Source organism: Lactuca virosa, chromosome 3, assembly GCF_052849685.1.
Source record: "Lactuca virosa cultivar CGN04683 chromosome 3, Lactuca_virosa_CGN04683_v6, whole genome shotgun sequence".
NCBI classification, from domain to species: domain Eukaryota; kingdom Viridiplantae; phylum Streptophyta; class Magnoliopsida; order Asterales; family Asteraceae; genus Lactuca; species Lactuca virosa.
In genome coordinates this window covers 164,948,440-165,020,528 of record NC_136428.1, presented here as the reverse complement: position 1 = coordinate 165,020,528, position 72,089 = coordinate 164,948,440, and the positions used below count along the sequence as shown (strand labels likewise).

The 72,089-nt window shown below is 38.4% G+C and overlaps 3 protein-coding genes and 1 long non-coding RNA gene across 4 annotated transcripts; 1 reads left to right on the top strand and 3 right to left on the bottom strand.

The window, feature by feature from the left end:
* Positions 1–17,323: 17,323 nt before the first annotated feature.
* LOC145162718 (uncharacterized) lies at positions 17,324–18,011 on the top strand. The gene is made up of 2 exons (XR_013739272.1): positions 17,324–17,701; positions 17,821–18,011. It is a non-coding gene; the product is annotated as an uncharacterized LOC145162718 (long non-coding RNA).
* A 7,762-nt stretch (positions 18,012–25,773) lies between these two features.
* Positions 25,774–26,292, bottom strand: LOC145164240 (uncharacterized). The gene has a single exon (XM_079082962.1). The coding sequence runs from the start codon at positions 26,290–26,292 to the stop codon at positions 25,774–25,776; it is 519 nt and encodes a 172-aa protein (XP_078939088.1).
* A 17,125-nt stretch (positions 26,293–43,417) lies between these two features.
* Positions 43,418–43,909, bottom strand: LOC145164239 (secreted RxLR effector protein 161-like). The gene is made up of 3 exons (XM_079082961.1): positions 43,885–43,909; positions 43,687–43,830; positions 43,418–43,611 (listed from the first exon to the last, which is right to left on the bottom strand). The coding sequence occupies exons 1-3, from the start codon at positions 43,907–43,909 to the stop codon at positions 43,418–43,420; spliced, it is 363 nt and encodes a 120-aa protein (XP_078939087.1).
* A 20,326-nt stretch (positions 43,910–64,235) lies between these two features.
* Positions 64,236–64,725, bottom strand: LOC145164237 (uncharacterized). The gene is made up of 2 exons (XM_079082960.1): positions 64,336–64,725; positions 64,236–64,247 (listed from the first exon to the last, which is right to left on the bottom strand). Exons 1-2 carry the CDS (start codon positions 64,723–64,725, stop codon positions 64,236–64,238), a joined length of 402 nt encoding a protein of 133 aa, XP_078939086.1.
* Positions 64,726–72,089: the final 7,364 nt, after the last annotated feature.

Here is a 72,089-nt window from a genome sequence, read left to right as displayed (position 1 = left end):
TCTACTACTTGTTGAATTATACACAAAGGCACGTTTTATAACATCGAGTTACCAATGCGTTTTCGTACAATCGATGTATAACCAACTCATAGTCAACAACTCATATCTCTAGGTTTGAAGACTTATATGATATTACCGTCTCACGATCAATCAAGATAAATTCCATGAAGTGATACAAGTGAGCGTGGGTTGAATCCAATACTCAAAACCTATGAGCACTCATGAGTGTTGTAGCAACTCTTCCTAAATCCAAAATCTTAGACATCTACAAGCCAACTCATGACAGTCTTGATTCATATCTACTTCCAACATACGACCGACTGTGGAGAATTTGAATAATATGATATACCATAACATAATTATTCTGGAAGTCAAAACATGCAAAATGAAATGATAGTAAACGATTGACAGAAGATAGCAACACTTTACTTATAAATAAACAACAACTTTTATTTATCATCAAATGTCAATTACACTTTACAAATTTCAAAGCTATCTAACTACTAAAATTAATATCATCCTTCAGCCCTATGCGCCTCGCATGCTGGAGATGCTTAACCCTACCCAGTCCCTTCGTGAGGGGATCTGCTGGGTTCTCATCCGATGATACCCTCTTTGCGACGAGGAGTCCTTCTTCTATTCGATGTCTGATGAAATGGTATTTTCTGTCGATGTGTCTGGATCTCCCGTGATCCCTTGGTTCCTTGGCTAAGGCAACTGCACTTTCACTATCACAAAAAATCTCCATAGGCTCCTTTATAGCTGGTACAACCCCAAGGTCTCCGATGAAGTTCTTTAGCCATATAGCCTCCTTTGCTACCTCGCTTGCTGCTATATACTCTGATTCGCAAGTTGAATCAGCCACTGTTTCTTGCTTGGAACTTTTCCAAGAAATTGCTCCTCCATTTAAGGTAAAGACCCAGCCGGACTGAGAGCGAAAATTATCCCTAACAGTCTGAAAGTTAGCATCACAATACCCTACTACTCTCAAGTGATCACTCCCACCAAGGGTAAGGACCCAGTCCTTAGTCTTCCGCAGGTACTTGAGAATGTTCTTTACTGCAGTCCAGTGATCCTTGCCAGGGTTCCCCGGATATCTGCTGACCATGCTCAACGCAAAGGCCACATCAGGACGAGTACAAGTCATAGCATATATGATCGAGTCTACAGTGGAATCATATGGTACTCGACTCATCTCAGCTATCTCAGCCTCTATACTCGGGCTCTGAGTCTTACTCAATCTGGCGTTACTCTGGATCGGTAACTCTCCTTTCTTGGAATTCTACATGCTGAACCTATTCAGCACCTTATCCAAGTAGGTACTCTGACTAAGTCCAATTAGTCTCTTACTCCTGTCTCTCAAAATCCTTGTCCCTAGGATATAGGCAGCTTCACCAAGGCCGTTCATAGCGAAACACTTCCCAAGCCAGGATTTCACTTCCTGCAGAGTTCGGATGTCATTTCCTATGAGTAGTATGTCATCCACATACAATACCAAAAAGCTAACTATACTCCCACTAGCCTTGACATATACACAGGACTCATCTTCGCTCCTCGAAAAGCCGAACTCTTTCACTTTCTCATCGAAAAAAAGATTCCATCTGCGAGGTGCTTGTTTCAATCCATAGATGAATTTCTCAAGCTTACACACTTTATTAGGGTACTCTGCGCTGACAAAACCCTCTGGCTGACTCATGTAAACATCCTCAGCCAACTTTCCATTAAGGAAAGCGGTTTTGACATCCATTTCCCATATTTCATAGTCATGAAATGCAGCAATGGCTAGCATAACCCTAATAGACTTAATCTTTGCTACTGGTGAAAAGGTCTCATCATAATAAACTCCCGGCGTTTGAGAAAAGCCCTTTGCAACCAGTCGTGCCTTATAAGTGTGTACATTACCATCCATGTCAGTCTTCTTCTTGAAGATCTATTTGTACCCGACTGTCTTACGACCTGGTACCTTGTCAACCAAGTTCCAAACTTGATTGTCAAACATGGACTGTATCTCGCTGTCCATAGCCTCTTTCTATTTAGCAGCCTCAGGGCCTGGCATGGCTTCCGTGTAGCTGTTAGGCTCATCCAGACTTACCAGTGTGCTATCACTGATAAGTGTATCACCTTCCGCAGTAATATGGAAACCATAGTAATGCTCAGGTGCATTCCTAACTCTCGTGGAACGCCCCAGAGGTACAGACTCATCTGTCGGATCAACAGGAGTTTCCTCCTCGGTTTGATTGCTAGGGTTTGAGGTTCCTTCACCACTTGACTCTTGAATTTCTTCAAGGTTAATTTGCCTCCCACTGTTTCCTTGGCTTATGAACTCTCTCTCGCGAAAGACTCTTCTCCTTGCTACAAAGACCACATTATCATTGGGTCTGTAAAAGAGGCAACCAAAGGATCTCTGTGGGTAGCCGATGAAAATACACATCTCACTTCGAGGTTTGAGCTTATCGTGAGTCTCGCGCCTCACGAAAGTCTCGCAACCCCAGATCTTGATGTGGTCCGGATTGGGAACTTTTCCAGTCCACATCTCGTGAGGTGTTTTGGCAACCTTTTTGGTAGGGACTAGATTAAGGATATGGGCGGCAGTCTCTAAGTCATACCCCCAGAATGAGATTGGTGGCAAAGATCGACTCATCATGGAATAAACCATATCCAACAAGGTTCGATTGCGCCTCTCAGCCACACCATTCAACTGTGGTGTCCTGGGAGGTGTCATATGTGAGACAATCCCACATTCCTTAAGATAGTCAAGGAACTATGTACTAAGATACTCAACACCTCGATCGGATCGAAGCATCTTAATGTTCCTGCCCAACTGATTCTCCACTTCCTGTTGAAATTCCTTGAACTTTTCAAAGGTTTCTGACTTATGCTTGATTAAGTAGACATATACATATCTACTATAATCATCAATAAAAGTCACATAGAAGCGGTTAGCATCTCTTGTGGCGGTTCTAAAGGGTCCACACACATCAGTATTTATGAGGTCCAACAAACCCTCACCCCTAGCACAAGTACCCATGAAGGGTGACTTTGTCATTTTCCCAAGCAAACAAGATTCACAACTATCATCTGACTTTAGGTCAAATGACTCCAAGACTCCATCCTTTTGGAGTTGGCCTATGCGTTTCTTGCTTACATGTCCAAGACGAAAATGCCATAATGATGCTTTATCCAAGCTAGTGGAAGAATCGATACACAATACATTATTTCCTAGGTTATCAACAACCGACACAGTTTCATACACACCATCACAAGGTAATGCTTTAAAATAAAGAACATTATTAAAGAAAGCATTAATACCACCACATTCATTATCAAACGAAAAGGTAAAACCTTGCTTGTACAAACCATGAAAGGAAATAATATTTCTCGCCATTTCAGACGAGTAACAACATTTATTCAAATCTAATGTTAAACCACTACGTAGAAACAAAGAATAAACTCCATTATTGGTGACAGGTGTAACTTTCCTATTCCCCATGATCATGTTTATCTTCCCATGCTCCACATTCTCACTTCTTCTTAGTCCCTGCAAATCAGTACTGTGAATACCACAACCAGTATCAAGGACCCAAGAATTAGAATGGGGTGAGTTATTAGAAAATATAATGTAAATACCTGCATGGTTGGGTTTTACTTTTCCATCCTTAACATCTTGCAGGTACTTTGGGCAGTTTCGCTTCCAGTGCCACTTTTCATGGCAATAGAAGCATTCAGCCTCTTTAGGGTTGGCAGAAGGAGTGACAAAACCTTTATTGGTTCCACTTGAAGAGGATCCATCAAGGGACTTTCCCTTGGTACTTCGAAGGGCTCTTCCTCTTCTTTCCTTTGCCTTACCCGATTGCCAAGACAGGGGCCGCGGTAGGAGTAGGAGTAATAACAACCGACTTACCTTTAAGACCACTTTCTGCGGTCTTCAAAAGTCCTTGAAGCTTGCTGAGTGTAACTTCCTCCTTGTTCATGTGGTATGTCATTCGGAAATGATCATAACATGAAGGTAAGGAGTGCAAAATGATATCAATTGCCAATTCCTATGGGAAGTTCACATTCAGTTTCAGCAAACGGTCCACATACCTTTGGATTTTCTGCATGTGGCCTGTGATGGGTTCACCATCCTTCATCCGGGTTGTTGTCATGGAGGAGATGATTTCATACCGCTCTTGACGAGCACTCTGATGGTAGCAGTCCATCAAGTCCTGGTGCATCTCAAAAGGGTAATAGTCCTCATAGGACTTTTGGAGCTCAGCTGTCATTGTGGCCAACATGATACATGCCACTTTGGTGGCATCTCTCTCATGTGCCTGGTATTCAGCGATCTCATCAGGAGTAGCAGACGACTCATCAAGTTCCTTAAGCTCCTTGTTGAGGACATATTCCTTGTCCTCGTAACGACTGACCATCCTGATGTTCCGAATCCAATCCATAAAGTTGGAAACATCAAAGATGACTCTCCCACAAAGGTTCATGAGAGATAAGGAGTCGGTAGGATTTAATCCACAAGGAGCATTGTTGGAAGACATCTGAAAAAGAAGAAAGACAAGTTTAGATTAGATATAAAGATAGTCCTTAATAAGACACCCAAATGTAATATTAAGTCTAGGACCCAACACAATATTTTATAACTTAGAAGAGGGATGCCATAATCCAAGCTATAAAATATTTGAAGGTAGGTGAATGACGATTCATCAATTTCCACCATGAAAAACTAAATAAATTACTAGGTTTTAATTGGTTTTGAAACTCCTATATTCTTTGAGATTCATTGAACTTTTCAATGGCATGTCTGAATCTCGAGTGTGCCCTTCAAGTTTTGTGACTGGGATGCCGAGGATCACAAAACAAGGTGTGAAGTAACCACGCAAATTACTTGGTACTCTTAATGTTTATCACTCAAACGATGTGCCGGTTAACCACACACGCTCCACCGATCTATGATAAACCTTAAACCACCCTTTGCCTACCTTGTTAAGTCCAGGTTAGTGTGTCGGTTAACCATACACGCTCCACTAACGACTTAAACAAAGTGCAAAGTGAAATTTCATGGGTTAGCACCTTATTCACATTTTCCTAAAGTAACTAAGATTGAGAATTTATAAAACATTTAGTTACTTTACATTCAGCATACTTTTAATGATGATTAAATTTATTGTCCTACCCGTTCGGCTAACGACCCTCCACCAGTCAAGGGAGAGGTGGGTGAGAGTGGACACCCATTAAGCTACCATTTTATAGGCAACAACCTTATACCCCCCTTATAGACCGACTTCGTGAATGAGGCCTACTAACGGTAAAACGACTTGTTCTTATACACACACACACACACACACACACACACATATATATATATATATATATATATATATATATATATATATATATATATATATATATCATTAACTTATAATATTATAAAGTATAAGGGTTGAATTTTAACTTTTAAAATTCTATGGGTTGGAACTAAAGTTTTTATAGTGACTTTACATGTTCCAAAACTTGAGGGCAAGTTTTGTAACTTTCAAAACTTTTCATCGTTCATAACTTATGAGTTAATGGTTTTTTAAAATGAGAGAATTTTCATTTTATGTAACCTATGTGTTTCTTTAATGGAATTTAAAAGAGTGACGTTTGGTAATCCATAACTTCAGGACAAATTATGGATTCCATTAAAACACATAATGATCAAGAATTAAACTACCAAGCAAGTTGCAAATAATTCCTATGATCTTTTAAACTCATAAGTGTATGAATATTCATATCAACAATTTCAAGAATCATAGAAAACACATATAAGACTTGAAGTTTTGATAATAACTATTGAAAATTGATTATCATAACCATTACATCATCTAAAACAAGATTTATAAGACCAAAACAGTTTAGGGTAATGTTTCTAGTCCATTTCCAACAGCAAAACTCGAAAAACTGCACTCTGGGCATTCTACTCGTCGAGTGCATGAACCTACTCGATGAGTAGGATGATTTTACACATGGACTCGTCGAGTCCCCCCATGGACTCGGCGAGTTCATTCAGCAGAATGTATAATTTTCGACTTTTTTCCACAATTTGCATCAAGTATCAAGAAAACAAGCCTAGGCTCTGATATCACTGATGGGTTTTGAGCATTCTAACACTCCTAAGGTGTACATGAAACCCTAGAAACCTTGGATCTATGTTTTACTAAGATACATGCAAATTTGATTTCCAAGGTTCTTAACCTATCTAGCATGGCATGGGGAACTTGAATCATAAAAGCAAGTAAGAAAACATACCTTTCTGGTTTCTTAGATTCCTTGAGAACCTTGTGAGCCTAGCACCTCAAGTGTGATGCCTCAAATGTCTCACACAACACCACAACACTTGGAATAACCTTGAGAGATGACACTTATCACTCAAAATCGGCTAGCCCTCTTGTTCTTCACTTATTGGCCGATTTTGCTTACCATAGGGCTTCTTATATAGTGTGCCACATGTAGGGTTACTCCATGTAAACCCTAATGTGCATGGATTTTCATATCCCATGATCCATGGGTTTATAACCTCCATGGACTATCTATGGAGCACCTTATGGGTGTTAGCCGAATTCATATAAATCATCGATCATTAGCCCACTATACAAGAATGGATGATTTACACAATCAACCCCATATATTTAATTAGTCTCTTTTTGATCACTTAATTAATTCCAAATTAAGTCTTGATCAATACTAATTAAATAATATTATTAATATATTAGAACTTATAATATATTAATAAACCTTAAGTTTCCTTTCTCTCATTTGGCTATCCAAGTATTGCAATGCCATGCAACCCAAATGGACCATGCCAGCCGGGTCAAGTACATACGAGAAATAGTTATGGACTTAGACACCTTATCCAACAATATATTGATTTCAATTGTATTAATTCCTGAATGTTATAGTGTTCTATTAAACGATAAAAGCTTACTAATATAAGTAAACCATCGCTAATTTCATTTATATAAATACTTGTAATGAATTTGTATAGTTGAACATAATGAGTCTGTTTTAAGTCTGTAACCAAGATTTATGAAGTAAGATGTTTATCAAAATTTGTAATAACTCATAAGGAAGTAAAATGTTTATCATTTTCATTGATATATTCTTTTATACATGAAGTTGGGAGAATTTAACCTGGATATAGGTCTATATTATATCAACAAAAAAGGAAATTAGACATCATTACTACCTACGAGTAGTGTATTCCCTTAATCGTAGGGTGAAGTTTTTACATATAGTAAAAACTAGTATATACATTCGATATCTTAATTTACATTAAAATAGAAAATAGAAGTAGTGTAAACACTAATTGCGGCGAGTACGGCTCCTAGTACAGGGCTCTGCCACATGGGGTTCTGATTCTCTTAAACGCCTCTCCAATGTAGTTTGACGCTCTTGGAGTGCTCTCATTTCGATTTGAGTAGCAATCATTTCTACATGGAGCATGTCTGTGTGGTGTATGGTTTCATCGTGATCTCCGTCTAGACGATGAATATTTACGGCGTTTTGTTGGGAGGCAGCTGTGACTTCTAGAATTCGGTTGATCGATATACGAGATTGATCAACCTAACGAGAAATACATCACACTATAACAGGGAGGGCCCTGTCAGCCGATCCTCCATTACTGATGTCATAATAGTCTCAGTTCATACCAAATGGAGGGCGTTGTCCTTGTTGGTGGCTCCACCTGTGTAGTTCTTCACCCCATGCTGGGGTCGGACCATGAAAATGGTGTATGGCTACCCGGTGTTGTACTCCTTGCGGTGGATTATATACCTCTGGTTTCGAGTCTGTGCCATCTGAATTTTCTTCTTCACTATCCTCCTCGGGATCCTCTTCATGATCATCTTCTATCCAACCATTATTCCCTTGGTTAGGAAAGTAGGGATCTCTAGGCGGAGGATATCCTGCCATAAAGTCTATACGAGGAATTTAAAGGTAAGATGCATAGAAATAATGTAGTTTTACAAAATACTCCTATAGTATTTAAAATTTGTTTTATGTTCTAAAGTTCTTCTGTATGAGTAGAGTTTGGTAAGTTTTAGACTTGTCGCAACACTACCATCACTCCCAAACACATGTTGATCATATCTCAAATAAATATAGTTGATCAGGCCATATTTATTCCAGATATGATTACATAACTGTCCAGGTTTAACTGTAGTGTCCAACATCCAAATACTTTTATGTAGTTATTACTGTGATACTATTTCTGTATGTGTTAGTCTTTGTATACTTTTTATAAAATACTTATATTTTAAAAGTATACTTGTAGTCAGACCACTTCGGCCCCATTGTATTTATAGTTGTATAAACAATGCTCTGATACCAATCTGTCACACCCCCAAACCGGAACGACGTAAACATTCGGGGGTGGATGACTTCATTTGTAGTATCACAACAATGCACAATAGTAATCAAAGTACAAAATTCATTACATTGATAAAATATAACATTACATTCGTCTGCAAATCATTGTACATTTGACACCCAAAAAGTATAATTAAAAGACATAATTATATGAGACTCTGTCTTCTTCGAAACTTGTGCGTACCTGTTTATCGACTTCCTGAAAATACAAGTAGTTTTGAAAAGAGTGTCAGCAATTAAGTTGGTGAGTTCATAAGCATGTTTGTAAAAGAAATCTGTTATTTATTCCTTTGAAAAATGCAAGTATGTTTTCCCCAGAAAATCCTATATTTTCTGTTGTATATGTATTTGTGTTCTGAAATATTATGATATAGTTTCAAATTCCCCCAAAACTATGAAAAGTAAGTTTTTCTCTGTATTAGAATAGTATTCTGTAAGAAAACTCATGAAGTTATAAATATCTAGATTCACCATTTATAGTTTTACTTATATAAAACTATGTGAAGTTGTTTACTTATTCTTACAATAAACGCATTATTCAATACCAAATTGTGAGTTATCATAAGCATGCTTGATGACCTAAGCCTCGCCTGAAACACGACGTTCTTCAGACGTCGAAATATGATACAACAGTTGTGACCACAGGTCTGCCGACCTAGCTGTTGCAAGCAGCTCTGGTGCGGGATTGTCAGTCCCGTATAGATCTATACAGAAGTGTCACGCTCTCCCTCAAGGAGAATCTGGTTATAATTTTCAGGACTTCTGTTTTATACTTAAATAAGTACTTGAAGCGTGACTCACAAACGCTATATTGATAGTTACGTGTAGAATAATTAAAATATCTTTGTAAAAGATATTTTGTAAATATCTCATAAATTATATTTAATATAATTTATATAGTTTTTTTCGTAAGTTATTTCTGAATATGAAAAGAAATATGTAAGTTCAATCAACTGTATTGATAAGTATACATGATTCATAAACTATACCTATTATAGTTTATATGTTTGTTTTTATATGAAATCCTGAACTGGTAAAATAGTATGTTTAATTTTAGTAAAAATTACAATCGTAAACTATTTGAAATATTTTTGTTATTTATACAATGTTTCCTTGTATTTTACTTGTATTTTCCCCCTAAAACATATAAAAATAGTGAAAATATAGGGGTATAAACTCACTTGATGGGTGGTGATTTGGGCCGCGCTTCGTTTCTTAGAAAAGAGTTTTCTTGATGAAATTGAGAGTTTTTGATGAAAAGTCGGCTTTACGCGGGCAGAGTTTTAGTTTGAAATTGAGGACTTCAGGGCTTGCTTCAGGTGGTAAGGGGGTTCTCGGGACTTCGGAGGGTTTAGAAAGGCTTAAAGGAGTGTTTGAGTGGAGAGAGGATTTGAAAATTCTAAACAAAACTCGGAGGTCTCGCATCCTATTTATAGGAGGGGTCTGGCCCTTGGTACACTGGGCGTAATATTCACGTACGTTGGGCGTACTACTGAAAACCTCAGTACGTTGGGCGTACGTCTTGTACGCGGGGCGTACAGGTTTGAGTCTTATCCGATCTTCAGACGTGGTGAGGCTACGAGGCACGCGTCGAGGCTAGTCCCATTACGCTGGGCGTAATCTTTTCTTACGCGGGGCGTAATGGCTACCTGGCTTCGGACATGTTGATTGAATGAGATACGTGTCGCATACGAGGAAAGAGGCGACGTGGTCAATCCGAGGCCTAGCTTCCGAGTACGCTGGGTGTACTCATGTACGCGGGGCGTACTTCCTTTTTCCAAACTTCAAGAATTCATATCTTTTGTATACAAACTCTGTTTTTTACGTTCTTTATATCCACGCGTAGGTGAGACCATGATCTACAACTTTCATTTAGACTCCTTCGGCTAATTTTGAATTATTTTTAAAGTTATATTTTTAACAAGCCGGGACAGGAAAAGTCCGTTAAAAATTCATAACTTCTTCATCCGACGTCCGTTTTTGTCTGTCTTTTTACCGTTGAATTTCTTTTGATAGGATCTCCGATTCTTGTTTCGGTTATTTTGGCCAAAAGTTGCTCGATCTAAATTTCGAGTTTCGGCCTGCGTACTGTTGTGTCGAAACTTAGAAATATCATAACGTCTTCATACGAAGTCAGATTTAGTCATTCTTTTTATGGACACTCTCGGTTTAACGTATACTATAACTTACATTTATATAGTTAAGGATAAAAAGTAATTTATTGAAAATTCACTTTTTACGTTAAACAGTGTTTTGCCGGTTTTGTCGCGGATTTTCGATAGGTCCTAACTTCTTCGTTATAACTCGGATTTTGGCGTTCTTTATATTTTTGGAATCCTTGACACGATTTCTACCATTATATTCATCCCAAACAAGTTTATTTAATATTTCATTTTTGAGGGTCTATTATGTAAATGCACATAGTAGACAAAAATTTCTCTGGATTAATTTTAAAAGGAACTACAAATTGATCTATACTATTACATTGATTCGAAATAACGGGTTGTTACAAAATCTGTGTAAGATTAGAAAACTTAATGCAAGAAGGATGTTCAAAGGAATGTACTTTGAATGTGAGACTTCGTTTTCCATGGAATTTCTCTCCATTGGAATACTTAGTAATGTCTGTTGCCAAGTCTCTGTGACTTTTGTGCATAGTCATTACAAAAGGATCGTTGCATATAAGTTTAGAATATAACAGATTACAGTAAATGGCAAGAATTTGATATTCTTACAATTACAGTAAGGATTTGGGATTGTGAAATGAGCATCATTGAAATATTGTCAATTGATCTATTTCACAAATTAAGGACCATAGACAAACATAGTGTGCATGCTTGGAGCATGGCGTAGCTATTGTTTAAGACAAACATAGTGTGCATGCTTGGAGTATGGCATGACTATTGTTTTAATTCAAGTATTGAGTTGATTATTTAAAATATTATACAATGAATAATGAGTAATCAATATGGCTCAAAAGTTTTTGGGCCATATAGGATTAGTATTAATATTGTGTTTCACTTTGCATGTTTTGACTTCCCGAATAACTAGGTTATTCAAACCATCCACAGTCGATCATACTTTGGAAGTAGGTAATGAGGCAAGACTGTCGTGAATGGATCTGTAGTTTGTCTAGGACAAGGTGGTTGCAGTGTTCATGAGTGCTTCTGGAATAAGATTCGAGTATCGGATTCAACCCACTCTTATTAGAATCACTTCATGCATTTTCTCACGAGTGATCATGAGACGATAATATCTTATATTCTTCAAACGGAGAGGTATGAGTTGCAGTTTACATTTCGGTTGCACAATGATGATATGTAAATGCACCGGTAACTCGGTGTTATAAAACATATCATTGTGTGTGATTTGATGAGTAGATAGAGCAAGCATATGAGTCGAATTTTATCCATTCATTTTACCCTTGGAGGGATAAAAGCGATATATATGGTCCCCTCGATGATTTAGTGATGACAACCCTAAGCGCTCGGCCGAACCTGGACTGATTTGATTTGTTCAATTAGTCGGTCATCATAAATCAGAAATCGGGAAACAACAAATGGACAGAGAGAATGATTATAATCCATGTATAAATCCATATGATATCTAGAATGGAGGAATATATGATCCCTTATCGTATGGACGCATCATTTACTAGGTCATAGTTCGACAGCGTCTTTTAAGAGCTACGATTGGTACTCGGCATTTTGGAGTCGTACTTGCAATAATATTTATTATACTTATGAAAGTGGGAGACTGTTTGGTTAGGTGTCTAAGCCCATAACTATAATTGGTATGTACTTAACCCGAGAGTAGCATGGTCCATTTGGGTTGCATATCATCAGGACAATATGTTAGGATGGACTTTTCAGAAGAGGTTATTTATGGTTTATTAATATATTATAAGTTCTAATATATTAATATGAAATCATATGATTTAATTAGTATTGATCAAGAATTAGTTTGGAATTAATTTAGTGATCAAAAGAGACTAATTAAATCAATGGGGACTAATTGTGTAAATTAGTTATATTTATATGTTGGGCTTATGATCCATGTTGGACTAAGTTTATGTATGGACACATAAAGAGTTGGGCCACATGAGCCATGGATGATAAAACCATGGGTATAGGTTAGGGTTAACCCATGACCTTTGGAATTCCACATATAAATATGTTACTCCATAGCCAAAATCACTATCAATGTTCTTGGAGTTCATATGGATGGTTTTTGTGTCTGAATATTCTCTCTCAAAATGTCATCCTTTGTCTATGATGTGTTGTGATTCCATTTGAGGTATCCACACTATTGGTGCTAAGTTCTTAAAGGCCAAAAGCTTCAAGGTTTTCATGCGACAAGAAAAGGTATGTTATCTAACTTGTTTTATTACCCAAGTATCCAAGTTTTGTATTCTAGTTAGGGTAATACCTTGGAAAATGAGAGTTTGCATGTATAATAGAGAAAACATAGATCCAAGGTATTTAGGGTTGCATGTACACCTTAGGAGTGTTAGAATGCTCATAACCCATTAAAAACCACATCATGTATCAAGGACCCAATAACTAGCATGTGATGAGTTGTTACGTTGAATAGTGTAAAGACTTGCGAAAGTGGGTTTTATCTTCCCATCCTTAATGTCCTGCAAGTATTTAGGGCAGCTTCGTTTCCAATGCCCTTTTTCATGACAATGGAAGCACTCTGCTTCCTTTGGATTGAATGAGGGAGTAGCAGAACCACCTTTAGACCCACTTGAAGAGGATCCATCATGAGACTTTCCCTTGTAATTCTTTGAAGGAGCTTTCCTCTTCTTCCCTTTCGCATGTCCAATTGCAAGGACTGGGGCAGCAACAACAAGAGTGGGTACAACCGACTTGCCTTTTAAACTACTTTCAGCAGTTCTCAATAGACCTTGAAGCTTGCTTAGAGTGACTTCCTCCATGTTCATATGATAAGTCATCCTGAACTGATCATAACAAGGAGGCAAAGAGTGTAGGATAATGTAACTAGGCAACTCTTCGTCAAAATTGACATTCAACTTTAACAAGCGGTCCACATATCTTTGCATCTTTTGCAAGTGGGTTGTGATGTACTCTCCATCCTTCATTTTTGTTGTTATCATGGAGGCAATGATCTCGTACCTTTCTTGTCGAGAACTTTGATGGTACCTTTCCATCAAGTCTTGGTGTATCTCGTAAGGCCAGAAGTCCTCGTAGGACTTCTGAAGCTCAGAAGTCATAGTGTCTAGCATGATGCACGACACCTTTGTCGCGTCCTTCTCATGAGCCCTATACTCAGGCAGTTGCTCAGGAGTAGCAGTTTCTTCATTAATCTCCTTCAGCTCTTTGTCGAGGACATATTCCTTTTCCTTGTATCGAATGGCCATGTGTATGTTTCGAATCCAGTCGTTGAAATTCGACCCATCGAAAATGACCTTCCCACATAAGTTCATGAGGGAGAAATAGCCAGAAGAGTTTGAGTTTGAAGCTTTGTTTGAAGTAGACATCGGAAAAAGAAGAACAAGTTTATTAGATTGAAATTCCTTAATATAACACCCAAATGAAATATTAAGGCTAGGACCCAAACACAATAGTTCACAATTTAAAAAGGGATCATAATCTATTTGCAAATTATTTGAAGGGAGGTAAATGACGATTTACCAATTTCATCACCAAAAAACGAAATTTGAAAGAATTAAGTTTTATGAAATTCCTAGTTCTTTTAGATTCATTGAACCTTTCAATGGCATGTTTAATCTCGATTATGCCCTTCAAGTTTGTGACTGGGATACCGAGGATCAGAAACAAGATGTAAATAACCATACAAATGTGTATGGTACTCTCGATGTCATTTATCACCTAATCAACGTGCCGGTTAGCCACACACGCTCCATTGATCTATGATAATTCTCGAGCTACCCTTCGCCACCCTTGTTAGTCCAAATTAGTGTGCCGGTTAGCCACACACGCTCCATTAACGACTTGGCAAGGTGCAAAGTACAATTTCATGGAATAGCACCATCTTCACATTTTTCCTAAAGTAACTAAGATTGGGAATTTATGAAAAGCATTTAGTTACTTTTATAATTATCATTATACATATTAATGTGAATTAATGTCCTATCCTACCCGTTCGGCTAATGACCCTCCACTAGTCAAGGAAGCGGTGGGTAAGAGTGGACACCCATTCAATCGCCATTTTATAGGCAATTTCCTTATACCCCCCTCACGGACTAGCTTCGTGAATGAGGCCTACTAACGGTAAGACTGACTCGTCTTATATATATATATATATATATATATATATATATATATATATATATATATATATATATATATATATATATATATATATATATATATATATATATATATATATATATATATATAAGTATTAAGTTATTAATATTATAATAGTATAAGGGTTGAATTTTAAACTTTTAAAACTCTAGGGTTTAGAATTTAAATATTTCAAAATAAAAACTTTTTAATAAAATTTTAAATTCCAAAACTTGAGTGCAAATTTTGAAACTTTTCAAAAACTCTTTGATTAAATTTGAAAACAATTAAATTAATCATATAATTTATCTGTATCACATAATTTGACATAATCTAATTTCATATGGCAAGATAATTCAAATCAAATTCTACATATATTAATTTATCACATAATAAAGTAATTAGCTTAAAATTTGACAATTATCTTTCAACTGGATGAGGATAATCATTACCTTATCAGAAAAATCGAATTTTATCATCCAAAACAGTTTATGGTAATTATCCTAATCCAATTCTGACCAAAATCCCGAAAAATCTGCCAACAGACGAGCGAACTCGTCGAGTCAAGCAATGGACTCGTCGAGTTGCCCCAACTCGTCGAGTCCCACTATGAACTCGTCGAGTTCATCAGGTAGAATGCAGATTTCGATTTTCTTCAGCTTTGAGCAGTTAACCAATGCATCAATATAAAAGTTGACAACCTGGCTCTAATACCACTGATGGGTTTTGAGCACTACAACATTCCTATGGTGCACATACAACCCTAATGCTTTGGATCTAGGTTTTCTCAAGTTATACATGCAATTTTAATTGTCCAAAGCATAAAACCCTAACTAGCATACAATTTCGAGATTTACAACTTAAAACAAGTTAGATGAATACCTCTTTGTTGTAGCTTGTAGATCTTGGCCTTTTAAGAGCTTAGTACCTCAAATACGATACCTCTAATAAGTCACAAACACCAAGAGCAATGGAGGATTATGAGAGAGAGAGGCTAGGAGGCACCAAAATCGGCTAGGGTTTCTTCTTAGAAGCATTGGCCGATTTTGGGAGTGCTAGGGGTTCTATTTATAGTGTAGAATCCTTACGGTTTTAACTTGGAAACCCTAATTCACTTGCTTAGGCCTTAAGCAATCCAATAACCCATATGATAGGCCCTTGGACGAAATCTTCATGGACTATTACATAGATTTCGTCCATCCCTAATCAATATGGATCATTAGCCCACACTATAAGTATTATTGATTTACCTAATCAGTCCCCGTTAATTTAATTAGTATCTTTTGATCACTAAATTAATTTCTTATCAATACCAATTAAATAATATGACTTCTCAATTAATATATTAATATATTAATAAATCACAAATAACCTCTTTTCTCAAATATCCATACTATCAAATTGCTATGGTGAAGGCAACCCAAAATGACCATGCTACTATCAGGTCAAGTACATACCAATTATAGTTATGGGCTTAGACACCTAATCCAACATGTTACTCTCTAGACATGAAAGGTGGTAAGGGAGGCGGAGTAAAGGACTTAAGGTCCTTTAAATAGGCTGCACACCCGAGAAATTAGGGTTTCATCACACATCCTCAACTCGTCGAGTCCAGCCCTTCAACTCGACGTGTAGGCTTCCTGACCCACGCATCATGATCAACTCCTACACGACGAGTTTGGGCCAACCAACTCGTCAAGTAGGCCCTTCAACTTGCACTAAATCCTCAAGTTCCACATCCATGAATCGGGGTGTTACATTTTAGAGTTAAATCATACCAAGGGTACGACATTAACATTTATACATTTTACACCAAAGATCAAGATCAAAACGTATAATGTAGAGTAATGGAGTTACAATGATAGCATCAATAACCGAATTCGATAGACGGAATCATGATATATTGAGAAGAATGGCCAAAGAATCTTATTACAGTGTTATACAAGAAACTTGGGAATTGAACTATTATGTTTTCATTGTTCCCATGTTCAAATGTAAGTGGGTGAATAACTGTACATGTGTTCAAGTTGACAAATATGGTTTTACACTTGTCGCCGTAACTACTAATGGCTATGCATCTAAGCCATTTGTTCTCGCAAAACATGTCACACAATTTTTTTTTTCAAAGACCCATGCAAACCAAGATACCACATCGTCTTACAAGGTGCGTATTCTTGGTGTTGAAAATGTGGTTGACGAGGAAAAATACGACAACTTTGAAGATCTACGACGGTTTTCGGTCGAAACTGAATCGGGTACTTACGTCAACGTTAATCGCACAACATACTTACAATTTGACGCCGAAGGGAAATATGTTGATCAAAGTACTTGGATTTTTTATTTGTAGTTTTTCCATTTTTTTTATTCTTATGGTTACATTTTGTTTTGAATCAAATACTTTCCATGAACACAATAATTACAATGTTTCTTTAATTATCTATGAAAGCATTAAAATAGGAATATTTATTCTTGAATGACCTGCAACATTTGTTTATGAAGGAAAGTATTGAATATCACTAGATTAGTAGATTAGTAGGTGGCAGTTGTTTTGACATTTACTTGTGCTACCGGAAGAAGCAATGTACTTTTAAAAAGGAAATGCAATTTAAAAGCTTCAAAAAAATATAGACTGCACCAATTAAATCCTAAAACCACACCAATACATTTCAAAACTCCTCCAACTAATGGTGTATTTTTTTAAAAAAATTTAAATCAAAAACTGCACCAACAAATCAAAAACCACACCAATAAACGTTGAATGTTTTTAATTTCAAAATAAGAAACTACACCAACAAATCAAAAACCGCACCAACAAATCACAATGGCATCAAATAATGTGGGAACCACGCTTCTCATAGCACCATCTCCTCTTTGACGCCTTCACAAACCAACCATGTACCATCGTTGCCTTCTCTGGTTCCACACTGCCGACGCCTTCTCCGCTTCCGCACCACCAAAGCCTTCTCAAACTACCACCTCCCGTTCCACACATCCGACACCTTATCAGTCGATCATATCGGGTCAAAGAGGTACCTTTAAGTTTGTTTAAAGTTCAAAATTGATATGTTTTAGTATTTGGTGCGGTTGTTGGTTGTTTATTTGTAAGTGGTCTTTGTACTCGTGTTATATCAATTTCTTATTTATGTAGTATAATATTACCAAAGAGCTTCTACCCCAGCGGAATCCGGTGTTGTCCTCCCTCCTTGAGGTCGAGGGTTCAAGTCCCACTGTGGACATAGGTAGAATAATTTAGGAGTAGTTTAATATATATATTTGTATTTACCGTTCCAAAAAATAAAAAATGTAGTATAATATTGTATGTTGATTTCTATCCTTTTTTTTCTCTTGGAGTCTACTGATTTATATGCATGGGATGTTGTATTTTATTTTCTACAAAGTTGTTAGAGTTATCGACGAAAAACTATACAAATGGAAGGTCTGTCATAAAAGAGAAGAGGCAGACGCGATATTGCTTCTTTTTCAAAGAAGATTGTCATGGACAGATATCACATTGATTTCGATGAAAATATCCCAATTGATGACACGATTAGATATTTTATGTCATGGTATGGGATGATGGTTCAATATTTGTTACCCTTTCATATTGATAAGGGTAAACTTGTTGATCAATATTTTAAAGATCTGTGGTTGAGGTACGTATATTTCAACTTATTGGAAATATGGAATACTTGTTAATTAATTACTATGTTGAACTCGTTATTTTGTAAATTGTTGAGGACGTAGAACATCGAGACCGATGTCCCGAAAAATATATGAAGAAAAAAGCTATGAAAATTGGCATAAACTTTAGATATAGCCTTGTTATATATTTTGTCGATCATGGTTTGAATGTTTGTGATAAATTTGCATTTCTCCACTTGATTATTCGAATGACTATGTTGCATATAAAACTAGTGCACAATTTTTTGTATGTGTTAGCTATTTATTTATTATTGTTTTTATTATTATTATATGTATATGTTTGCAAGTAATTAATAGCAGTTTGTTGATTTGTGTGAAGCCAAAAAAATAAGAAAGCAAAAGCAAGAAATGCCAAAAATAAATTCAAGCTCCGTTTAGGATGAAATGGGTGGAAAAATAAGATATTATATGGCCTCTTGAATCAAAATATATGAATTTCTTAAAGGTATTTAAAATCATCTGTATTTATTGTGTTGCACCATACAAACCAAAGAAACCAAGTTGTACGAACTTCCACGAGAAGTGATTGATGAAAGATTTCAATTTTTTTGTAAATAATTGTGTTATTTAATTACTGAAGTTTCAGATTTTTTGGTAAATAAACGTTAACAAATATTTTTTATAGGACCAAGAGGAGAAAAAGATGATCACGGACGATATCCGAGATCATATATATATATATATATATATATATATATATATATATATAATATATATATATATAGTTGTGATATTGTGTTTACTTTATAGGTTCTACTTGGGTTTGGGTTTGGGTTATGGAAATACAAAAGGGTTCACAGTGTTGGGTTTTGGTTATGGGAATACAAAAGCCACAAAGGCACAACAAAAATGACATATAAAATCGATCCCATAAACAAATAACATATCCAAGTTTAGCTAATCTAATACAATTAAATAAACAACCATAAAGGGTAAAAGTGTACATATATTTGTAGCCTTTGATTTCTTTGGTCTAGCCAGTTGATCGGATCTATAACTCTGATGTAGTCGCACCCAAGGAAACAACACAAGAACCTTGACAACCTCCAGAAACCGCAACACATTTAAACCCTAAACGATTAGGTTCTGCCTAAACGACGTATCATGACAACCAAGTTTTTACATCATAACAAAAGTGATTTTGGGATTCATTTAGTGGGATGTGAGGCAACCGAATTCTAGGATTTTATCACTTGGATTTTCTATCCTAGAATCCTCTATTTATATGGAAGGGTTTAGAATCCTTTTGGGATAATTAATTGGTCACTAAGTTATTATCTATAAGATTTAATTTTCAAATCTATACACTTAAAACCCTTAAGTATACAAGTTTCTATTAATTAACTAATTACTTAATTAATTAGAAAACCAGATGCCTATTATTCTTTCATGTCAATTGCTTAAATTTGTCTTTATGTGTAACTCAAAAGGACTCTGTCATTAACAGTAATATTACCACCAGTTGTGATTGTGGGCACTATTTATGATAGTATCCCACTTGCACAACTCACCAACACTGTATGGTCTAATATTCACTAATAACAAACAGATAGTGTGATATCGAATGCAATTACTTTACTTATTTCATAGTAGCATTAAAACAACCCTTAGACAAGTGATCAAATATTCATTTGCTCTTCAAGATATCTGTATGAACCAGAGTCATGGATAACATGTTAATCTTAGTGTTCACGATTATGTTTCCCGATAGAGATTTTTGATGACCACATCAGACTATATTATTGATTTGATCAACTTAGTCTCAGCTTGGTCAAATATTTTATTCTCAGCACCAAATCATCAAGGGGCCCAGAGATATGAAGTTTCCTTGTTAATGTAGAATGACCAAATAACCTTTGACTACATAGACTCTGCATGTTCTCCATGTCATAACTGCATATTTCCCTTTATATGCACCATGTAAGAACCCAAAATTTAGAGAGATTTGAATTTAAATCAAATATTCACCAAAATGGGAATTTGGTCATTCAGTATGATTTTTTAAGTTTGTGAAGTTGTAACTTCATGAAATTAGACAAGATAAGTTTGAGTCACATTTATAAGATGAACTAAGTGAGTTCATGCCAAATGAGTAAAATAGGATTTTTATGTTTTTTGGGCCAAGTTTGTGACTTAATAGATTAAGACTAGTATTATGTCTATTAGAAGTGACTTAATGGATTTGTAGAACTCATCCCCACCGTCGTGTGATATAAAAGATCATATAAAATCAGTTTTGAACGAAGAAGATATGAGTGTTAGAAAATTAAAAGAAAATGTCCCAAAGTTGGAAGGGAATCAACCATGAAGGTTGTTGTTATATAACCACTGTGGCATGGTAAATACATTACCACGACACGATAATGGAAGATGGTGATTCAGAAGAAAACTTCATTCTAAGTAGAGGGCAGTGTACTTTCCCACGACGTGGTATTATGGGGTATTGTGGCGTGGTGAGGATTGTAGGATGCTATGAGGTTAAGGGACTGTAGATTTGTTAGAGGCAGACCACAACCTATTTAGGGCCAACACGACATGGTGAAGAGATAACTTCGGCTTAGTTTGGAACATAGAACACAAGTTATAACCTATTAAGAGCTTATTTCGATTATTTTCTTTTAGGAATCGATTTTGAGCTTGGAGAATGAGATTTTGATGCCAAAATCATGCCAAGAGAAGCTAGAGATTGAGACTAACAAGGATTATATTCCTCTCTCTATTAAGGTAAATGTTTCTCCTTTGATTAAGATTTGATCTTTAAATGGTGAAATTGCTATATTGATTAGAATGGTTGAATTGATCAACCTAAAGTTCGATTATGATGTTAGTGAGAGTGTATAGAAGCTTTAATAAAGCTTTAGAAGTGATTCCATGGCGAAATCCATCCACAGAGAGTTAGGGTATCAAACCCTAACTAGTGAGGTTAGTAAATTGATGCATTAGATATTAAAGTATAATGAATTAGGTAGTATAGGATGCTTAATTCATTGTGCAAAATATATTTAGAGGTAGAAGATGTAATGTGAGAATTATGATAAATTAAGTGATCATTTTGGTAAAGATAGTAGTTAAGGTCTTAATAGGCTACGACAAGTTCTAAGGGACTTGATATGTGTATGAATACGCCTTGAGCAATAAAGTTGGATCAGGATGCATCAATTGAATAATTGCATAAAAAAGGTAGTTAGTCTTCACTAACTAATAAGGTGAGTTATATCACTCTCTCTGTATCATCCCAAAAATTCCAGACAAAAATTTCATTTTTAATTCATTTCAGAACATTTAGTAATCATGTTAAAACAACCAAAAATGAATCATAGTGAAATAATATCATAGTACAAATCCCAAAATCAAATAATGCGGAAAACATGGGCGGATGCAGTACGATAAAGCCATGCCCTTCCTTTTCGAGCTGGACGTACCTGAATCATAAACTAAAAACCGTAAGAACAAAGGTTAGTGAGCTCCCCCAAAATACCCCATACCATATATATATATATATATATATATATATATATATATATATATATATATATATATATATATATATATATATATATATATATATATATATATATATATAACAATCAAGCAATAATTGGATCTAATTCAACCCCTTTCGTCTCTTTCAATCGGTAATGGGTCTATTTCAACCCCTTCGGTCTCTTTCAACCGGTACTGGGTATATTTCAGCCCCTTCGGTCTCTTTCAACCGATATTGAGTATATTTCAACCCCTTCCATCTCTTTCAACCGATATCATGTATATTTCACCCCTATAGATACCATATATTCATAACAGTAAGAGTCATGGAGACATCAAGAATATATAGGCATAGAAGGTAATTGTCACGAAGAGAATCTTCATCCTACGAACATAATCTAGTGGGACGGCATTGGTCACTTCGACCCACAAGTACAGTGTTGGAAACTCACCTTTCGATCGATAATCAACTACTGCCGCTCTCACGGTTAGCTACACCGATGCTACACCACAACTAGATTATCATACAAGGCAAATCTTTAGTCTACCCTTCAAAACCAATAGTTGACCAAAAGTCAACCCTGATCAAAAGTCAACTCCGAAGGTCAACGGACCACATTCCCATCAGTTCACCCTCACGTCGTGACCTGTTCTCTGGTCACGTCATGAAAATGGACTCGACCCGGCCCCACTCAGCGAGTCAACTCAGTCACAACTCATCCAACCAGATTCCTCAGATCGAGACAACCTCATTTTTCACGTAATAAGATTCCTATTTCTCACGTCGTGAGATCTGTTCTGACTACCTTTTAGCATTAAGCTCTTATTCCTTTAAAATATTCACTGGGACTTTCCATTGGAACTTCCTCGACCCTAAGGACAATAATACTAACTAGGTCAAAAGAAAGGTAATAAGATCAAGACTCATGGTTGGAGTCTAAAACCAACACCAAATCTCATATTTCAAATCCTCATATACAGAAGATGTCTCAACGATCCATAAAGTTGCCAACTTTATGGATCCCATGCATGCTATACCACCTAACCATGCAGGGAAAGCTCCCAAAATCTAAATCTAGCATGCAAAAGACAAAAAGGTAGGAACTTTATGAATTACAGAGGTCCAAAAGCTCAACAAGACCAAGAGGTAGAAGCTAGATTGCCAAAATGAGGCACCAAAAGACTCATTTTCCACTTCAATGGACAAAAAACCACCAAATAAGCTCTTCAAGGTCACCAACAATGGCCAAAGGTCCCAAGGAGGTTAAATCTAGGGTTTTCAGGAGGCTAGAGAGTGAGTGAGACTGAGGATGGGAAAACCTAGCTCTCTCATTCCATTAAATACTCGAAAATCAGGGTTTTAGGTTATCAGGACTTGCTCACGTCATGAGGCCTCATGCTCATGTCGTAAGGTTCAAGAATGCGGGTAAAATGTTCAATGGTCACTCACATCATGACCACTATGGCTCACGTCGTGAGACCTCCTCCCAAAATGCAAGAATTCAATAATTTAAGTACCTCAAGGATTCAGATGTTACAATTCTCCCTACTTGAATCAGAGTTCGTCCTCAAAATCTTCCGCTGCAAATAACTCTGGATAATGTTCCCTCATCTCATCGTCAGGCTCCTATGTCGATTATGAACCCTTTCGGTGCTGCCACTACACCTTCATCAAACCCTCGACCTTGTTCCTTCAAGGCTTCGTCTTCCGATTAAGGATCGCCACCGGTCTCTCAATATAATTTAGGCGATCATCCACCCGGATATCCTCCAATGGAACCACCGCAGAATCATCAACCAAACATTTTCGTATTTGAGGGACGTGAAACGTGCTATGGATTTGACTAAGCTCTTCGGGTAGATCCAAGCGATAAGTAACCCTGCCTACCTGGGCAAAAACCCTGAAAGGACCGATATAGCTGGGGCCCAATTTGCCCTCTTCCTAAATCGGATGAGGCCTTTCCAAGGTGACACCTTCAGGATAACCACGTCCGTAACCTGGAACTCTAGATCTGATCGACGCTTGTCGGCATAGCTTTTCTGACAAATTTGTGTTGTCTGAAGCCTACCATGTACCTGTTGAATCATCTCGGTCGTCTTGGGTACCACTTCGGTACTCCCCGTAACCCGCTGACTGACCTCACCCCAACATATCAGGGTTCTACACTTCTTCCCGTAGAGAATCTCAAATGGAGGTCGATCGATGTCGGCATGATAACTGTTGGTATATGAAAACTCCGTTAACGGAAGGTACGTATCCCAACTGTCGCCAAAATCCAGAACACACGTCCGAAGCATATCCTACAAAGTATGGATAGTCCGCTTACTCTGACCATCAGTCTATGGTTGAAACGTTGTGCTGAAGTGTAGACGAGTACCCAACTCCTCGTCGAACCTCTTCCAGAACCTGGAAGTGAACCAAACATCCCAATCGGAGACAATAGAAACTGGCACCCCATGACATGCCACAACCTCCCGAATGTAGATGTCTGCCAACTTCGCTGCAGAAATACTATCCTGAATCGGGATAAAATGTGCGCTCTTAATCAGTCGATCCACAATGACCCATATCGAATCCACCCTGTGCGCCGTCCAAGGAAATTTGGTGATAAAATACATCGTAATCTCTTCCCATTTCTAAACGGGATATAACGGCTCCATTTTACCATGGGGTCGCTGATGCTCGGACTTGACTTTCCTGCAAGTCAAGCACCTCTCCACATATCATGCCACATCACGCTTCATACATGGCCATCAATAATCAGGCCGGGGATCTCTATACATTTATATCGGTCCAAGATGAACAGAGATCTATATACATTTATACAGGTTATTGTCTTGTCTAGCAGCTTCTGCAACTGTGTAGACAACTCCTGCATCTCTGGAGGTGCTAACTGATAAGGTGCTTTGGCTATCGGAGCCGCACCTGGAACCAAATCAATCCGAAACTCCACCTGCCTCTCCGGAGGCAGTGCTAGCAACTCTTTCAGGGACACATCTAGGTACTCCCGAACAATCGGTACATCATCTATGGTCATCTCACCATTCTCCTGGGTATCCATCACATAGGTCACAAACTAAGAACATCCCTGCTGAAGATAACGCCTGGCTTTGGCTGCCGAACATAGAGTCAGCCCACACTTAGCACTCTCACTGTGGATCACCAACTCTCCCGCACTTGGGGTCCGAACACGTACCAAGTGAAGCCCGCAATCAATCATCGTCCCATTGGGGCTAAACCAATCCATCCCCACAATGAACCTCCTCTCGCGTAGGGGAATCAGAACCAAATCAATCGGATACTAGTCACTGAATGACTCCAAAGTGCATCCCCAGTGAACCCTCGACACTTGCACCGAACGGTCATCCGAAATCTAAACCTTTAGTGAATAATCCAACTCTCCACGGACATCGTCGAACCTCCTGCCAAGCGTAAGGGATACAAAAGATCGGGTAGCCCCCGAATCAAACAAGACCAACACATGAATATCGTTCACAAGGAACAACCATTATCATCAATACAAATATATAAGCAGGACAAGTAAAATAAATAAGAAGATAATGATAAAATACATATTAGTAACCATATTCGGTGCTGCAGGAGCTTCCTCGACTGTCAGCTGAAATGCTATGCTGTTAACAATTGGCTCTTCCGCCTTGCCTGGCGGCCATCAGTGATCCTCATAGTCACTAAAGCAGGTGCTACAACTGTTCCACCTGATGCCAAACTAGGGAAGTTGTCCTTCTTCTGGCCCCTCTAATTGCAATGGAAGCAAATCAAATCTGGTATCTCGGTGGTGGTGGTGGTAGCAGTACCATCCCTGCTAAAATTCCCTGTCTTGCCGCACTTACAGTAGCCCGAACCACCCGCCCTGAAAACCCCATCATGTATCTTGCCGCACTTACCACAGCGGCCCTAACCCTGCTGGCCCTTCGATCTAGAATCAATACCCTTTGCTTTCTTCGTTGAAACCCCGGTCATCTGCCCATGCTCTTCCTTCCTCTTCCATATATTCTCCAAATCAATCTCCCATTCCCAAGCCCTGGATATCATATCGTCCAGTGTCGGGCAAGTAGAAAAATTGACAAACTCCCTAATATCTGACCTCAACATGTTATGGTACCGAGTCTTCCAGATATCCTCGTCTGTGGCATACTTGGGTACCAATTGGGATCTCTCTCTAAACTTGGCGGTGATCTCCGCCACGGTCTCAGTCGTCTGTCGTATATCCAGAAACTCCCTTGTTAGCTGTTTCACCTCAACAACTGGTGCAAACTCCACTCGGAATCGTTTCACAAAATCCGACCTGGTCATGGCCTCAATGTCTAGGGATCTCAGTTTATTGCCAACCTCCTCCCACCAATCCCGAGCTCGCTCCCTCAGACATTTTGCAGTGAACCTCACCTTCGACCCCTTAGGGAAAAAGCTCGGCATTTGGAACACTAAATATCTTCTAGCCAACGGCTGGCGGAAATAAGGACCTTCAACCCAAAAAATTCTGGTTCCCCTCATCCCCTAAAATCGTTGAAGGAGAGAGTGCGGGCCCCAGACTGGATAGCAGCCAGATCGGCCTTAAATATCTGAAGACGATCCTGTTGGATATAATGTCTAAGTCCATAACTTTATTTGGTATGTACTTGACCCGACCCGGCATGGTCCATTTGGGTTGCATGGCATTGCAATACTTGGATAGACTAAATGAGAGAATACGGCACTTAGGATTATTAATATATTATAAGTTCTAATATATTAATAATAGTATTATTTAATTAGTATTGATCAAGTATTAATCTAGTATTAATCTAGTGATCAAAGTGAGACTAATTAAATATATAGGGTTGATTATGACAATCATCAATTCTTTTATGGTGGATTAATGATCCATGGTTTATGGGTTTGGTTATAACCATATGGAGCTCCATGGATAGTCCATGGGAGTTACAAACCCATGGGTCATGAGAAATCAAGAGTCATGACAACTAAGGGCATTCATGTGTAAACCCTAATTGTGATAACACTATAAAAGGAACCCTATGGCTAGCAAAATCGTGACCTAGTGTTACTAGAGAGGGCATAACCGATTTTGAGTGCTAGAAGTATTCTCTCAAGTTATTCCAAGTCTTGTGGTGTTGTGTGAAGCATTTGAGGCACAACATTTGGGGTGCTAGGCTCACAAAGTCTTGAAGGAATCCAAGCAACAACAAGGTATGTATTTCTACTAGTTTTATGTTTTATGTAATCCCCATGCCATGCTAGTTAGGAAATAACCTTGAAAAAGAAATTTGCATGTATATAGAGAAAACATAGATTCAAGGTTATTAGGGTTGCATGTACACTTAGGAAGTGTTAGAATGCTCAAAACCCATCAGTGGTATCAGAGACTAGGATTGTTTTCTGTATACTTGATGCAAAACTGCTTAAAAATCGAAAATTCTGCATTCTGACGACTGGACTCGCCGAGTCCATGGGGAGGACTCGCCGAGTCCATGAACAAATTCATCCTACTCGACGAGTAGAATAATGCACTCGGCGAGTAGGAGCGTGCTGGGCAGTTTTTTCGAGTTTTGTTGCTGGAAATGGATTAAGATCATTATCCCAATCTGTTTTGGACTTGTAAAATCTGTTTTTCAAAATGATAATGATTATGTTAACCCATTTTACATGACTTTTATCAATTTTCAAGTATTGTATATGTTTATATGATTTTCTTGAAATTGCTTGACATGAATTTGTGTTCATATGAGTTTAGAAGATCATAGGAATTATGTGTAACCTCCATGTGTGTTTAATTCATGATCTTAATGGCAATGATGGTGTCCATAACTTGTCCTCAAGTTATGGATAACCAAAAGTCACTTCTTTAAATTGTGATTAAAGAACTAAAGAGGTTTCATAAAATGAAGAGTCTTCATTTTTATGAACCATTAAAACTCATAAGTTACAAATTGAAGAGACTTGGAATAGTTTCAAATCTTGCCCTCAAGTTTTGGAATTTGAAAAGTCTTACACTTTAATACTTTAATTCCAAATTAAACCTTAGATTTTTAAAAAGTTTAAAAATCAACACTTATACTATTATTATAATTTTATTATATAGATATGTATAAGAATATGTCATTCTTACCGTTAGTAGGCCTCATTCACGAAGCCGGTCTATAAGGGGGGTATAAGGTTGTTGCCTATAAAATGGTGACTTAATGGGTGTCCACTCTCACCCACCGCTTCCTTGATCGGTGGAGGGTCGTTAGCCGAACGGGTAGGATACGACTTTAAATACTCTTTAAAAGTATAATGAATTATAAAGTAACTATACATTATAAATTCCCAATCTTAGTTACTTTAGGAAAATGTGAAATTGGTGCTAGCCCATAAAATTACACTTTGTACCTTACCAAGTCGTTAGTGGAGCGTGTGTGGTTAACCGGCACACTAACATGGACTAGTAAGGGTGGCAAAGGGTAACTTGACCTTATTATAGATCGGTGGAGCGTGTGTGGTTAACCGGCACATCGATTAGGTAATATTGTTGAGGGTACCAAGTCAATTTGTATGGTTATTCACACCTTGTTTGTGATCCTCGGCATCCCAGTCACAAACTTGAGAGGGCACAATCGAGATTCAAACATGCCATTGAAAAGTTCAATGTATCTCAAAAGATCTAGGAGTTTCAAAACCAATAAAACCTAATAATAAAATATTTCGTTCTTATGGTGGAAATTGGTAAATCGTCATTTACCTACCTTCAAATATTTTATAGTATGGATTACGGCATCCCTCTTCCAACTATAAATAGTTTGTTGGATCCTAGCCTTAATATTTCGTTTGGGTGAATTATTAAGGATTCCTAATCTAATGAAACTTGTCTTTCTTTCCTTTCAGATGTCTTCCAACAATGTTTCTGGCTCAAACCCAACAGGCTCCTTTTCCCTTATGAACTTGTGTGGTAAGGTCATCTTTGATGGATCCAATTTCAATGGGTGGATCAGAAACATCAGAATGATTACCCGCTATGAGGACAAAGAATATGTCCTCGATAGGGAGCTTAAGGTTGTGAGTGAAGCCACTGCTACTGCTAAAGAGTTTGCGGAGTTTGTTGCACATGAAAAGGATGCTACTAAAGTAGCATGCATCATGATGGCCACCATGACTCCTGAACTTCAAAAATCCTATGAAGATTTCTACCCCTATGAGATGCACCTGGATCTGATGGAAAGGTACCATCAGAGCGCGCGTCAGGAGAGGTATGCAATCATCTCCTCCATGATAACCGCAAGGATGAAGGATGGTGAACCCATCACCGGTCACTTGCAGAAGATGCAAAGGTTCGTTGACCGGTTGCTGAAGCTAAATGTTGACTTTCCTGAGGAAATGGCGATTGACATCATTCTCCATTCCTTACCTCCAAGTTATGATCAGTTTCGTATGACTTATCATATGAACAAGGAGGAAGTCACACTTAGCAAACTTCAAGGACTCTTAAGGACAGCTGAAAATGGCCTTAAGGGTAAAGCGGTTGCTACTTCTACTCCTTCAACAGCCCCTGTTCTGGCTATTGGGCAGGGAAAGGGTAAGAAGAGGAAAAGCCCTTCGAAGGGTACCAAGGGTAAGACTCTTGATGGTTCCTCTTCAAGTGGGACAAAGAAAGGTCCCATTATTCCTTCTTCAAACCCAAAGGAAGCACAGTGCTTCCATTGCCAGGATAAAGGACACTTCAAGCGAAGCTGCCCCAAATATCTGCAAGATCTAAAGGATGGGAAGGTTAAACCCACCCATGCAGGTATTTACACAATATTGTCTAATAACTCATCTAATGCTAATTCTTGGGTGCTTGATACAGGTTGTGGTATTCACATCTGTACTGATTTGCAGGCACTAAGAAGAAGTGAGCAAGTGGAGCACGGGAAGATAAACTTAGTCATGGGCAACAGGAAAGCATCACCTGTTACCAAGATAGGAGTTTATTCTTTATTGCTTAATAATGGGTTAATGTTAGATTTGAATAAGTGTTGTTACTCGCCCGAAATGGCGAGAAATATTATTTCTTTTCATGGCTTGTACAAACAAGGTTTTTCATTTTCATTTGATAATAAAAATGGTGCTATTAATGTTTATTACAATGATGTATTTTACTTTTAAGCATTACCTTGTGATGGTGTATATGAAGCTGTGAATGTTGTAGACAATCTAGGAAATAATGTGTTGTATATTGATTCTTCAGATAGCTTGGATAAAGCATCCTTGTGGCATTGTCGTCTTGGACATGTTAACAAGAAGCGCATAGGCCAACTCCAAAAGGCTGGAGTCTTGGAATCATTTGACCTCAAGTCAGATGATAGTTGCGAGTCTTGTTTGCTTGGAAAAATGACAAAGTCACCCTTCACAGGTACTTGTGATAGGGGTGAAGGTTTGTTGGACCTTGTACACACAGATGTGTGTGGGCCCTTCAGAGTTGCTACAAGGGATGCTAATCGCTATTATGTGACTTTTACTGATGATTACAGTAGATATGGATATATTTACTTAATCAAGCATAAGTCAGAAACCTTTGAAAAGTTCAAAGAGATTAAGTAGGAAGTGGAGAATCAATTGGGCAGGAACATCAAGATGCTCTGATCCGATCGGGGAGGAGAGTATCTTAGCATTGAGTTCCTTGACTATCTTAATGAATGTGGGATTGTCTCACAATTGACACCTCCCAGAACACCACAGTTGAATGGTGTAGCTGAGAGGCGCAATAGAACCTTGTTGGATATGGTTCGTTCCATGATGAGTCGAGCTTCGTTACCAATCTCTTTCTGGGGGTATGCCTTAGAGACTGCCGCCCATATCCTTAATCTAGTCCCTACTAAAAAGGTTGCCAAAACACCTCACGAGATGTGGACTAGGAAAGTTCCCAATTTGGACCACATCAAGATTTGGGGTTGTGAAGCTTTCGTGAGGCGTGAGACTCATGATAAGCTTGAACCTCGAAGTGAGAGGTGTATTTTCATCGGCTACCCACAAAGATCCTTTGGTTATCTCTTCTACAGACCCAGTGATAATGTGGTCTTTGTAGCAAGAAGAGGAGTCTTTCGTGAGAGAGAATTCATAAGCAAAGGGGACAGTGGGAGGCAAATTGACCTTGAAGAGCTTCAAGAGTCAAGTGGTGAAGGAACCTCAAATGCTATCGAACAACCTGAGGAGGAAACTCCTGTTGATCCGATAGATGAGTCTGTACCTCCAAGACGTTCCACTAGGGTGAGGAACACACCTGATTTTTATTATGGTTATCACATCACCACTGAAGGTGATACATTTATTAGTGATAGTACACTAATAGATTTGGATGAATCTAATAATTACAGGGAAGCCATGGCAGGCCCTGAGTCTGCTAAATGGAAGGAGGCTATGGATAGCGAGATTCAGTCCATGTATGACAATCAAGTTTGGAACTTGGTTGACAATGTACCAGGTCGAAAGACAGTTGGGTGCAAATGGATCTTCAAGAAGAAGATCGACATGGATGGGAATGTACATACTTACAAAGCGCGACTGGTTGCGAAGGGCTTTACTCAAACTCCGAGAGTTGACTATGATGAGACCTTCTCACCAGTAGCTAAGATTAAGTCTATTAGAGTATTGTTAGCCATAGCTGCATTTCATGATTATGAAATATGGCAAATAGATGTCAAAACCGCTTTCCTTAATGGAAAGTTGGCTGAGGATGTTTACATGGATCAACCAGAGGGTTTTGTCGATACAAGATACCCTAATAGTGTATGTAAGCTTGATAAATCCATTTATGGATTGAAACAAGCATCTCGCAGATGGAATCTTTGCTTTGATGAGAAAGTCAAAGAGTTTGGCTTTTCTAGGAGTGAGGATGAGTCTTGTGTGTATGTCAGGGCTAGTGGGAGCATAGTTAGCTTCTTGGTGTTGTATGTGGATGCCATACTTCTCATAGGAGACGACGTCCCAACCTTGCAGGAGGTTAAGACCTGGCTTGGGAAGTGTTTCGCTATAAAGGACCTTGGAGAAGCTGCCTATATCCTAGGGATAAGGATATTGAGAGATAGGAGTAAGAGACTAATTGGACTTAGTCAAAGTACTTACTTGGCTAAGGTGCTGAAAAGGTTCAGCATGCAAGAATCCAAGAAAGGAGAATTACCAATCCAGAGTAATGCCAAGCTGAGTAAGACTCAGAGTCCGAGTACAGAGGCTGAGATAGCTGAAATGAGTCATATACCATATGCTTCCGCTGTGGGCTCGATCATGTATGCTATGACTTGTACTCGCCCTGATGTGGCCTTTGCTTTGAGCATGGTCAGTAGATATCAAGGGAACCCTGGGAAAGCACACTGGACAGCGGTAAAGAACATTCTCAAGTATCTGCGGAGGACTAAAGATTGGGTCCTTACCCTCGGAGGTAGTGATGACTTGAGAGTGGAAGGATATAGCGATGCTAGCTTCCAGACTGATAGGGATAATTTCCGCTCTCAGTCAGGCTGGATCTTTATCCTAAATGGAGGGGCAATTACTTGGAAAAGTTCCAAGCAGGAGACAGTAGCTGATTCTACTTGTGAATCAGAGTACATAGCAGCAAGTGAAGCAGCTAAGGAGGCGATATGGCTAAAGAACTTCATCGGAGACCTTGGAGTTGTACCAGCTATAAAAGAGCCAATGGAAATTTTCTGTGACAGCGAAAGTGCGGTTGCTTTGGCTAAGGAACCGAGAGATCACGGGAGATCTAGGCACATTGACAGAAAATAGCATTTCATCAGACATCGAATAGAATAAGGACTCCTCGTAGCTAAGAGGGTATCATCAGATCAGAACCCGACAGATCCCCTCACGAAGGGACTGAGCAGGGTTAAGCATTTACAGCATGCGAGGCGCATTGGGCTGAAGGATGATATTAGTTTCAATAATTAGATTCCTGAAACTTGTAAAATGTAATTGACATTTGATGATAAATAAAAGTTGTTATTTATTTATGAGTAAGGTGTTACTATCTTGTGTTGATTGTTTACTATGTTTCAATTTTGCATGTTTTTACTTCCAGAATAATTATGTTATTATTCAAACCATCCACAGTCAGTCAAACTTTGGAAGTAAGTATTGATTTAAGACTGTCATGAATTTGGCTTGTATGATTTGTCTAAAAGTGCTTTGGACAATGCAATGGTTGCTACAACATTCATGAGTACTCATAAGGGCTGAGTATTGGATCCAACCCACGCTCACTTGCATCACTTCATGGAATTTATCTCGAGTGATCGTGAGACGGTAATATCATATAAATCTTCAAACCTAGAGATATGAGTTGTTGACTATGAGTTGGTTATTCATTGATTGCACGAAAACGCATTGGTAACTCGATGTCATAAAATGTGCCTTTGTGAATAATTCAACAAGTAGTTAGTACAAGCATATCAGTCGAAGTTTATCTGTTCCTTCTAGAAATAGAAGCGATATCTGGGCCCCTCGATGACCTATGTACCGGGCCCGGTCAGAACCTAATTGATGTGTTCAATTTAGTTCTATGTCGAAACAAATCAGAGATCGAGAAACAAATGTTGGACAATAAGTAAGACCATGTTCCATGTGTTTGTCCGGCTGATATCATGAGAACAGAGGATTATATGATCACTTATCTTAAATGGCGTATCATCATCATCTCAGTTCCGAGAGACTTTGAAAGAGCTACGATTGCTAGTCGGATTTTGAAGTCATATATGCAAATATAGTTATTAGACTTATCCAAGTGGGAGACTGTTGGATATAGTGTCTAAGTCCATAACTTTATTTGGTATGTACTTGACCCGACCCGGCATGGTCCATTTGGGTTGCATGGCATTGCAATACTTGGATAGACTAAATGAGAGAATAAGGCACTTATGATTATTAATATATTATAAGTTCTAATATATTAATAATAGTATTATTTAATTAGTATTGATCAAGTATTAATCTAGTATTAATCTAGTGATCAAAGTGAGACTAATTAAATATATAGGGTTGATTATGACAATCATCAATTCTTTTATGGTGGATTAATGATCCATGGTTTATGGGTTTGGTTATAACCATATGGAGCTCCATGGATAGTCCATGGGAGTTACAAACCCATGGGTCATGAGAAATCAAGAGTCATGACAATTAAGGGCATTCATGTGTAAACCCTAATTATGACAACACTATAAAAGGAACCCTATGGCTAGCAAAATCGTGACCTAGTGTTACTAGAGAGGGCATAACCGATTTTGAGTGCTAGAAGTATTCTCTCAAGTTATTCCAAGTCTTGTGGTGTTGTGTGAAGCATTTGAGGCACAACATTTGGGGTGCTAGGCTCACAAAGTCTTGAAGGAATCCAAGCAACAACAAGGTATGTATTTCTACTAGTTTTATGTTTTATGTAATCCCCATGCCATGCTAGTTAGGAAATAACCTTGAAAAAGAAATTTGCATGTATATAGAGAAAACATAGATTCAAGGTTATTAGGGTTGCATGTACACTTAGGAAGTGTTAGAATGCTCAAAACCCATCAGATCCACCATCAGCTCCATGATACCTTCCTTGATCGAACCGAACATCACTGGGGTCGCATCATGGATGCCTTTAGTAACCTATGATGCAATGAACTCGCGTAATCCCTCATCAATTGGTTCGGTGCCCATGCCCGAACCAGATCCAGATCCTAGACCCCGTACTCCATTGCGTGTCACCATCATGCTAAAGCATAACCACATAAACTATCAGTAAACACACGAAGAGGTTCACACTCTCGAGCTTCATAGATTCATCATGGTCTTCCTGGTCTCGGGTATAAATCTTATGTTCCTAGTAGTACATGCCCAATACTACCTTCCACACCTATCTATACCCTCCTCAAGGACTACCACGACTCCTCCAAGTCACTCCTTCCTATTTAATACTATCCTCATACTATAAGGCGTCCTATGCACCAATACATATTCCAGGAACTTCCTAGGGTTCCTTTCCTCGCCACTCTCTAGTATCAGCTCCAGAAGAAACTCTCACTAATACCATCTAACTAGCATACAAATACAATTACTTACTATCTGTACAAAATAATTCTTTGAATTAATGGTCCCATACTACAACGGTTGGACTCAGACAAGAGCGGCGCAATAGAGTTAAACCTATCCATTCTAAAATGATATAATCTCAATAATATGTAACCAAACACATTTGTCCACTAGGCAGCTTGTACTAATAAGATTCCTAAAAGCACAAAGTATGCAACATTCGAGCATTAACTAATTCAAATCAGAATAAAACCTAAACATGCCATCATATCAAATAACTTATCTCATACTAGCTTGCAAATCTATAAGCTCATACAATAGGCACATAAAGGAATCTCTCTTAGCATTATATCATGCAATCCTGAGCAGATCTTTATCCCTAATCTATCATGCAATTCTCGTATCATAACGTAACACATATAACATGCATGGATATTTTGGGATGACTTACTTGAGCTCGGGTGATCGCACGCATCACACCCCTTTATTTTATTATAAATCCCTTAATTAAAATATTTCTTTATGTGGAAAAGTCTACCAAACCCTCGATTTAAGTCCAGGCACACCTGAGAGTATGCCCGAATCCGTCAAACCAAGGCTCTGATACCTTGTAACATCCCAAAAATTCTAGAAAAAAATATCATTTTTAATTCATTTCATAACATTTAGTAATCATGTCAAAACAAAACAAAAATGTATCATAGTGAAATAATATCACAGTTCAAATCCCAAAATCACATAATGCAGAAAACATGGGCGGATGCAGTACGATGAAGTCGGGCCCTTCCCTTTCGAGCTGGAAGTACCTGAAACATAAACTGAAAACTATAAGCACAAAGATTAATGAGGTCCCCCAAAATACCCTATACCATACATATATAACAGTCAAGCATAACTGGGTCAAATTCAACCCCTCAGGTCTCATTCAATCGGTACTTGGTCTATTTCAACCCTTCGGTCTCTTTCAATCGGTACTGCGTATATTTCAACCCCTTCGGTCTCTTTCAACCGGTACCAGGTATATTTTAATCCCTTCAGTCTCTTTCAATTGGTATCGGGTCTATTTCACCCTACACCTAGTGTATAATCATAACAGTAAGAGTCACAGAGATATCAAGCATATACATGCATAACAGGTAATTGTCACCAAGACAATCATCATCCTACAAACATAATCTAGTGGGCCGACATTGGTGGCTTCGACCCACGAGTACAATGAAGGAAACTCATCTCTCGATCGATAATCAACTACTATTGCACTCACGGTCTGCTACACCAGTGTTACACCACACACTTATATAATCATACTAGGAAAACCTTTAGTTTACCCTTCAAAACCAAGAGTGAACCAAAAGTCAACTCTAATCAAAAGTCAACGCCTAAGGTCAACCGTTCACATTCCCATCAGTTCACCCTCACGTTGTGACCTGTTCTTCGGTCACGTCATTAGATTGGACTCGAACCGGCCCTAGTCAGCGAGTCAACTCATTCACAACTCATCCAACCAGATTCTTTAGATCAGGGCAACCTCATTTCTCACGTCTTGAGATTTTCATTTCTCACATCGTGAGATCTGTTCTGACTAATTTTGTGCATTAAGATCTTAATGCTTTAATACATTCATCGGGACCTTCTACAGGACCTTCATCGACCCTAAGGACAATAAATCATTGCTTTTCTGTCATGCATGTCCAGTTCATGAATTAGATACTAACTAGGTCAAAATAAAGGTAGTAAGATCAAGACTCATGCTTGTAGTCTAAAAGCAACACCAAAACACAGATCCAAAGCCTCATATACAGAAGATGTCTCAGTGATCCTTAAAGCTTCCAACTTTCTGGAACCCATGCATGCTACAACACCTAACCATGCAAGGAAAGCTCCCAAAATCTAGATCTAGCATGCAAGAGGCAAAAAAGTAAGAGATTTATGACTTACAAAGGTCCAAAAATCTCAGTAAGACCAAGAGGTAGAAACTATATTGCCAAAATGAAGCACCACAAGAGTCCTCTTCCACTTCAATGGACCAAAAACCACCAGATAAGCTCTTCAAGGTCACCAACAATGGCCAAACGTTCCAAGGAGGTCGAATCTATGGTTTTCAGGAGGCTAGAGAGTGAGAGAGCTTGAGGATGGGCAACCCTAGCTCTCTCATTCCATTAAATATTCGAAAATCAGGGTTTTGGGTTATCAGGCTTTGCTCTCGTTGTGAGGCCTCATGCTCAATTCGTGAGGTTCAAGAATGCGGGTCAAATGGTCAATGGTCACTCACATCGTGACCACTATGGCTCACGTCGTGAGACCTCCTCCCAAAATGAAAGAATTCAATAATTGAAGTACCTCAAGGATTCAGATGCTACACTCACTAATTATATTATGTATGCATCCTTATATGTTTATGTTAATATGTATGTATTTTTATATTCTTGTGATATTTGGTTAAATACCCAATGCTCATCAGATGAGGATAAATATATGGTTATAGGTATTATAACCTTATGAATGATTATGTATGTATGAGTATATGTTAGATGTATTGTTTAAATACCGAGATATGTTAATTACAAATAAAATGTGAATAGTGTGATTAGATGTAAATTGTATTATGTTGAATACCTACACGATGTTAGATGGAGATAGATTATGATTATATGTTTATAATCATGTATGTATGGTTAGAGCATGTATATGTAATGGAGTATAGAGTAAGTATGCATGGTTAAATATAGAGTATGTATGTATAGATGAAGATAGAGTATGAATGTGTGGTTGTGATAGAGTATGTATGTGGGGCTAGATATGGATGGTATTGTGTTAGATAATCGTCATAGATTAGATGAAGATAAAGTATTTAATGAGTTAAGTACTAGAGTGGTAGTATAAGATCTCTGAAGGGGATGATGAGATAGATTGCTATGTGACATGTGATGTGTAAGACTATGGTAAGACCACAACATTCACATGAAAATTATGAGAATGTAGAAAGATGATTCTTTTGGGAATGAGAGAGATGATTGCTTCAGGAGTGAGATAGATGATTCCTTCGGGAATAACGATAGATGATTCCGATGGGAATAAGATCTTATGTGGTTATATAAGTTTGAGAAAGGTTCCATGAGTGTAACAAGACAAGAAGTTTCTCTAGAGAAACTTAATATAATACGTGAAGCATTAAGTGTAGAGGATTCGTAAGGGATCATTGTAATCCGCATAGGATTCAAGAAGAGAAAAGTAGTCAAAGGATCCATGTGGATCAATGTGAGGGGACTTATCCAAAAGGTTATATTTCGGTAACTTAGATTTATGTTGTCTCCTATATGACATGTGAAGCTATCATAGATGACTAGATCGGTTGGGTCTAAGTGAGAATGGAGAGACAAGATCTGAGAAGAGATTGGAGTGAAAATGAGATAGGACGAAGAGAAATAAAGAAGTATGCCCTGGAATGAGAAGAGAGTATGAGGTGAGAGAGAATGGCATAATAAGAAGTGTATATAGAGTAGATCAATAGGAAAGAAATGAGACGGCGAGGATGTATGAGAAGATTCGGGAAGAGGATAAGATAGAGTATAAATAGAGTATGAGACGAGAATGAGAAGAGATGAGAAGACATGAGTTTCCCTAAAGTAAGAACAAAGAAAGAAAGAACAAAGTAGTAGATTACATAAACATGAAAACATATCAAAGAATAACTCACCAGACCTGTGATCTGATGTTGTAGATTCTTTAATGTTTTGCAAGTTTAGATAGTAGCCTCTATATGTGGAGGTAGGAGCACATGGACTTGGACTAGAAGTAGTTTTACTTTTGAAATTTTCATGTTGCTTTAAATTATGACTATTATTTTATTATAAACCCACATATAGTCTGGGATGTAAAATGTTTTGGAGTTATAGAATTCCACAATTCTTTGAAAAGTCTAATAATCCCTAGATAATTAGATGAGAAAATTTTGGGTCGTTACATGCTAGTTACAGACAAAATTGGAGAAAACCAAGACACAATAGACTGCAAATCAAAAGTCTCATACATCTATGTTTGAAGAATATGCGATATTGTCATCTTAGAATTACTCGTGACAGAATCCCTGAAGTAATCTCTAAGTGCGTGTTACTCCAATACTTAAAAACTTTATTTAAGTACTCATGAGTAGTAGTTGTATATCCATCCTATGTTTATCACCATGAATAATCTACTAAGACTCCATGAACAATCTTAAATCATTACTTACTTCCAGAAGTAGGATCAAATGCAGAGGCTTGAGTAAATTAATACACTGTAAGTTGATCAAAACATGCAAAGAGGAACACATTAATAAACTATTGAAACAACTTCTCGCAAACATATATTTTAAAATCTCCACTTAATACTCTTCAAATCAGATAAAGATTTATACTACTTAAGTTCCCAAATTAGAACAAACTAAACTAGATGTTCTTAAGCCAATTCATTTGCAAATCTTATTCCTTTTGATTTTATATAACAATCATACATGGTCTATGACATTGACTTAGTGAATGGAACGACGAGATTCTCTTCGATATGTCTTTATTGACTTTGATGTCTTCACATTTGACTAGCTATTAAAGGGCCTTTGGCCTACCGGTATCAGGAGTTAACATATAGATATCAACCAACGAAAAATTGAGGGTTCAAATCTCGTTAGATACAAAAGATGTAGATTTAGAATTGAAGTAGTGAGTGTATGTATAAACCATTCTAAAAAATAGTAAATACCATTTGTTATTTGGATTTAGTGTAAACGATATCACATTAACATTTCTACATACCATCGAAAATAAAGATATTAATATGGTAATTAATAATCGTATATTTTTAATAGTTAATAAATCAAAACGATGTAAATAAAGAAACAATAATTATAATTATAAAATGCAGTTTTCACAAAATAATGTTGTTTTAAGTATGAAGTTTTTTACATCAATAACATATAAGTGGTGTTAGATGGTTTTTCCAAAGACCACAAATAGTTGTGCATGGTTTTTTATGGATTATTTCAGATTTGTTCTAAAACTGAGGGCAAATCAATAATATATACTATGTTATTTTTTCTTATTTGCATAATATATTTTTTCCAAAAAAAAAAAAAAACTCTCTCTAATCTAATTGAAATATGAATCTAAAATAAAATCTTATTGTTGAATATGTCAAGCATGTTTTGCGTAGTTATTATCAATTATTTCTTGTTTAAATGTGGACAGGTCAAATAATATATATTATAATGTTGATGGACTAAAATTTGGAGTTGGGAAGAATGCTGATGGGGTAAGCAAGCTGATGAGCTGAACGACACTGGATTCAAAGTACTTGGGCTTGGAATGATGAACAAGGTGCCGATCTTCTCGATTCCTTATGAAAGCTTTTTGTCCTTGATATATAATGTGTGTTTTTTCTCATTCCATACATACACACGCATAATCTTGCCTCTCCCACCTTCAACCTTTCTTTATGCTTCTTTCTCATTCTTTGGAGTCTATTTTAAGCTTTATATGTTGTAAACCTTTAGGTATTGACCTGGTTATTGTTGATTACTCCATATTTATTGAATGCGAGATGGATTTGTTCATTTTTTTCTTAGTTTTTTATATGTGTAATTGTTTTGTGGATTCTGAAACATGTTATGTTAGTAAATAAAGATTTCTTGAATTTTTATTTGGTATCAGAACCGGTTTGTGTGGTCGTCTGATTATTTTCACTTGTTTTTCTCCCTCGTTAGTACTTGCTCTCGATGTTAGCCTAAGGTGTGTTGTCGCGAGTCCTTGTTACCCCAATGAATTGTAGCAAGTTGACATACTCCTCTTTTGTAATTTTTGGTAGGTTAAATTCCCCCTTAATAACTACGACACATGATTCTATCTGTCTTTCTTTCTTGATTTTTAGAGTTGAATAATTTTTTACTCCTCCATTCTGGATAGTGATCCATTCAAAACATCCATCCATGCTGTGTACCGATTTTTTACAATTACTACACCACCGATCTATTGCTTTACTGTTTCTGCCACATTTATCTCATTTGTTAGATTACCGGAACGTTCTAGTCAAAAGTCGTTGCTTCCCCTGTCATGACACCACATGTGTTTCCTATTTGGCGTTGTTGCTCGTCTTGGCAAACTATATGATAGGCAGTTCCCAACATAGGTAATGGGCTGCTACTAAGTATTTGAGTTTTACCTTTATTATATTCTTCGTTGAGGCCCATATTGAAATCATAGAGCATGGAAGAGTAATAACATAAACAATCAACCAGAATAACACCAAATTTATAGTGCAAAACCCAAAAACAGGAAAAACACTTTGGAAGAACACTATATAATTCTCAAATGTCTGAAGGATTACAATGTATTATGATGTTGTAGAACGGGAATGAAAAGGATAATAAGAAAATAAGATCTAATATCCTATATATAAGAATCTAATAAGAGTCATAATATAACTCTACTTAGAGAGCAAGAAAGAAACGACAACCTTATTAAACAAGGAAGCTATGACAACTTGCCAAACTCTCTAACGACAGTTTCTTGAAAGCGTCAACAAAAAAAGAAATCCCATGCATGCAATTGGTTCAGATCATATTTGTAACACCCGTTGTCAAGTATTTTCATTTCAGTCATTAATATTTTAATTTGTTGCAAACAAGGCTCATATGCTGGACATACTAGGTCGGTATGTCGGGCGTAAGTAAGCAACTCAGGTGCGTCAAAGGTGGGGTACGTTGGGCGTACACTTGAGTACGCTGAGCATACTCGTGAAGTCCTTCAACCCTAAATTTTTAGGGTTGTATCCCCTATTTAAACATCTTAATCCCTCTTGGACCTTCTTATGACCAACATCCATTCCTCTAAACCCTAAAATCGAAACCCTGGCCCTTGTGAATGAGATTTGAAGCTTGAGAGTGATCTTTGAGTGTTCTTGGTAGTGAAGGAAGATCATTCATGAATTGGTGGTGGATGCAAGCCTTTGGATCCAAAGCCTACATCTCTTTGTTCATATTTTGAAGGTATAAAGTTCATACCTTGGATCTTTTTTTTAGATCTTTTTTAGGCTTGGATTTATGTTCATTTTGTCCTATAACCTTGATCTTTGTGAGTATGGAATACTCCAGAGCATATGAGCTATCATTTCAGAAGTTTTAAGGTGCTGAGAGTCATAAAAATGTTATCTTGGCCCTTTCCTTTCATCCATGCATGACTTATGGAGCTTTTGATGAAGTGAAATGCTAGGTTTTTGGGATTGAGCTCTCTTTAGCCATGCGAAGGCATAAAGTCAAAATCTTTATGGATTAGGATGCCTTTTAGAGTCAGGTCTCAGGATTGGGTAAAGTGTCTTAATGATTAAGACCATAAAAGATGACTTTTGACATAAGTCGCATACGCCGAGCGTAGGAGTAGCCAGTTGCGAACCGGATCCATTCCTGCCTTGCACTCTACGCCCATCGTAGAGGTAAGTACGCCGTACGTAATGGTCAGAGTGCTAACCTTTGACATAAATTGAGTTTTTGACCAATTGTGCTTTAGGTGGATTTGTGAGGGTTTTCGAAGGGACAAAACAGTATTTTTCCCTAAATGTGGATTAGACTTGTCGTGGTACTAGTGGAGTATGGTAAAATACCTTAATTATTAATTAGGGTTAATTGGTGTAATTATTAGGCATAGTCTAGTTCTGGCAGTTTGGGTGTGACTTCTATCAGTCATCTGTGCGAGGTGAGTCTCCTCACTACTCTTATCTGTGTGGTAGAATATATTTATATATGTGATGACCAACTGGGTCTATATGCTATTGCTGTGATATGTATTACTCTATGTGCTGAGACTTCGGGTAGTCTACAGGGTTGCTAAAGGCGCAAATGACATGCTGTTTTCTCACCGAGACTTCGGGTTGTCTCTATGGTTACTGATAACCCATAGTTATCTATTTTGTGTTGTGTTGTATGTGGTATTTTGGGGAACACATTAAGGTCTGTGCTTACAATTGATGATTAAATGTGTTTCAGGTACTTTTGAGGATCACGGGAAGGCGAAGGCTTGATTGTACACATTTTCCTGCAGTTTATGATTCTGAATATTTTGGGACACTCTGATATTTTGATGATGATTTTTATTTGACATTTGTGATTTTCTTGAGATGGTTTTTATGAACAATATTTTTATATGAATTTTAAAATGAAAAAGTTGGTTTGGAATTTGGATGTTACAATATTTTACAATCTCCACCTTGAGATGAATCTAAAACATCAACAATGTAACCTTCAACGATCGAGTGAAATAAAAACATATAGTGTTTAAAAGTTCCTAAGGACTTAATTATAAGTACCAACCAAATCTGAACAAAGTTCAAAATTGGTCGTCGGAATTGGCTTTGCAATCATATCAGTCGGGTTGCCCTTGGTGTTAATCTTTGTCACCTTGATATCACCTTGTGCAATGACATCAATATGCTTCGTTCTCTCGTGGAATATCGAATCCTTTGTGAGGCATATCGCACTTTGACTATCATAATAAATTGTAGTGATTTAGAAGTCGCTACTTAGCTCACCATACAACCCTCTAATCCAAGTAGCCTCTTTACTCACTTCCAAAATAGCCATGTACTCAACTTCCTTAGTAGACAAACCAACGGTAGATTTAAGTGTAGCTTTCTGACTCGCGACACAATCACCGATAGTAAAAACATAACCCGTGAGGGATCTTCTTTTGTCAAGATCACCTGCATATTTTGATTCAACGTATACCCATAAACACATTGTTGATTTCCCAAACTCCAAACAGGCCTTAGAAGTACCTTTAAGGTAACGGAAGATCCATTGAAAGACTTTCCAAACAGGCCTTACACCACTCAAAACATGTGATAAGTCGGAACGAGAAAAAACCATAACATACATTAATGATCCAACTGCAGTTGAATAAGGAACCTTTGACATTTGATCTGTAACACTCCAAAAATCAAAGAAATTTAAAATTTTTAAAATTAACCATTAACCAATATTGTCTACAAAAAAGGTCATTGTTTCAAAAGAATAATTTCATATTAGAGTTTTCCCAAGACCCTGTGGCATAAAACAGGAAGTTGTGCACGATCACGCATTTTCATTCCCACGATCCTCAGAAGTACCTGAAACGATAATCTAAAAACTGTAAGCCAAAGTTCTGTGAGTTCGCCTAATGTACCGGCACAACACCTAGAAAATAAGCATAAAAATATGAGCAGTTAGCCTGAATGGACCACCTCACAGGGCCTACAGACTATCTGGACTACTCTATAAGCCTTCGACATAAAACCTATCCGGACCACTCTACGGGCTGTCGGCCAGACTGGACCGTCTCGCAGGGCCTAAAGCCTATCCGGTCTTCCCCGAATGTCTTGGACTACAACACAAAGCATGACCGCCTCAACCCAACACAAGATGTCGACATATGAAATAGATAAAAATAAACACAAAGCCAACAAATACAGGTAATCATACGGATCTACTAAACAGCTACAAACTAGCATAACACTATCCTAACCAGGATAAATAATGTAGTGGGCCGACATTGGTGCCTTCGAACCATGAGTACAGTGAGGAAAAGTCACCTCTCATTCGGAATGCAAGATGAATAAATCTCTACTCCGAAAACCGGCTCAACGATGACCTAACCAAAACCAAGGACCTAAAACTAATTAATAGCTCAAAATATCCAAAATACCCCTAGGTCAAACTTGGTCAAAAATCTGGTCAAAGTTCCAAGTCAATGAGTCAACTCGGTTAACTATGCTAAGTACGCGAGGCGTACTCAGCTTGTACGTTGGGCGTACACAGGCCTTGACCAGGCTCGGGCGGTTAACCTCGTACGTACGGCGTACGCAAAATTACACATGACGTATGCACTGAAGTCCTTATTCCATATTAAGAGCATAACACGTTAAGCTCTTGCATTCCAATTGTAAATCCAAGGCCAAAATACCACTGAGAGTCGTAAAGTTTCCAAATTTATGAGTTTTCATGCCCATTAAGTGCTTAATACATACAATCTTAACTTCTTAACACCTAAGGACCTTCTAGAGCATGCATGGGGAAGAACTAAGACTCAAGATCTTATTTTTACGTCTCAATACCCCTCAATGGGTCTAAAAGGACGACTAATTTGGTTTAGAGCATGCCATGCTCAAGAATCACAAAGGTTGGGACTAAAAATGCCCTAAATGGAGGAATATCTAGATCTATAAGAAAAGATGATCAAACTAGGAGCTTTTTACCTCCTAAAGGTTGTTAGCAAGGTGAGAATACCAGATCCAAACTTCTTTTCAGGCACCAATGTCCTTTTACCACCTTATTCTTCTTCAAGAACTCCAATAAAACACACAAGTGAGCTCAAGGTGCACTCTTCACACTTAGGGTTAGCCAGAGGGACGTTTTTTAGGTGGAGGCTGATGAGGGTGAAGGTCTTGGGGCTTTAAAGGGGATTATTGTTGGATTAGATGTCTAAGCCCATAACTATTATTGGTATGTACTCGACCCGAGAGTAGCATGGTCCATTTAGGTTGCATAACACCAGAACAATTTGTTAGGATGAACTCTTGAGAGAAGGTTATATATGATTTATTAATATATTATAAGTTCTAATATATTAATATAAAATCATATGTTTTAATTAGTATTGATCAAGAACTAATTTGGAATTAATTTAGTGATCAAAAGAGACTAATTAAATATATGAGACTAATTATGGTAATTAGTTATATTTATATGTGTTGGGCTTATGATCCATGTTGGACCGAGTTTATGTATGGAAACATAAAGAGTTGCACCACATGAACCATGGATCATAATACTTATGGGTATGGATTTGGGTTATACCCATGATCCTTGAAATTCCACATATAAATACATATTCCATTGCGTAAAATCGTGACTTGAAAGTACTTCTTTTCTTAGAGAAATATGGAGGTGTTTTTGGTGCATGGAGTTCTCTCTCAAGAGTCACCTTTGTCCTAGGTGAGTTGTGATTCCATTTGAGGTGCAACACTTGCGGCACTAAGTTCTTAAAGGCCAAAGTCTTTCAAGCAACACCAAACACATCAAGAATTCAATCCACATAAAAGGTATGTCACTCCAACTAGTATCTTGTATTGTTTATGACGATTTGCATGCTAGTTATACGTTTAATTCCTTGGAAACCAATTGCATGTATAATTAGTGAAAACATAGATCCAAGGTATTTAGGGTTGTATGTGCACCATAGGATGTTGTAGTATACTAAAACCCATCTGTGGTTTCAGAGCCATGGGTTGTTTTCAATTATACTTGATGCAAATTGCTGAAAAAGGCTGAAAAAATCGAATTTTTTTTGCTGTCTGGACAGGGGAATTGACGAGTCCATTAAGGGACTCGACGAGTCCATGTACAAACTCATCCAACTCGTCGAGTTTGTTCTTGCACTCGGCGAGTTGGACCCCCTGACAACATATTTTCGAGTTTTTTGGCTGGAATTGGACTAGGAACATTACCCTAAAATGTTTTTGAACTTATAAACCTGTTTTTGATGTGATAATGTTCATACTAATCCAATTTCAAAGATAATTGTCATAATTTCAAGATTTGTGTTAGTTTATATGTTCATGCTAATTTCTTGAAGATTGATGATATGAATTATCTTGTTCTTATGAGTTTATTTAGATTAATAGAAAAATTATGTAATAATGTATTTTCGCTCCAAATTGATCTAAAAGTTGTTCATAAAATGTGTTTTTGTAACTTGTCCTCAAGTTATATGAAAAGTCACATTTATGATTTTTAAAAACTCATAAGATTTCCATAAGTTATGAAAGTGAAGAGTCTCATTTTTTAAATGTTTTAAAGTCTTCCATAAGTTGTCCTCAAGTTATGGAACTTGAATAGTTTTTTCCTTAAAACTACTTTAAACTCATAAGTTATGGAAACCAAAAGTTTTTGAATTGTTCAAAACTTGTCCTCAAGTTTTGGAATTTGTAAAGTTTCCCCCCATAAATACTTTAATTCCAAGAAAACCCTTAGGATTTTTAAAGTTAAAATTCAACCGTTATACTATTATAATATTAATGGTTAATAGTTATATATGTGTATAAGAACAAAGTCAGTTTTACCGTTAGTAGGCCTCATTCACGAAACCGGTCTATAAGGTGGGTATAAGGTTACTGCCAATAAAATGGCAGTTTAATGGGTGTCCACTCTCACCTACCGCTTCCTTGACAGGTGGAGGGTTGTTAGCTGAACGGGTTTGACAGGACTATAATTCTCCCATCATTAAAAGTATAATGATAAATACTAAGTAACTAATCACTTATAAATTGCCAATCTTAGTTACTCAGGAAAATGTGAATTTTGTGCTAACCCATGAAATTACACTTTGTACCTTACCAAGTCGTTGGTGGAGCGTGTGTGGGTAACCTACACACTAACATGGACTAGTAAGAGTGGCAAAGGGTGACTTAATGTTTATCATAGATCGGTGGAGCGCGTGTGGGTAACCAGCACATTGATTAGGTGATAAAGATTAAGGGTACCAAGTTAATTTGCATGGTTATTTACACCTTGTTTGTGATCCTCGGCATCGCAGTCACAAATTTGAGAGGGCACAATCGAAATTTAAACATGCCATTCAAAATTTTAATGAATCTCAAAAGATCTTGGAGTTTCAAACCAATTAAAACCTAATACATATTTCGTTTTTCATGGTGGAAATTGGTGAATCGTCATTCGCCTACCTTCAAATATTTTATAGCTTGGTTTACGGCATCCCTCTTCCAAGTTATAAAATATTGTGTTGGGTCCTAGCCTTTATATTAAGGACTTAAATCAACTAACTTGAATATCTCCCATTTTCGATGTCTGGTTCAGACAACTATGATCATCCCAAATATCTTGGAACCAACTTTCCTGATGAAGATGATGTCCCGTGGTTGGATCATGGAAATCATACTTCACTTCCTCCACCTCCTCCAATTATTCTCCCTAACCCACAAGTTCAAACACTTGAAAAGTTCAAGGTCACTCAAGCCCTATTAGCAAGATGGAAAGTCTATGTGTGCTTACATCTTGGAGATGAAGTCACATATTGACAAGCCAGGAGAGATAGGTGTCAAAGTCTTGAGGAAGTTGGTTGTTGATTAGGTTCTTCAGTCACTTCCTAAGTCACATAATGAGATCCTTTGGGACTACTATATGACAGACCATGACATGACCCTTAATGATCTTACCTATTTGCTTGATGCTGCTGAATCAGCAATGATTTGGAGCACTGGTAAAACAAATTTGATTGGAAGATCGACTTCCCAAACTTCCATGGACATTTACAATGGTAACATTGGAAATCTAGAAAAGCTTTCTATTCCCAACGGAAAGGGATCGGCCATAGTCAACTCGGTTGACCAAATGGTAAAGAGAAAGGCTAAGTATGAGATAGTCCCGTGTACCATTCCCAAAGAGTCCATATGTTTCTATTGCCAAAGGAAGGGGCACTGGTTGCGAAGCTGCCCTATGTACCTGAAATATCATAAGGTTGGTAAAGTCAAAAAGTTTGACTCTACTTCGGGTAAAGTCCACTATCTAACTCTATTAAGTTCCTGTTTGGAGATTCTTATTACATGATGTGACTAGGTCGCATGTTGATGTTTTAAGAATCAATGAAAAGAGGAAGCTTAAAGGAAGAATATGCTGATTCTGATCGCGAAGATGGATTTCGATCGCATGGTTCGGTGATCAAAATTTTGAGTTGTTGCTTAAGAGTTTGGATATATTGCCTAGGAATAAATAACAACATTGTTTTCATGTGCATTTGCATTGTCAGGATAACTTTTTCCATAAGTTTTAAAATAAAAGAAAAAGTTTTAATTTTATTTATTCTTAAATATCCTTACAATGGCATTTGTGAAAAATTATTGTTTATATGATTCCATTGATGGCAATATTGGAAAATGGATTTGATTCTTTCGTTTGTGGTAGTGTCATAATCTACCAAATAAGGAAAGATTCTCATCACCCAAGTTTCAGTTGGATAGAAACTTGGAATCATGCAACTTGTATTGTATGATGAATGAGAATATTCATCTTTGGGAAATTAAGACTAATTCCTTGATCACATGTATATGTGGGTCAAGTGAAGAACTAGGGGATCAGGTACACTGGGTGTGCGCTGATCAGGTCCACCACAAAGAACGATAAGGCTATTCATCATGATTTACTAAAGTTTAGTAAATATGGTTGTGCTTACAAGTTTAAGTATAATTCTGAAACATTGGAAAAGTTTCAATGTATGTCAGGACGAATGAGAATAATCAAATTAGGCAGAAAGATAAAAGTTTCTCCAATCTGAAAAGACGGGAGAGTACTTCAGTATCATGTTTATGATCATCTTAAAGATTAGGAAAAACCATTTCACAATTGATCCTCTAAGCACATATTAGTGCATTTGTTTGACTAAGAAGAGGAATCGTGAACTGTTGAAATGGTTAAATCAAAAGATGAATCATACTTCATTCCAAAATTGAGTATTAGAGTAACACTCCAAGATCGAGCATTGAGTGACATAATGTAAAGAAGGATTATAACACTTGTCAAATGTAGAGTAAAATATTTTCTTACTCTTGTGCATTTGAAATTGGTAAGTTGTGATATTTGGGATAAAACAAAGACCCACTAAGACCAATTGTGTGAAGTGTTCATCTTGATAAGTATCTGCACTAACTTTTGAATATTTGTTTTGTCAAGGAATGGTTCTTGACAAGAGAATCTTATATGTCAAGAGGTCAGTGGGAGTCTTAATGATCTTGAAAAGGGTCTCAATAACTAATCAAGAATAAGACGTATTGGTTATCACTAGCACACGACTTGAGGTTTGTAACCTATCGTGTTGACATTTTCTTATGTTTATGCCCATTCCAGTTAAAGTTGAATATGCTTGTGAGTTTTATGAGTTCTCAATTGTTTGCACAACAACCTGGAAGAAATGGCAGGACCTTGTGCTGGCAGGTGGCAAGAAGTTAAGATTAAACATGTTCAGTCCATATTAGTTTGGATTTGTCACTAACCTTGTCTTGTGATTATGGTTTTGATAAATTCACATGGATAGGAACACATACACCATAAAATCTAAGTGTCATAAGGTTTCTCTCTGATTCATGAAAATGATGGTGAGGAAACACTTTCACGAAGTAGATTTTAAGTAGATAGCAATTATGATATTTGCATTCTTAAAGTCGTTAGTGGAGCGTGTGTGGGTAACTGTCACACTAACATGGACTTGTGAGAAATAGCAAAGCTCTAAACAATTGAGACTATGATTATGACATCATTTTTCATAGTTCTAATAATTGTTTAGACACTTATATGAGCTGTCTAAGGAAAGGTGTATGATTTGGATAAAGTTTTATCAAAGCATCGTGTATCAAAAATTTGAATTGTGGTAAGAAAGTCAATAAAGTATTGATTTCTAGAAGTCCAGCTGATTTCTGGATACATGTCAAAGCTAGTGGGAGCATAAGTGTTATGCTAATAACTATCATGTTAGTGGGAGCATGATTATTATGTGAAGTGTTAGTTATAGAAAACAAAAGTCTCAATTCATGACTTTGTAGGGTTTGAAAAGTTGTTTTGCTATAATTAAGGGAGAGGAAATTATACTTTATTTCAATTCTAATAGCTTAGATTGATATTTTAATCATCTTTAGTCAAGGATATATATATATATATATATATATATATATATATATATATATATATATATATATATATATATATATATGAATTTTATGTTGGAATGGTTCAACATAAGGAAATTCTATATATATTGCGTTCTCAAAATTCGATTATGATTACGACATCCCTCTTCATAGTCGAATTATGAAAGCATAGCAAATAAAAAATATTGTAGCAAAAGATTCGTCTAGGATCTTGTCTTTATGTGAGACATCATGAATCGTGTCCCATATGGTTCGGATATAGGATCGATTACATGTGTGCTATAATATTTATCCTTTCTAAATTTTCCAAATGCCTAGGGCATTAAGAGGGGAAAAGGTCTAGAATTGGATATGACTAAAATGATTAAGCAATTGTCGAGGACAATCTGAGGTTCACCAAAGATTGGTTAATTATGGACAGTTGAAAGTATGGTGTAAATTTTTGGAAAGGACCATATTGACATATTCTGAAAGGAGGCAACTCTTGTTTAGAAGTAATAGTCAAAATGGGAATATGGAAATGTTTCCATAAGTGGAAGTTATTCATTAAATCTGTGTAAGATTAGAAGACTTAATGTAAGAAGGATGTTCAAAGGAATGTACTTTGAATTTGAGACTTCGTTTCCATTGGAATACTCTGTAATGTCTGTTGACAAGTCTTTGTGACTTTGTGCATAGTCATTACAAGAGGATCAATGCATATAAGTTTAGAATCTAATAGATTTCGGTAAATGGCAGGAATTTGGAATTCTTACATTTACGATTTGGATTGGGGATTGTAAAATGAGAATCATTGGAATCATGTTGAATTGGTCTATTTCACAAAGTAAGGATCATAGACAAACATAGTGTATATACTTGGAGTATGGCATAACTATTATTTGGACAAACATAATGTGCATGCTTGGAGCATGGCATGACTATTGTTTTCATTCAAGTATAAAGTTGATTATTTGAAACATTATACAATGAATAATGAGTAATCAATATGGTGTTTAAATAAAAGGTGTTTTATTTACTCTCAAAGGTGCTTGGGGCCATATAGGATTAGTATTATTCTTGTGTTTCACTTTGCATGTTTTGACTTCCCGAATAACTAGGTTATTCAAACTCTCCACAGTCAATCATACTTTGGAAGTAGATATGAGGCAATACTGTCATGAATGGGTCTGTAGTTTGTCTAGGTGGCCTAGACATAGCTGCAGTATTCATGAGTGCTCTTGCAATAAGATTCGAGTATTGGATTAAACCCGCGCTCATTTGACTCCCTTCATGGATTTTATCACGAGTAATCATGAGACGATAATATTTTATATTCTTCAAACGGAGACGTGTGAGTTGTAGTTGCGCATCGTTTGCACGTTGACATATGTAAACGCAACTAGTAACTTGGTTATTATAAAACATATCGTTGTGTGTAATTTGATGAGTAAGTACAAGCGAACATTTTGGTCGAAGTTTATCCATTTCTTTTACCCTTAGAGGGATAAAAGCGATATCGGTGGGCCCCTCGATGATTTGGTGATGACAAACGTAAGTGCTCGGCCGGGCCTGGACTGATTTGATTTGCTCAATTAGTCGGTCGTCACAAATCGGAAATCAGGTAACAACAAATGGACAGAGAGAATGATTATAATCCATGTCTCAGTCCATATGATATCTATAATGGAGGAATATATGATCGCTTATCTAATAGACATGTCATTGACTAGGTCAGAGTTCGACAGCGGCCTTTAAGAGCTATGATTGCTAGTCGGGATCTTGGAGTCATACACAATAATAGTTTTAGACTTATCCAAGTGGGAGACTGTTGGATTAGATGTCTACGCCCATAACTATTATTGGTATGTACTCAACCCGAGAGTAGCATGGTCCATTTGGGTTGCATAACAACCGGACAATTAGTTAGGATGGACTCTTGAGAGAAGGTTAAATATGATTTATTAATATATTATAAGTTCTAATATATTAATATAAAATCATATTATTTAATTAGTATTGATCAATAATTAATTTGGAATTAATTTAGTGATCAAAAGAGACTAATTAAATCTATGGTGACTAATTATGGTAATTAGTTATATTTATATGTGTTGGCTTATGATCGATGTTGGACCAAGTTTATGTATGGATACATAAAGAGTTGGGCCACATGAACCATGGAACATAATACTCATGGGTATGGATTTGGGTTATACCGATGACTATTGAAATGCCACATACAAATACATATTCCATTGCCCAAAATCGTGACTTAAATGTACTTCTTTTCTTAGAGAAATATGGAGGTGTTTTTGGTGCATGGAATTCTCTCTCAAGAGTCACCTTTGTCCTAGGTGAGTTGTGATTCCATTTGAGGTGCAACACTTAGGGCACTAAGTTCTTAAAGGCCAAAGTCTTTCAAGCAACACCAAATACATCAAGAGTTCAAGCCACATAAAAGGTATGTCACTCCAACTAGTATCTTGTATTGTTTGACAATTTGCATGCTAGTTATAGGTTTAATGCCTTGGAAACCATTTGCATGTATAATTAGTGAAAACATAGATCCAAGGTATTTAGGGTTGTATGTGCACCATTGAATGTTGTAGTGTACTAAAACCCATCAATTATATCGGGTGAAAACCCTAAAAACTATGGTTTTGTTTGGAACCGCATACGTACGGTGTACTTGCTGAGTACATCCGACGTACGCGTGTGAGTTCCAGTTTTCTCATGCATGAGTATTCCATGCGTACACTCCGAGTACGCACGACGTATGGACCAAAAAGGCAAACTTAAATATATTTAGGTTTAGAAATAAAACATCTCGGAATGGGTGTTACATTTCTCCCCCACTTGAATTAGACTTCGTCCTCGAAGTCCGATGCTGTGAATAAATCAGGATAATGCTTTCGCATCTCCGCCTCCGGCTCTCAGGTATCCCCTTGTTGCGTAGGCCTTCATCTTCTCCCCACCACCGCTACCGGCCTCTCAATATAATTCAGGCACTCATCGACCTGAATATCATCCAATGGGACCATTTCCTCTTCGTCCAACCCTCACTTCCGCAACTGCGAAATATGGAATATATTGTGTATTTGACTGAACTTATTCGGTAAATCGAACCGGTAGGCCACCATGTCTACCCTGGCGATCACACGGAATGGTCCAATATAATGGGGACCCAATTTCCTTCTATTCCTGAAGCATATTCCACCCTTCCATTGGTGATACCTTCAGTAGTACCATATCGCCGACCTGAAAGTTCAACTCTGATCGACGCCGATAGACATAACTCTTCTACCGACTCTGAGCTATCTGTAATCTCTGCCTGATCTGTTGGATGAGCTCTGTGATCTGGAGGACTACCTCAGTCCTTGTCATGACCATGTGACCGACCTCCCCCCAACAAACTGGGGTACGACATATCCTACCATAGAGAATCTCGAAATGCAGTGCACCAATGCTGAAGTGATACCTTTTGTTGTCGGAAAACTCTGCAAGAGGTAGGTAGGAATACCAACTTCCACCAAATTTTATGAAAAAATACCGCAACATATCCTCAAGTGTCTGGTTGTTCTGCTCATTCTGGCTGTTAGTCTGCGGATGATAAGCAGTGCTGAAATGCAGCCTCATATCCAGTTCCTCGTGGAACTTCTGCCAGAATCGTGAAGTGAACCGAACATATCGATATGGTATAACAGAAACTGGAACCCCATGACAAGAAAGAATCTCACGAACATACATATCGACCAATTTCTCTGCCGATGAGCTCTCACTGATGGCCAAAAAGTGGGCACTCTTGATCAATCCATCCACAATGACCCAGATAACATCAAAACCCTTGGTAGTCCTCGGTAAATTGGTGATAAAATCCATGGTGATATGTTCCCACTTCCACATGAGAACTTGAAAATGCTGCAGCTTGCCATGCAGCCTCTGGTGCTTGACATTGACCATCCTATAGGTCAAGCACCTCCCAACGTACCAAGGTATCCCCCTCTTCATACACGGGCACCAGTAACTTAGTCTCAAATCCCAATACATCTTGGTAGCTCCCGGGTGTATCAAAAAGCGAGACTTATGTGCTTCAGCTAAATTTGTCTGTTTGACCCCGCTAGAAACCGGAACCCATACCCAACCACACCGGGTCAACAATCCCCGAATATCGATGTAAAATCTGCTAATCTCGCCCCTGATCCTCTCCTTTTTCTAGTTCTCCTTCTTGACTCCTGATGCATGTGCCCCTCTGATCAAATCCAAAAGTGGAGAATCAGGGGATATCCTCATACATATACCCCCAACCAAAGATCCAGCTGACTTGCGGCTCAAATCATCCGCGACAACATTCTCTTTTCCCAAATCGTAAAGGATCTCACAGTCATAATCCTTGACCACGTCAAGCCACCTGCGCTGCCTCATGTTTAGGTTTGGCTGGTCCATGAGATACCTCAAACTCTTTTAATCCATGTAGATGGTACACTGGACCCCATACAGATAATGTCTCCAAATCTTGAGGGAAAACACAACTGCCCCCAAATCTAGATCATGAGTAGGATATCGCGCCTCATGCGGCTTCAACTGCCGATAAGCATACACAATCACTCGCTCCCTCAGCATAAGGACCACCTCCAAACCTGTGATGTACGCATCACAAAATACAATGAAATCCTATAGGGTGTCATCACTGGGGCCTCAAATAACATATGTCACAGTGTCTGAAACGCCGTCTGCTGCTTAGGGTCCCATCGAAAATCCATTCCCTTCCTCGTCGGGCGAGTGAGGGGTACATCAATCTTGGAGAATTCCTGAATAAATCGTCAATAATATCCTGCTAGACCCAAGAAACATATGATCTCTGAAAGGGATTTTAGAACCTCGCACTGCATCACAGCCTCAATCTTGGCCGGATCGACCAAAATCCTGTTTTCGTTAAGGAGTTTCCCCAGGAACTGGACCTCTTATAACTAAAACTCACACATCGAGAGCTTGACATACAACCGTTCTCGCCTCAATACTCCCAAAAGCTCTCGAAGGTGCTCCTCGTGTTGCTATATGGTCTCGGAATACACCAAGATATCATCAATAAAAACAATAATTGATCGATCGAGCATCGGTCTGTATACCCGATTCATCAAGTCTATAAACACCGCAATTGGTGAGCCCAAATGGTATCAACACGAACTCGTAATGACCATAACAAGTCCGAAACGTGGTTTTCTCCATGTCCTCCTCTCTAACCCTGACCTTAAGATACCCCGACCTCAGATCAATCTTGGAGAAACAAGATGCACCCTCCAACTGATCAATGAGCCTTTTAATCTATGCAAGGGGATGACGGTTCTTCACCGTCAAATTGTTCAACTCCCGGTAATCAATTCACATCCGGTGTAAACCATACTTCTTCTTGACGAACAATATCGGTGCTCCCCATGGCGAACTGCTTGGTCTGATGAGCTGTTTGCCTAGCAGCTCCTAAAGCTGATAGGCCAACTCCTGTATCTCAGGCGGTGCCAATCAGTACGAAGCCTTGACAATCAAAGCTACACCTGGCACTAGGTCAATCCTGAATTCAACCTGCCTCTCGGGTGGCACACAGGGTAACTACTCTGAAAACACATAATCAAACTCCCTAACAACTGGCACATCTGAAACCGATGTCTGCTCTGCAACCCGTGTATCAGCCACATAGGCAAGATTGCCGATACAACCATGCTGAATATACTACCGGGTTCTGGCCGCCAAACAAAACCTTGACCCAATCCTAGTACCCTCTCAATAGATGACCAGTTCTCCCCCACTTGGGGTTCGAACTACCATTCGCTGACCCTCACAGTCTATCATAGTACCGAACCTGCTCAACCAATCCATCCCTACTATCACACATACATCCCCCATGGGGATAGGAATCAAATCAATCAGATAAGGCTCACCGAAGATCTCCAAGACACAACCATGATACACTATGGATGCAAAAATCCCATGTGTGTTGGCGATAGAAACCCGCAACGGACACTCCAGCTCGCCAAGGGTGATATCGAAATCCCTACTAAAAGACTAAGATACAAAGGACCGACTTGTGCCCGAGTCGAATAACACAAGATCATACAAAGAATTCACTAAGAATGTACCTATCATAAACATAAACATAAACATACCATAAAATAATTGACAGAGTGATAACTGGAAAAATACCAGTAACGACGTCTGGCGCCACCCTAGCCTCCTCTATTGTGAGCTGAAAAGCGCAACCTCGAGCCCTCGGGGGCTCCACCCTACCGTGGACTCGTCGGTGATCCTCAAAGTAGCTGGTGCTGGAGCCTGTGCCGGTCCCAAGGTGAGTAAAGGACAGTTGGCGGAACATCTCAAAAAACTGCTCACATGATACAACAGCCCTCTGCTCCGGAGTGTAGTGTCACACCCCAAAACCGAAATGGCGGAACGTTCGGGGGTGGAGGACGCCATGTATAGTATCACAACAATGCATATTTTAATACACGTGTGTTCTGTAATATATAAGACACCAAAAATGAATGAATCAAAATGAAAGATGAGTCTTGAATGTGCTCCATCTTCTTAAAAACCTGATCACCGATACGTGTCTACTGGCGACCTGAGAATACAAGTTATTTTGAAAGCGTAGATCAGCATTTAAGTTGGTGAGTTCATAAGTATTTTAGTGTCGTTGTTTGTGTAAGTTGAAGAAAGTATTTGTAAATGTCTGAAGTAAGAGTTTGTAAGTGTTTGTTGAAAATGTTTGTAAACTTATTGGAAAATCCTATATTTTCTACTAGTGTGGTCCTCTACCAAGACCCAACTGTTTTCTATGTTTGTTTCTTTTGTAAGAGTGTGCGTTTTCCCAAAGTATGATTATCATTATCAAAAATATAGTTTTTCATTACCATTTATGTGAGAAGATCACAATGTGAATGACAATGGGAAAATAAGGATGTACTTGTAGTTTTATCTAGGTAAATACTAATTGTACTAACTACCTTTAAACTGGTTAGTTTAATTAAGGTAAAATGTGATATGATTGTATCCATACTTGATCTGACTTAGTATACGCGATGTTCGAGACATCGAAATGATATGACATTTGTCACCCGTAGACCTACATGTCCCACTGTAGCTAGCAGCAAGGTATGGGATGGTCAATCCCATATAGATCTATACACAAATTCACGCTCTCCCTGCAGGAGACTCTGGGTACAAAACGTGTCAGAGCAGTGTATGCCGTACCACGAAGTAGTATTTCACATTAATGTTATAGTATTCTAGTATTATAGTATGTTCTAGTATAGTATCATCTCTGTCTAGTATGTAGTATGTTCTCTAGTATGTAGTATGTTCTCTAGTATGTGTTGATTCTCGTTATAGTATTCTCTATCTGTTTCTCGTTATTCTAAGTATTGTTTCTTGTTATAGTATGTACTGACTCATGTATGAACTGACTCTTAGTATGTTTCGTTGTTCTAGTAATAGTATTAGTGACTTCCTAAACTATACCTATTATAGTTTACTGGCAATGTTGTTGTTACGAATGAACATTATTGAACAACTTTGCTACCCAAAGGATCTGAACTGAATAAAGACTTTTATATCTATATACATATACATGATATACAACTAAGATTCAAACGACCTTCAGACAAACAACCGATACCCTAAGTCTATAACCAAACAAGGAACAGGAAGTAAGGCGAGTTGTCAGTCCTAAGTCCTTTCAACCTTACTTATATAACGATATCTATATAGATATGTTTTTAACAAAGTATAAGTTTTAAAAGAGTTTGCTAAACAGTTTTTCATATAAATAAGTTTGTTAAAGAGTTTGCGTATAAAAGAGTTTGTAAAACGATTTGAAGTAGTTTGTTTGAAAACACAGTTTGAAGTGTAAGAAATCATTGTTTGATAACTATTAATCACATGCGAATGATATAATAACTATAATGTTTCTACTTGTATTCCCCCCCCCCCCATAAAAGCATTTAAAATCATTTAAAAGGTAAGTTAAAGGGGTATGAACTCACCTGCAGTGAGTGGTATGAATGAAAGATCGATTTGTAGGATTGCTAAGTGCTAAGTGAAGACTTGAGCACAACGGACCCTAATAAGCATATATTGGCACATATATGTATATAATTAGTCTTTATACAACTAATCATGTAAGGAAAACACCCTAGGGCTTAGAAAACACTTAGATTTAAGTGTTAGAAGCATCAAAAGTCGTCTGAAATGGGTATACGACCGTACAGGGGCGTATGCGGCCACCTGGTGTGCTGCCCATTAGGTGTGCGGCCAGGTGTGTGCGGCCATGGAGTGTGCGGCTGCACACTCCTAGGAAAAATGGTGTAAAACGTGTTTCCATGGTCATATCTTACATACCCTAAGCGTCTTTGCTCATGTGCTAGTCTACAAGTTGAGTTTGAGGCCTTAAAGCACTAAGATAAGGGGTGTACGGCCACATGAGTGTGTGCGGCCGCACACTCCTTGAAGATCAAGTTCTGGACATTTTCTAAGGCTCAAATATAGCTAATAACATGCAGTAGTAGGGTACTTACGATGTAGAAGCGTATAGGGGTGTTTAGAGCCCAAGAACTTAGTAGGTGTTCTTGGTGTTCTTGGTCAAACTGAAGAACACTTGAACATCTACTAAAATGGAGTGATTTCATGGATGAAATCAGTGATTGACATTAGATGGAGTAAGGAATCAACAAATCAAAGGATAGAAACACTTCCCACTTGAAGATCTAGCTGAAAAATCAGGAGCTACTTGAGAGAAAACGAGTTCTTGACTAGGAGGGTGAAAAGGGTAGAATGAAGGCCAAGACTCTATCTTATAGTCGTGAGTGTGCTGCCATAGCATGAGTGTGCAGCCAGAGGAGGGGTGTGCGGCCGCACACCCAAGTGTACGACCGTACACTCCTCAAGTTGGAGTGTGTGGCCACTTTTTATGTCGGGTGAACTTGCGAGACTCAAATTCAAACTTCTAACTTGAAGCTACTAGGTTTAGAACGCTCAAATGACTCAAAACAAAGCTAGAAAGTGACAGAAACGAGTCTGACTTTGATTCATTTGGATAATAGTACAAGATAGAAATTTCGGGTTGTCACATCATCCCCCCGATAGAGGGAATTTCGTCCCGAAATTAGAGTTTTAAACAAGTAAACTATTACAAATAACTAAACGAAAAGATGAGGATATTTCAGTTTCAACTGATCCTTGCGCTCCCAAGTCAATTTAGGTCCTCGCTTGGCGTTCCAGTGAACCGTCACTATCGGGATACAGCTTTGCTTCGTTCGCTTGACCTCTCGGTCCATGATCTCTACCGGTTCTTCCATGAAGTTGAGGCTCTCGTTGATCTCGATCTCGTCGAGTGGGATAACAAGAGTCTCGTCGGACATACACTTTTTCAAGTTCGAGACATGGAAGGTAGAATGTACGTTACTGAGTTCGCAAGGTAGTTTGAGTTTGTAAGATACAGGGCCGATTCTGGCGAGAATCTCGAAAGGCCCTACATATCTTGGATTTAGCTTTCCACGCTTTCCGAAGCATATCAAGCCCTTCCAGGGTGAGACCTTCAATAGAACACGGTCGCCCACCTGGAATTCCAACGGTTTCCTTCTCTTGTCTGCGTAGCTTTTCTGTCGGTCTCTAGAGGCTTTCAGTCGTTCATGAATCTGAACGATCTTCTCCGTTGTTTCCCGAATGATTTTCGGACCCGTGAGAGTGCTGTTGGGAATTCGTCCTTTAGCTAACTGCGTGTCGCCCACCTCATCCCAGCACAGAGGGGATCTGCACTTACGGCCGTAGAGGGCTTCAAATGGAGCAGCCTTTATGCTCGTGTGATAACTATAGTTGTAGGAAAATTCGACAAGGGGTAAATAAGTATCCCACGCTTTCCCAAAGTCTATCACCCAGGCTCGCAACATGTCTTCCAAGGTTTGAATAGTCCTCTCACTTTGTCCGTCGGTTTGAGGATGGTAGGCTATACTCATGTCCATCCTAGTTCCTAGGGAGCTCTGTAGCGACTGCCAGAATCTCCAAGTGAATCTACTATCTCTATCGGAGATAATGGATATGGGAACACCATGCAGTCGTACTATCTCCCTAATGTAAGTTCTTGTTAGTTTCTCCATCTTGTCAGTTTCTTTGATCGGCAGGAAGTGTGCGGACTTTGTTAACTTGTCTACGATCACCCAAATGGTATCGAGACCACCCGTTGTCTTGGGTAATTTGGTTATGAAGTCCATCGTGATTCGCACCACTTCCATTCAGGTATCTCTTGTTGCTGAAGCAAACCTGATGGTTTCTGGTATTCGACCTTAACCTTCGCGCAAGTAAGGCATTTACTTACGAAGGTAGCAATCTCTGCTTTCATGTTAGGCCACCAGTATAACTTTTTAAGATCCATATACATCTTATCTGAACCTGGGTGAACGGAATTTCGAGTGTTGTGCGCTTCGGTCATGACCAAGTCTCTGAAACCACCATGCTTCGGGGTCCAGATCCGATCCATGAAACATAAAGCTCCGCCACCCTTGAGTTCCATGTTTTTATCCATCCGTCTCAGGGATTCACTCGCCACATTTTTAGGTTTCAAAGCTTCGAGCTGAGCCTCCTTAATTTGTGTGGACAAGTGTGAATGGATAGTCATATTCAATAATTTGACTCTACGACCAGAATATTCTTTCCGACTTAGGGCGTCAGCTACTACGTTGGCCTTGCCGGGATGATAACGAATTTCGCATTCGTAATCACTGAGTATCTTGACCCACCGTCGTTGTCTCATGTTGAGCTCCTTCTGGTCGAATATGTGTTGTAGGCTTTTGTGGTCTGTAAAGATAGTGCTCTTCGTACCGTATAGGTAGTGTCTCCAGATCTTCAGAGAAAACACCACTGCTCCTAACTCAAGATCACGAGTGGTGTAATTGACCTCATGTGTCTTCAGCTGCCTTGAGGCGTAGGCGATGACCTTTCCTCGTTGCATCAGAACACAGTCGAGCACTTGGTTGGATGCATCGCAATAAACCATGAAGTCTTCTGTCCCTTCGGGGAGGGCAGTATCGGTGCAGTACATAAGGCTCGCTTTAGCGTTTGGAACACTTTTTCTTGCTTCTCTTCCCTGACAAAGGCCACGCCCTTCTGGGTCAATGTTGTAAGCGGTTTCGCAATCCGAGAGAAGTTCTGAATGAACCTGCGATATTAGCCAACGAGGCTTAGAAATTGACGAATTTCTGTAGGCGTCTTCGTGCTGACCGGTTCTCGATGGCTTTGATTTTGGAAGGGTCCACGTGTATTTCCTCTTCGCTAACTACGTGCCCTAAGAATTCGACTCTTCGGATCCAAAATTCGCATTTCGAGAACTTCGCATAGAGCCTCTCCGATCGCAATGTTTCCAAGACCTGTCGAAGGTGTTGACTATGATCCTCCTTACTACGAGAGTAGATAAGTATGTCATCGATGAAGAAAATGACGAACTAATCCAAGTAAGGATGGCACACCCTATTAATTAAATCCATGAATACTGCGGGCGCATTGGTCAATCCGAACGACATCACTACGAACTCGTAGTGCCCATCACGAGTTCGGAAGGCTGTCGTCGGAACATCCTCCCCTAGTACTCGTAACTGGTGATACAAGGATCTCAGGTCTATCTTTGAAAAGAAATTCGCCCCTTGAAGTTGGTCAAACAAATCGTCAATGCGAGGCAGAGGGTAACGATTTTTGACGGTGAGTTTGTTCAGTTCTCTATAGTCGATGCACATACGGAACGATCCGTCTTTCTTCTTGACGAACAAGACTGGTGCTCCCCACGGAGAGAAGCTTGGTCTAATGAAGCCCTTGCTGAGCAATTCGTTAAGTTGACTGGATAGCTCCTGCATCTCAGCCGGTGCTAAACGATAGGGCGATTTGGCTACGGGGTAGCCCCTGGAACTAAGTCGATTCTGAACTCAACTTGACGTTGTGGAGGTAATCATGGGAGTTCTTCTGGAAAGATGTCGGGAAATTCGCGTACCACTGGAATGTTCTTAATGTCTTTCGTCTCTTGGCTCACGTCGACAACATGAGGAAGGAATGCGCGACATTCCTTTTGCAAGAATTTATGGGCTTGAATGCTCGAGATGAGGCGAAGGTTCGTGTCGGGTTTGTCGCCGTAGATTACTAGAGTTTCGCTAGACGACAGATTAAGGCAAATCGCCTTTTCGTAACACATAATGTCGGCGCAATGAGCACTCAACCAATCCATGCCGATTATGACGTCGAAACTTTTAATTGAGACCGGCATTAGGTCGATTGGAAATGAATGGCTATCTAGTGTTAGTGTACATCCTATGTATATGCTGCTAGCGCTCTCTGTCTTTCCGTTAGCTTTTTCTACAGTGAACGACTCCTTAAGTGCATGCGGTTTATGTTTAAGTAAGTGAGCAAATTTCTGGTTCACGAAACTCCTCTCCGCTCCACTATTAAACAGAATGCATGCATAAGAGTTATCAAGGAGAAACGTACCAGTGACCATTGTGGGGTCAACAACTGCTTCCTCGTGGCCTATAGCCAGAACTCTTCCCACGCCGCCGGCATTCCCTGCCTTCGGGCAGTTCCTCTTATAGTTTCCCACCTCGCGACGACCATAGCAAGCTTGGCCCACGCCAGCGTCGGGGACTTAAGTAATTGGCTTTGCCGCATCCTTACAGAAACGGGCAGTGTGCCCCTTCCTGTTGCAGTTAGAGCACTTTTTGTGTCGGGTGAACTTGCGGGACTCAAAGTCAAACTTCTAACTTGAAGCTACTTGGTTTAGAACACTCAAATGACTCAAAACAAAGCTAGAAAGTGACAGAAACGAGTCTGACTTTGATTGATTTGTATAATAGTACAAGATAGAATTTTCGGGTTGTCACATGTAGAAGCTAGTAACCAACCTCCACCAATCCTTCACCCCCAACCGGAGAAGGTTCCGGGCGCACTTGACCTTCTGGTCAGCTGGACAGGAGCAAGTAAAGAAACATCCCTCAAGATCGAAAATCCACCTCATAGAAATGATCGGATCCTAAACCCTATCGAATACCGAGGGCTTCGTATTGTCGAAGTCCCGGTAATGGAAGGCTCTCTCTTCATGAACCCCAACGGCCGCAACGGCCGTGGTAGCTGTATAAACAGCAGCCTCAAAACGTGCAGCGTAACGGTCATCAAAGTACTCAATCATGGCGGTCTTGATAGGACCGAACAACTCTAATATATGTTCCCGCATAACAGTCACAACCTCAGAAGAAATCAACGCCCTAATCTCAGCCTTTGTCAACCACGACCTATCCTGGCCAGTCGCTCCAGCTCCTGATCTAGATCCCCTCGTGAGTAACATACTGAAATTAATCTAGAAAATATCAAATAAGGTGCATTTCATTTCATATGAGCTATTCTAAATAACGAAACCCTAAGGGTTGTGACTTCCCTGTTACGCGTACGCAGGGGCGGAGCAAGGATTTAACATTAAGGGGGGCTCACATTGTAATAATATATTAAAATATAATGTTATACCCGCATAAAGTAATAAGTCTAAATTTTAAAAAAAATGACAAAGAATTAAAAATTTGTCTCCATTAGCCTCAATCTTCAAATGTTTTCAACTAACTAAAAGCATCGACTCGTATTCATCCATTAACCTGCAAGTATTAAAATAAGTAATTTTAACATACATACATATGGTTCATTTTAGAAAATTAAAAAATATATAAACATAAGAAATAGTACCTTATGCACTTTAAGTTGCACTCTTCTTTTTTTAATGGAATAGAAATCATCTATAATATCATACGTAGGAAATGTATCAGCAATCTCTGTCTTGATGTTAACAAGCAAACAACTTTTAAGAAAATCATCATTCATGGTATTTGAAAGTCGTGTTTTCACAATTTTCATTGCTGAAAATGCTCTTTCAGATGTCGCAGTAGAAATAGGGAGGGTCAATATAAGACGAATCAATCTATAAAGCAAAGGATAAGGACCTGACTTTCCTGTTTCATGTAGGCCTCTACACAACTCATAAATTATAGAAGAATTTTTCAGTTGTGGGCGATTTTGCACATCTAGTTCATAATATTGTAACTCAAGTTTCAACAAATTCCTTTCGTGCTGTAACATCCCAATTTTCAAGACCAAAAATTTCATTTTGAAATAACGATTTAGAAAAACATTTATAGGAAACATCATCGAGTCATATTATTTCATAAAACCATAGTCACATGTCTCAAAGCTATCTCACAAAATAGTAACAATGTCAGAGTACAATCCCAAAATCTCATAATGCGGAAATCTTGTGTGTTTGTGATGCGCTGCTACTGTGCCGGCTCCTTCCCCTTCGATGAAGAGGTACCTGAAAACAAAACTAAAAACTGTAAGCACAAAGCTTATTGAGTTCCCCCATCATACCTTATACTATATAACAAACATATTGTCGGGAAATTATGGGGTGCTCACCCTACCCTGCCAGTCCATTCTGGGGTGCCCCACGTACCCTGCCAGACCATTCTAGGGTACCCGACCTACCCTCCGGTTTATCTCAACCAGCTACGGGGACTATTTCAACCCTACTACTACCATATAATATCATAGCATAAAACATACTGCCAGACACTTATGGGGTGCCCGACCTACCCTTCGGCCCTTACGACCGTGACACGGGGACTATTCCCCCTACTACCACTATCACACAACATCATATCATGCTAGCACATAAGACATATCCGGTAGTAGCAAACATAGATAATTATCACAAAGACAGTAATCTAATCAAACAACTCCTACTAGTGGGTCGACACTGTGGCCGTAGACCCACTTCTACTGGAAGGTAACTCACCTCGATGTCTTACAGTAACTGAAATGTCCTCGGTGCTGGGATCAACTCTCCTCAAACTCCTACACATAACAACCTTCCTTAATTACCATTTCATACTCGTAACCCTTTCAAGGGTCAACTCAGGTCAAAGTCAAAGTCAAGGTCAAAGTCAACATCTGGTTGACTTAGCTCGCCGAGTTGATCCATCAACTCGTCGAGTTCCATAATTCAGAGAAACTCAAATTCGCGATCGGATTCGTCGAGTTACCCTCTAACTTTCTGAGTTTCTCCTTATGACAGAATCAGGACTTTCCATTTGAACTCGTCGAGTCCTTCCTTGGATTCGTCGAGTTCTCCTTCATACAGATCGAAACATTTGCTCATTGACTCGCCGAGTTCGTCCTTGAACTCGTCGAGTCCTGCTTCATATCAGTTGGGACCTTGTCTTGAACTCGCCGAGTTCATCCAGGAACTCATCAAGTTCTTTGATCTTCAAGTCCATATTCCCATCCATCTTCTTGAGTCCTCTTCTAGACTCACCCAGATTTCTCAGAAATAGAAAAGGTTGGGGAACCATGACCCGACTCGCCGAGTCCTATGAACGACTTGTCGAGTCCCCCAAAGTCCAAGTCTATATGGTCGATTGCAGTCGGGCTTATCGCATCAAAAATATAGATATGGCCTCATAGGGTCGATATAACATGTAAAGTTACAAACTTTACGTGCATCCATGGGTGTTATGACACTAAAACTAAGACATAAAGGTGGCAACTTTAAGCTTCCTTAGCTCAAAAGTTCCCAGATCTGAAGTCATCGCTCTATTATGCACTCACATCCCGAGAGTGACTTAGTAATGTTCCAAGGTTGAAGCTTTTTACCTCAAACAAACTGGAATGCAACCACAACTCTGGATCTGTTGCCTTCTTCTTGGTCCTCCAAGCCTTTCCTTCCTTCTCCAAGCTTAAAATCATTAAAATGGCACGAAATAGCTCAAGAACACTCACAAACTGATTAGGGTTTCGAGAATAGGGTATGAGGGTGATGGAGGTCGGACTGGAGGCCATATAAGGTGTTTAAATAGAGTGCAAAGACTAAAATTTAGGGTTTCATTTAGACAGATCTACTCATCGAGTCGGGGCTTCCGACTTGTTGAGTAGACTCTTCCACCCGCATCCAAGATTCGCCCCTTCTCGACGAGTTTGGGGCCTTAACTCGTCGAGTCCCAGTATAAAAATGCAAAAACTCTTATTTTAAAATACATATCGGGAACCGGGCGTTACAAATCTCCCTTACTTATTTTAGATTTCGTCCTCGAAGTCTGCTGCCGCTTCTGGAAAAAGCTCAGGGTAGTGCTCCCACATCTCATCCTCCGGCTCCCAAGTCCATTTTGAGCCCTTGCGGTGCTACCATTGCACCTTCACCAACTCGACCTTCTTGTTCCTCAGATCCTTCGTCTTCCTGTTGAGGATGGCTACTGGTCGCTCAATGTAGTTCAGGCTGTCATCAACCTGAAAATCCTATAGAGGCACCACTACAGAGTCGTCTACCAGACACTTCCGCAGTTGGGAGACATGAAAGGTACTGTGGATCTGACTAAGCTCGGCTGGTAGATCCAGCATATACGCCACTTTGCCCACCCAGTCTACAATTCTGAACGGAACAATGTATTTGGGGCCCAACTTTCCCCGCCTCCTGAATCGGATGACGCCTTTCCAAGGTGACACCTTCAGGAGAACCGTATCTCCCACCTGAAAGTCCAGGTCCGATCGGCGCTTGTCGGCATAGCTATTCTGCCGACTATGAGCAGTCTATAGCCTGCTCCGGACCTGCTGGATCCTCTCTGTCATCTTGAGAACCACATCAGTACTCCCTATGACCCTCTTGTTGGATAAGGTGTCTAAGTCCATAACTTATTTGGTATATACTTGACCCGACCCGGCATGGTCCATTTGGGTTGCACTTCACCCAAACTGTTTATGGATAATTTTATGAGAATTGTATACTTACGATTTATTAATATATTATAAGTTATAATATATTAATATAAAGTCATGTTATTTAATTAGTTTTAATCTTGAATTAATTATGAATTGATTTAGTGATTAAAAAGAAGACTAATTAAATCATGGGCTATTGTATTTATATGGTGTGGGCTAATGCTCATTTGTTAATGGGCTAAGCTTATATGGAAGTCCATGGATGATCCATGGAGCTTTTAACCCATGGATCCTTGGAAGAGGAAAAGACATGGGTTATTAGGGTTTCACCTTAACCATGCATACTATATAAACAAGCTTATGTTGCATGAAAAACACCCTAAGTGTGTGTGTAAGTGTGGTGGCCAAAATCAAGAGTTAGTATACTCTCTCATACATTTTCCAAGTTTGTGGTGATTTGTGATTTCCATTTGAGGCATTCACATTATTGGTGCTTGGCTCTCAAACTCCAAGGAATCAACAATCAACAAAAGGTATGTAATTCATCTAGTTCTTTTATGGTTAAAAGTACCCCATGCCATGCTAGATAGGCTATAAACCTTGGAAAATAATATTTTGCATGTATCTTGGACAAACATAGATCCAAGGTTTAATAGGGTTGCATGTACACTTAGGAAGTGTTGGAATGCTCAAAACCCAACAGTGGTATCAGAGCCTAGGCTTGTTTGTTTTATACTTGATGCAAAATAGTGATAAAAAGTCGATTTTTTGCTGTCTGACTGATGAAATCGCTGAGTCGATGGGGGGACTCGCCGAGTTCATGTGTAAACTCATCCTACTCGCCGAGTAGGTTCGTGCACTCGGCGAGTAGGAGCCTCAGAATGCAGTTTTTCGACTTTTGCTGCTGGAAATGGACTAGAAACATTACCCTAAACTGTTTTGGTGTTTTAAAACTTGTTTTAGTTGGTGTAATGGTTGTTCTAATCCATTTACAATAGCTTATATCAAAATTTCATGCTTTGTATGTGTTCATATAATTCTTGAAACTTTGATGATCATGTTCATATTCTTATGAATTTAGAAGATGATAGGAATTATTTGCTGAATTGTTTAGGATTAATTCTTGATCATTTATGTGTTTTAATGGAGTCCATAATTTGTCCTCAAGTTATGGATATCCAAAGCTCACTTCTTTTAAACACACATTTAAACACATAAGTTACATAAAAATGAAGAGTCTTCATTTTCATGAACCTTTAATTCATAAGTTATGAAATGAAAAGTTTTGGATAGTTACAAAACTTGCCCTCAAGTTTTGGAATTTGTAAAGTTTCACACACTTTAATAAACTTTAATTCCAACCCTTAGAGTTTTAATAGTTAAAATTCAACCCTTATACTATTTATAACATTAATGGTTAATTATTATATGTTTAAGATCAAGTCGTTTTACCGTTAGTAGGCCTCATTCACGAAGCCGGTCTATAAGGGGGGGTAGAAGGTTGTTGCCTATAAAATGGCAACTTAATGGGTGTCCATTCTCACCACCGCTTCCTTGATCGGTGGAGGGTCGTTAGCCGAACGGGTAGGACAATGACTTTAAATTCTCATTAAAAGTATAATGAATATTATAAAGTAACTAAACCTTTTATAAATTCCCAATCTTAGTTACTTTAGGAAAATGTGAATATGGTGCTAACCCATGAAATTCACACTTTATACCTTACCAAGTCGTTGGTGGAGCGTGTGTGGTTAACCGGCACACTAACTTGGACTAGTAAGGATCACGAAGGGTGACTTAATGTTTATCATAGATCGGTTGAGCGTGTGTGGTTAACCGGCACATCGATTAGGTGATAATATTAAGGGTACCAAGTGAGTTTGCATGGTTATTCACACCTTGTTTTGTGATCCTCGGCATCCCAGTCACAAAACCTGAAGGGCACAATCGAGATTGAAACATGCCATTGAAAAGTTCAATGAATCTCAAAAGATCTAGGAGTTTCAAATCCAATTAAAACCTAATAAATTATTTCGTTTTTCATGGTGGAAATTGGTGAATCGTCATTCACCTACCTTCAAATATTTTATAGCTTGGATTACGGCATCCCTATTCCAAGTTATAAAATATTGTGTTAGGTCCTAGCCTTAATATTTCATATTGGGTGTTATATTAAGGACTTGAATCAACTAACTTGATTTTCTCCCATTGTAGATGTCTGGTTCAGACAACTATGATCTTCCCAAATCGCTTGAAACAAGCTTTCCTCTTGAAGATGATGTCCCTCAACATCATGCTTCACTCCCCCCACCTCCTCCATTTATTCTCCCTGACCCACAAGCCCGAAGACTTGAAAGGTTCAAGATCACTCAAGCTCTACTAGAAATGAAACATAAAGATGGAAGACCTGTGTGCACTCATGTCTTAGGAATGAAGTCACACATAGACAAGTTAAGAATGTTGGGTGCTGTTATTTTAAGGAAGTTCGCTGTTGACTGGGTTCTTCAGTCACTTCCTGAGTCATATAGTGAGTTTATTAAAGACTACCATATGACAGATCCCGACATAACCCTAATAGATCTTTCTTATTTGCTTGTTGCTGCTGAATCAGCAATGATTTGGCGTAATGGTCGAGCAAATATTGATGGAAAATCTATTTCTCAAACGTCTATGGACATGGACAATGGTAACATTGGAAGTCCAGAAAAGCTTTCTCGTCCCAATGGAAGGGGATCGGCCTTGGTCAACCCGATTGACCAAAAGGTAAATGGAAAGGCTAAGTTTGTGATTGTCTCGTGTACCATTCCCAAAGAGTCTATATGTTTTTATTGTCATGAAAAGGGACATTGGAAGCGAAGCTACCCTGAATACCTGAAATATTTGAAAGCAAGTAGAGACAAAATGTTTGACTCGGCTTCAGGTAAGTCCACTATCTAACTTTGTTAAAATTCCTAATTGTTGATTCTTATTACATGATGTGACTAGGTTGCATCTTGATGTTTAGCAGGATCGAGCAAAAGGAAGGTTAAAATAAGAGTGTGCTGAATCTGACCACGAAGATGGATTTCTATCGCATGGTTCGAGGATCGGATTTTTGAGCTACTACTTAAAAGTTATGATAGATTGCTAGGAAATATGTAATATCATAGTTTTCATTTGAAGATGCATTGTAAGGAATATCTTTCCGCATTTTAATAAAGAATTAAAAGTTTTGTTTAGTTTATTTTATATTATATCCACTTACAATGGCATTTATGGAAATTGATGTTTGTATGTTTCTAGCAATATTGGAAATATGAGTTTGATTCTCTCATATATGGTAGTGTCTGAATTTACCAAATGAGGAAAGGTTCTCATCACCCAAGCTTCAGTTAGACAGAAACTTGGAATCATACAAGTTGTATTGTATGATGGATGAGAATTTTCATCTTTGTAAAAATTGAGACTAATTCATTGATCACATGCATATGTGAGTCAATTGAAGGACTAAGGAATTAGGTACACTGGGTGTGTGCTGGTCAAGGTCCACCACAAAGATCAATTCGTCATGATTTACTAGAGATTAGTAAATATGGCTATACTTATAAGGTTAAGTATAATTCTGTAACATTGGAAAAGTTTCAATGTATGGCAGAACGGATGAGATGAATCAAATTTGGTAGAAAGATAAAAGTTTCTCAAATCTGAAAAGATGGGAGAGTACTTTAGTATCATGTTTTTATGATCATCTTAATGATTATGAAACCATATCACAAATTCATACTCTAAGGACATCTTAGTGCATTGTTATGACTAAGATGAGGGGTCATGAATTGTTGGAATGGTTAAAATCAAGAAGATGGATCATACTTCGTTCCAAAACAACTCTTAGAGTCATACTCCAAGATTGTAACATTGAGTGACATAAAGTAAGGTTTAAAACACTTATCAAATGTAGTGTAAAATGTTTTCTACTCCTGTACATTTGAAATTGGTAAGTTGTGATGTCTTGGATAAGACAAAGACCAACTAAGACCAATTGTGTGAAGTGTTTATCTTAATAAGAATCTGCACTATCCCTTGAATATTTTTTTTGTCAAGGAATGGTTCTTGACTAGGGAAACTTATATGTCAAGAGGACAGTGGGAGTCTTAAAGATCCTGAAAGGATTTCAAGATTTAATCAAGAGTAAAACCTGAGTTTTATCACTAGCACATGACTTAAGGTTTGAAACCTATTAAGTTGACATAATTCTTGTTTCTGTGTCTGTTCCTATTAAGTTGACTATGCATATGAGTTCTGTTAGTTCTAAACTGTGTGCATAACAGCTTGGAAGCGTTGGTGGGCCTTGTGCTACCAGATGACAAGAAATTAAGATTGAACAAGTTCAATCCATGTAAGGCTGAATTTGTTACTAACCTTGTCTTGTGATTATGGTTTTGACAAATTCACATGGATAGGAACTCATACACCATAAAATCTAAGTGTCATATGGTTTCTCTCCGATTCATGAAAATGATGGTGAGGAAATGCTTTCACTAAGAAGATTTTAAGTAGATAGCAGTTGTGATGTTTGAATTCTCAAAGTCGTTAGTGGAGCGTGTGTGGTTAACCGGCACACTAACATGGACTTGTGAGAAATGGCAAAGGTCTAAACAATTAAGACTATGATTACGACATCCCTTTTCATAGTTCTGGAAATTGTTTAGACACACATGTGAGCTATCTAAGAAAGGGTGTACGAATCTAAATTT

Excerpts from the sequence above, each read along its gene's own strand:
- LOC145164240 (XM_079082962.1), bottom strand. The coding sequence starts at position 26,292 with ATGCCGAGCTTTTTCCCTAAGGGGTCGAAGGTGAGGTTCACTGCAAAA.
- LOC145164239 (XM_079082961.1), bottom strand. The coding sequence starts at position 43,909 with ATGACCTTTTTTGTAGACAATATTG. Across the intron at positions 43,831-43,884 it reads CTTTTTTGTAGACAATATTG|ATCAAATGTCAAAGGTTCCT; the intron begins GTTAATGGTTAA and ends GGAGTGTTACAG. Across the intron at positions 43,612-43,686 it reads GATCTTCCGTTACCTTAAAG|GTGATCTTGACAAAAGAAGA; the intron begins GTACTTCTAAGG and ends CAAAATATGCAG.
- LOC145164237 (XM_079082960.1), bottom strand. The coding sequence starts at position 64,725 with ATGTTACAGCACGAAAGGAATTTGTTGAAACTTGAGTTACAATATTAT.